We start from the raw sequence: 72,089 nt of genomic DNA on the forward strand, positions 1-72,089 counted from the left end.
TCTTCCGGTGCTGGTACTAGTGGTGGTGAAGACTTGGGCAAACAGATTATTATATATCAAGATCCAACTGCCGCTAAGCCAATTGAGATGATTGCAGCCAACACTGTGATATTTTTAGATGGTTCGGGGGTGGTTAGAATTGTGGTGAACAGAGATGAGATAGAGGTTGGTGAGTTTGTCGAAAGGTCTTTGACACGGGAGCAGATTTCTATACTGCTTGGGTTGAATGACGAACAATTGACCGTGTTAGAAACTGAGCCTGATGTCGAGGTGGTGAATGAGGAAGGTTTAGAAGATGATTCGTCTATTCAGATGAATACAGATTTTATTTATGAAGATGAGTATGTTGAGATGGAAGATGTAACTGCTGAGGAGTATCCGGACTTGTTTCAACACACTAATGTTAATCAAGGTGCTCCGATATTTGATGAACAGAGGGTTAAAGCGGCAGAAGACGAATTGGAAAAAGTATTGAAGTGTAAGCGGACAGTTCATTCACTTGAAGTCTTAACTGATGATGATATTGCAAGATGGTTCAATCGCCAGAAGGTGGGTAAAATTATCAGTGCATATCGATATGTTGATCAAGAACGGAAAGACACTGCTGCTGCATGGGTTAAAGAAAACCAAATGACCTCCTTCAAGACTGTTTCCAAGGTACATGGTGATATTATCTCGTGGCTTTATGATCCTGAGCTTAAAGTATATATAATTAAGTGGGAGAAGGGGATCCAGTACTACGAAACGATGAAGGATGTACTTACTTTACCGCGTTGGGATGTTCGTACCCTCGCGAGACGTCCATTTATCAATCGTGGTAGTTACCGGACAGCTGAGTGGTTTCATCAACACTTACTGTTCGAGGTCAATCATGGCTTCAAGTTCTTCAAGCCCCAGGTCCCGAGACGCAAACGCATTGATGATATTGATCCAAGGATTGGCTGGAGGAAACTTGTCCTTAAGCTAAAGCCGCCAAAGACGATGAAGTGGGTTCCTGTGAAGACGATGACCCAACAGATGCATCTCTCATTCAACCGCTGGTACTATGACAATCGTACTGGAGAGGCCGTCATTGTACTTGGTAAAGGTCTGAAGACTGAACTTATCAAGATAATCGCGATGTGGTTGGTTAATTTATCAGAGACCGACAATGACGTGCCACACAGGAAACAGATTCTGATTGAGCGCAATGAAGACTACGACTTAGCTATGCAATTCCAACGCATTGTGTGTGTGTGTGTCATGAACATGGAATTCATAGTTGCAGAGACTGGCATTCCAAGCGCTTCAAGTAATTTAAAGACAAAGAGCTCAAGACGAGGGGTGTCTCTTAGTGCACGGTTTTGCGTCTTGAGTCTTTGTAATTATCGTTAACGTATTTGTTTTATATTTAATGAAATAATTAGTTTAATTATTGTCTAGTTCATTATATGTAAGGTCTAGTTCTCTTGGGGATGTTAGCGAACTAAGACTTAAGCTTATTCTCTCCTGATTCGTTAGGAAATGTTAACGAATCAAGTGATGCTTCGTCTGATTTATGTATGTAACGAAGTAGTGTCTGGTTTGCTAGGGGATGTTAGCGAACCAGACCTATCTTCTATATATAGTGAACTCAGTTCACGTTTAATAAAAGTATTGACTTAATTAACAAACCCCTGTCCAGATTCTCTCTCAATTCTTCATCCTAACATTATAACATTATACTGATAATACTGATAATACATAAACATATATAACACTGAATCTAAGGTAAGTATGAGCTAGATCTATAGTTAAGGTATTGATCGATTATCCACAGATCTGAGATCTGTTATTGTTATTAGATTGATACTTTCTGGGTTCCAACAATTTTGCTACTATACAATACTAACCGTACGATTAAAATTTAAAAGCGCGTGCCTTCTTTTAAAAGGGTCAAATAACTACCCTCGTAAGTCACTCATCTACTTCTGGAACGTGGATAAGTAAGTCAAAATTCCTAAAAACCGTCGACGATTCGTTTCTACTGTGAAGCACAAGCACAAGTACAAGCACGATAGGTCTCAGAACCCTAACTCATCTACTTCTAGAACGGAACCAAAATGAAGAACCCTAACTCATCTACTTCTGGAACGGAACCAAGGACGAAGCAAAAGCATGATAGGTCTCAGAATGAAGTTGGAACAGGTGTTACTTTATGATTTTTTTAGCGTTTTAGGTTTACTTAATCTTAAAATGTAAGCATTTGTTTGAATCTTCTTATGTATTAATGCGTTTGATAAGCGTGTTGTTGTTGTTGCTGTTGTAATACATATCCTTGTTTTTTTAAATCTATGTATAATATTAAAGCATGATATATGCGTATGATTAGCGTGTTATGGCTTTGGTATGAGAATTTATCATTGTGATGTTTTATAAGAGTTTTATGTTTCCTTGTGATTCGTGTTGTTATCCCCTACCCCCGTGTTTTATTGTATGTATGTGATTCAGTTGTTGAAAAAACCAAGACTGATAAAAGGAAGACTAAAAAAGTTGCTCTGGTGGGGAAACCAAAACATGTTGCGGAAGCAAACTCTGATTCAGACGTTAACACAAAAATCGACAGGTTGTTGTCAAAGCAGAAACAGGTGGAACCCAGCACCTCTGGCCCGGACTTTCAGCGTCCGAAAAAGAGAGCCGTTAAAGAAAAGAAGTCAGCCGAGAGGGGACAACCTTTTGTTGAATTTGTAGACAAAAGGTTGATGAATAGGTGTGCACCTATTAATATTGTTGATGCAGTGAAGGCAACGACCATTGCTCAAAAAACTTGTGTAGAAGAAATGGGTTTCGGGTCAATGTTAAGACTTCAAGTAACCCAAACTCCAACAACTTTGGGATATTGGTTGCTCATGAACTATAATAACCGTTTAAATGAATTGAACATTGGGAGCGGTGTTATTAAGATACACCACAAAAAGTACATGAAGTGTTGGGGATACCAATGGGTAAGATTCCTATTTTAGGCAAGAGTAGACCAAGATTAGGGGAAGATGTTACTACAGATTTGTTCAAATCTCAATTCCCGACAAATGCAAGAATAAGTATAAAGCATGTGAAAGACAAACTGGCCGCGGATCAAGGAGTTGGTGAACTGTTTAAGTTTAATTTCCTTGTGTTGGTCAACACCTGTATAGGATTTGTGACAAAATCAACAACAATCAATCAACGATTCATCACCGCAATTGATAAAACCTCGGATATTCCAAATACTGACTGATGCAGCTATGTTATTGAAAACTTGAAAACGACAAAGGAAGAATGTAGAGGTATCAACGTTCAATACAACGGTCCGATCACCTTCCTTGTGATGCTTTACACGCATGAATACCTATAAAATATGGTCCATTTGGGACTCCCGTCACAACGCCTGCAGTCAACTACATAACAACAACTACTCTTAATAAGATGGAAAAATACTTGGAGAATAATGGTCCTCCCTTAGAAGAGGATGATACTGAGGTTGCTGCTGCTGCTGTGACGTTTAGTGTTGACGGGAAAGGGATTGATGCGGCTGCTGCTGCTCCTGCTGGTGTGACTGTTAGTGCTTCCAGGAATGGACTTGATGAGATTGTTGATGCTGCTGTTACTGATACTGCTGTTGTGACAGTTAGTGCTGCCGGGAAGAGACTTGATGAGAATGCTGCTGCGGCTGCTGCTGCTACTGCTGCTGTGACGGTTAGTGTTGCCGGTAAGCCTGGAGTTGAAGAAAACACTGCATCTGAGGAGAAACAAGAACATGGTATTAAACTTTTTATTTTCTTCTAAAAAACTCTCATATCTCTTATCTCTACATGCATTTTATGTAATACAACATTATATGTAATTAAAAAACAGATGGTCAAAGTGTATCTGAAACAGATAATGCCGATCAAACAGTTAAACAAGATTTGGATGATTATGTAAGCGATTATTCACCTTTAAGTTTGAAAATGCCTATCGTGCTTGTTAACTATTATTTAACTCCATTACAACTGGCTGGGATAAATTGAAAATGTTTTTGAATTAACAATAACTATATTTTCTTTTTACAGTCTTGGAATAAGGCAATGGATAACAAGTTGAAGAAATTTGATAAAATTTGCTCCGAGATCAACGAGTTGGTCTGTCAAGGAAAGGATAGACATCCATCAAATGAGAATATCTTTGCTAGATGTTGTGAATGGGAAAACAGATTCACTAATAATGTGGTCCCTAAAACACAAGATTCAGATGTTAGTATTGGTGGTCCAGTGGCTGCTCTAAAAGGTATTTGGGCTAAATTAATTATTAGTATAATTTAAATGCTCTTAAGACACTTATGCTGTTATTTTAAACTTATTACATCTGTGTGATGCAGTTGATTCAGATGTTGGTGTTGTTGGTCCAGTGGCTTCTCAGAAAGGTATATCATATATGTACCAGCTTAATTATATACCAGCTTAATTATAATCACAGTTGAACATATTACATCTTTGGTTGTCGTAAAAAATGATGCAGGTGATGCTGGTCAAGAAAACAATGTCTCATGCGCAGATATTGATGAAGTTGTTAATACAGTGGTTGCGTGGGCAAAAGAGGGTATTTAATTATAAATAAAAACCAAAAGGGGTTGAAGGTATTTAATTATAGTTACAATTATTTCCAGCCAAATTTAAAGTGAGTTGTTTTATGTTTAACATATGACACCGGATTGTCAACAAGTGATAGCCTCATTACACTAAACTCTCCATATCTTCTGAGAGAGGTTGACGTATCTGCTAGTGTCACAGGAGATGAACAAAAAATTTCAGGGTATATATTTTTTTGTCTTGGAGACATTTGGGAGGAGGTCTACAAGTCCGCTCACACAGAATCGTTCAAGGTGGTCTTTGAAAGCTTCTGTCCTGGCATTTATATAGCCACCAATGCAATGGATGCATTCGTTGAAGAAAAAAAAATCTGCAGCATCACCATTCTGATTGCTTCAAGCACTGTGCTGGTACAAATTAATCTATTTTGTTTGTACTATTAGAAAATGCACAATAAACGCTTTAATCATTTGCATTTTAATTATTATATAGACAAGTGACCATTATGCTGAGTCAAGGGCTTACACAGACAAAGAAAGACTGGATGTGTTTTCAGATAACATCGACAGAGAAATGGCAAGGAGTGGAATTCTATCATTCAAGGAGGTTGCTATAGTGCTCGTGCCAATTCTACAACGCGATCACTTCTTTGTGGTTATCTTCAATCTTCAAACAGGAGTGATAGAATTACTTGACAACAGTGCAAATCAAGAAATACCAGCTGATGCAAATTTTAAAAGCTTAGAAGACAAATCAAAAGCAATTAGAGAGAAGTTTGAAGAAAGATACGGAAGGACTCCTGATATACTGTTAAACATATATACCTTTAACCCAAAAAACATACATACCTGTTATAAAAATTGTCAAAATACTTAAATTGCTTTCTATTTTGTGTAGAGAAAAGTCTTTTGCATGTATCTTAAAACAATCAAACACCCCATTACTCAGCAAATCCAAGTAACAACAATCAATAAATTGAAGATGACATGGAGAACAACAAGTAATGGAATAGATTGTGGTATTTTTTCTATGAGACGCATGGAGAAATATGAAGGGAAGAGACCATGGGGGTGTAATCTCAAAAACGAAGGCCCTATACAACAAACACAGCTAAAAGGTTTGAGGTTCAAGTATTTGTGCAAAATCCTCTTCTCGGATATAAACCAACACAGAAATACTCTTATCAAGAAAGCACTGCTATTCCATGAAGATGACGACACTCGTTTAACTGGATAAGAGTTGATTGCTGAACTTATGAAAAGGCAACAAAAAATTTGAATGATTTCAAAACTGACTGCTATGTACTTTAAGATACTTGTTATGATATGGACTTATGGAGATCTCTAGTCTTCTGTTATCAGTTTGTAATGCACTTTAAGATAATAGTTACATGTTGAATCAATGTTTTAACACAAACATAAAAAATTTTTATTATTACCAAAACACACATATAAAAACACCATCACAAACATACAAATTTTATTACTACTAATCTCTGAGTGACATAAGAAACTTCAACTTCAATTCCATTGAGCAATTCAATTCAAGAATTGCCCTGCCCAAAAGTTTTAACTCGTCAAGCTCTCTCTGTCCTACATCAACCATAAACAAAACAGCAAGATCTCGGATACAACTAGCGGGCATCCGAGTAAGAAATTTTGTAATGAGATCCCTAGCATCCAAGCTGTTGCTAGTCTTTACAAATTCTTCAGTAAGAGTTTCCCGACAAGCTTTATCTACCTCGATTTGAGCCTCAATTCGCCTTCTGAGGGCAGCCTTGTAGGATCTGGATGATGATGATGATGATGATGACAAGCAATCCATTATTAACTAAAAAAATAATTTAAAATTATGTAGGTATATGAGTTTCACAATTGTGGTGTAGGTATATATAACCAAAATGCTCACAGACAAAACAAAAGGGAGTCCCACGCATGGGAAACGCACACGGACGAATAGTAACTCTGTAATAAAAAAACAAAAGGGTGTCCCAAGCTTGGGAAACGCACCGGATGAATAGTAACTGTATTAAAAAAACAAAAGGGTGTCCCATGCTTGGGAAACGCACCAACTTGTCTCATGTGTTTTTGTTTAATCTAGAGATTACTTGCATTTATATCACCTGTCAGAATTAATTGATCACAATTATACGTCACCTGTTAAAAATGTCGGGAAAAATATTATGGTAATGATAGCCTACATTAAATCTTACTATATCTTACTACAAATCAAACTTAACTACATTAAGTTTGGTTATTCAATCACACTAACAGTTTCAGAAAGATATACTCAAAATGAATTCTTCTAAGAAAACCTTGAAGGCCATAGTGAAAAAAACGACGGATTTTCAGAAAGAGAAAGACGACTCTTTGTTGAAGAAAGTCGAAGCGATTAGGGCTACACTCGCAGCCAAAAAAACAAACACCTTCCAATCCTATAACCTCATGTTGTGGGAAGACGACATTGAGTTTCGAGCAATGGTTGCCGATTATCAGCAACAACAGTCTGAATGCTACGACTCAGTGTGTGAGACCCTGGTTGACACCATAACTATGGTGTCAACCAATATGAGTTTTAAGGAGATGGGGGGCGAAGACTGTGGACAAGGCGGAGTGATGGTGATGTTAGCTTTGTTGGTCTTGGTTTTTTTGTGATGTATTGTAATTAATGGTACTTTTTGTATGGCATCTTTTGATGAATGGTAGATATATATATATTATCTTAAAATGCTTTCTTAACATGTTTTATGTATTGTAATTAAGGGCACTTTTTGTGATGCATCTTCTGATGAATGGTAAATATGGATTAATGCTTCTCATCTTTCTTTGTTAAAAATGCGTGTAATCAATTAGGTTAAAATATGTAATATAATTGTTCAAAAGAGACTGTTACGCTTGCAACCCGCTACTGTACAAAGATCTCAGGTATATTGTTTTTGTGGTCAAGAAGCCATTCAAAGAACATCAAGCACCACCAAAAATCCAGGTCGGAGGTTCTACAATTGTGCATCTCATGTTAGTGAAATTGCAAATAAAGTTGGAATTCATCTACAATTGTTGACCATAAACCCTATATTTTTTTCAACTTAGGGCAAAAAGTGTGATTTCTTTATATGGTCTGATTGTGTTTCGTCCACAAGATCTGATGTGTGCACAAGATGTACAGACATAATTCCTATCTTGATAAGGGCAAATAAGTCATTAGAGGATCAACTTGCAAGGAGTGTAGCTTCAAGGATTGAATCAGAAAAAAAAGTGAAGATATTGTATTTTATTTGCTTCTTGTTGTTTTTAGGGCTTTTAATTAGTTTTGTAATTAGAAGCTAAGAAATATTTGTTATGATTTTAGACCAGCTATTATGATGTATTTTTATGTTTCTGAACGCATTTAAAGGCTTAATGAGTAGTTTAGTTTGAGTGTTTCCAAAATCACAGTGTATTTACTTCATTAAAAAGAGGTTATTATAATATTTCATTAAAAAGAGGTTATTATCAAAAATCAATAAAAATATGTCCCTCCTGAGTTTCGAACCCGTGATATTTGCAATCTATGTTTAATCACAAGCGCCTCAACCGTTTGAGCTACACCCTGAGAACGTAATAGAACCTCTTCTAATATTTATATAACGAAATTTAGAAGTTTAAAATTTTCATTTTTACCTGCCAATTAATCGAGTTATCTTCTGGAAGACTCACAAATCAATTAGTATTGACCAAATAAAATCTCACAATCTCACCAAACCCTAATAAATGATCTGCTAGTGTATTTATTAAACTCTCATCAATCTCAATCATACCAAACAGCTTCATTAATCTCAGGTGAGCACCAAATATTTTTGCTTTTAGTCAGTTACATTTATTGTCGTTAATTAGTATATATATATATCGTTGATGACACAGTTAATAAAAAAAATCTTCGAAGATGGATAAGTTTTGGATGTAAGTAGGCGACAGGTGCAGTAGCATATAGAGATGGTGTTAAGGCATTTCTACATTTTGCAGTTCGTAATTGCAAGGAGACATCACCACCAATTTCTGTTTCATGTCCATGTGTTCGGTGTTTGAACCACGTATCTCTTAGTGTAGACGAGGTAGAACATCACTTGTACAGGTTTGGAATTGATAAGAATTATACTACTTGGATAAAACATGGAGAAGCCGACACCAACATTCCAACTAATTATGTTGATAATGTTGGGTTTGCCTGCACCTGCATTTCAACTAATTATGATAATAATAATGGGTTTGTTGACACCAACATTCCAACAGATGCCTGTGAAACTGTAGAAATGGTAAATGCTACAAAAGACAATTTCAAAGGCGACAAGAAGTATCAACAGTTTCTAAAACTACTTGTTGACGCTGAGAAGCCCCGATATAAAGGATGTCTTGACTTCACCAAGTTGTCTGCATTAGTACAACTACTCAACTTGAAGAGCAAGCACGGGGTATCTCATAAGTTCGTTGATGAACTTCTGAAATTGTTGAAAAAGATGCTACCTGCAGATAACGAAATGGTAAATAATATATATGAGGGCAAAAGGATGATGAAGGCAATGGGCTCAGGATATGAAAAGATACATGTGTGTATCAATGACTGCATTATTTACTATAAGGATTTGGAAGAATGTCCAGTTTGTAACAAGTCAAGGTGGAAGGTGGATGAGAAGACTAACAAAACTTACATAAACACGCCCGCTAAGGTACTGTGGTACTTTCCCCTTATTCCACGATTCAAGCGCCTCTTTCAATCAAAGACCACAGTAGAGAATTTAACATGGCACGCCACGAGTACCAATAAACCCGGTGTTTTACGCCACCCATCAGATTCACCAGCATGGAAAGCCATAGATGACAGGTACTCCGATACCATCAGAAGCGATCCAAGAAATCTTCGTCTAGGGATTTGCACTGATGGGGTCGACGTACATAGAGGCAACAGAAACCACAGTGTCTGGCCTGTTTTAGCAGTCATTTACAACCTTCCACCTTGGATGTGTATGAAAATAAAATTCATCATGATTTCCTTATTAATATCCGGAGTGCCAGGAAACAATATTGATGTGTTTTTACAGCCTTTAATTGACGATCTAGCATCTTTATTTGAGGTCGGGGAGCCAACTTATGATGCATATAAACAAGAAATGTTTACACTACGTGCAGTTGTGTTATGGATGATTAATGATTACCCTACTCTTGGTACAGTATGTGGTTGCCCTTACAGTGGATTCAAAGGTTGTGTGGTGTGTCGGGGTGACACTCTGTGTGTTCGACTTTATCACACAAAGAAGCAGAGTTATGCTGCCCACAGAAGGTATTTATCACATGACCACCCTTTCAGAAAACAAACAAAGACGTTCAACAAAAATTAGGAGATGAGAACCGCTAAAGAGCCTATGACAGGGGAAGAGATATATGACGAGGTCAAAAACATTAACAATGAATGGGGAAAGGGATCTGAATCCCTAAGTGGGAGTAAGAGGAAAAGGGATAGCAGAACGCCGCACCAATATTGGAAGAAGTTCAACATATGGTACCAACGGCTCAGCTATTGGAAGTATTTACCTGTCCAACATTGTATTGATTTGATGCATGTTGAAAAGAATGTGGCAGAAAGTATTTTCGGGACGTTGCTGAACATTCCCGGTAGGACAAAAGACGGATTGGCAGCTAGAAAGGATTTGGAGTTTTTAGGGATTAAAAAGGAGTTGCAACCGAAAGCAAAAAGCAACAATACAGAACTGCATGCAACATGCTTCACATTATCAGCGTAAGAAAAAGATATGTTTCTTGAAACACTGTATAAACTGAAGGCTCCACTAGGGTATTGTTCTAACTTCTCTAGTTTGGTGAATCTTAAAGAAAGGAAGCTACAAGGCCTTAAATCACATGATTATCACATGCTTATGCAACAGTTTCTGCCCCTTGCAATACGGTCCATCATGCCAGAACCAATGAGAAATGCTATAATCAGGATTTGTTTTTCTTTTTCAAGTCAATTTGTAGCCAAGAAATCATTGTAGAAGAGCTTGATAAGATGCAGGAAGAGCAAATAGTTACACTGTGCCTGCTGGAGAAGTACTTTCCGCCATCATTTTTTGATGTCATGGTTCACTTAACCGTGCACCTTGTTAGAGAGATAAAATTATGTGGGCCACCATGCTTTCGTTGGATGTATCCCTTTGAAAGGTGTATGAAGGTTATCAAAGGGCATGTGTGAAACAAAACTTATCCAGAATGGTGCATTGCTGAGGAGAACATTGCGGAAGAAACAATCGAGTTTATGAGCGAATACCAAAAAAACATCAAGAGTACTGTTGGTATTCCACATGATAAGCATGATGATAATGGGGAGACAATCCTTGTCACAGGCGTTAAATCAATTGAAGTTTCTCCTAATCTTTTCAAGAGAGCACATTTCTATGTGCTGCAGAATACGCCTAAAATAGCGCCGTATATCGAGTAAGTATTACTAACATATATACTCTAAATTATATATATATAAATATATATACAGGGTGTAATTACTGTACGCTAATGCCTTAACGTTCGGTAGTTTCGCGAGACGTTCAAAGGCAAAAAACAAAGCTAAAAACCTAAAACGCTAAGCAAACGCACCCAAAATTAATATATACATACATATATGTATATATGTATATATATATATATATATATATATATTAATTCGCAATATATTATACTCTTACTTGCAGACAACAGAAGACCTCTTTGAAAAACCAAATGCCTGGTAAACGACAAGCAATGCTGGAGAATGAGCATACTTTAAAGTTTGGTGACTGGTTACGCGACAAGGTAAATCAATTTATTAAGTCTTCTATAATTTTTAAAATTCTTTTATAGTTTCTGCAATATAGGTGAATAATCTAATCCTTGTAATGAAATTCAGGTTGAAAGAGAGCTAGCGGGCTCCCCAGGTTCTGTATCGGAAACCGTAAAGTGGATTGCACACGAAGCACACCGCAACGTTTACAAATACGACTCATACGACATCAACGGTTTTGAATTTCGTACAAAATCTCATGATGGTAGAGTTTACCAGAACAGCGGGGTTGGTGTAGAGGCCGATGACATGCACATCAAAAAAGACGTGGTGACGTATGGACAAAACTTTTATTTTGGGGTTTTGCAAGACATATGGGTCCTAGATTATCATACTAAAAGAATTCCGGTCTTCATGTGCCAATGGGTTGACCGTAAACATGTCAAACATGATATTCTTGGTTACACGTCGGTCGACCTAAACAAATTTGGCCACAAGGATGATCCGTTCATATTGGCCTCGCAAGCACGCCAGGTGTTTTATGTTCAAGATCAGCTGGATAGAAAAAAGCATGTTGTCCTCATGACTCCACCCAAGAATTATAGGCATTTGTATGACGAGGTCAATGAGGAATTTAGTACGGTAACTTTCCCTCATGAGGGTAATACATTGCCACTTGTACAACCAAATCAACTGCTTCGTAATGGGTCCCCGGATGATTACTGGAGGCCCGGGAAAAAGCCTACAACTATTCGTAATGGAGATTGACACCGATGTCGGGGTTGTCGACCCAGCAGTTGTGTTTGTTTGGCTAGTTAGATGTTAATAATGTTTAAATATAGTTGTGATACATGATATCACCATTCTTTACTTTGTACTTATTAATTCAAACTAAAGAAATATTGGTTGTTTTTAATACTATTACTACTTATACGTACAGGCCGGTTTGTTGAATTCATTTCATCTTCTGGCTATTTTGGTCAATTGGTGTCAAGTTCAAACATACATCATGTTACATCGATAAAAGTCACAATTGACTTGTAGTGTACCATAGTAAGATCAATAAAGTCATTACACTCATAACTGACTCGTGCTATATCAAATGCATCATGTTGTCTAGGGTGTTCGGTGACAATCATCATTTCTCGTCTGATGGTTTTCTTTCTTGCACAACCTCTATTTGGTTATGTTTCAGCATACTTTTCAACAGCTGGTTTCCTGCAAAACATTATCAACTCATTATATAAAAAAAGACCATTATGCCCTTCTTTTCACTAACCTGCATACCAAAATTGTACCCTCCAGACTTTGAAGAAGCCTTTGAACAAATAAAATTCAGTTTTGAAAAACCGCTTCCAAACTCAATGCCATCACCAGTAACCTTAGATTTAAGATTTGGTGACGGCATTGAGTTTTGGAAAGGATTTTATCAAAATCTAACATCTTTGGGAAGTTTAAGATCTATGGAAACCTTAGATATTTTCTGTTTGGCCAAGTTTGGAATTCACATAACATATATAGAAGTGTAATAAATTTCAGTCACCAGTTTTATTGCAGTCATTAAAGTCTCTGTTGTTATATAGTTGGTTGTTGAGTGTATAACTGCATACTACCTGTCAAAATGGTTTTCACACGCTTTGGAAACGCACAGAAGCTAATTAATTTTGGAAATTAATTACATTTATACCTACTACCTGTCCAAAATCTTGGAAATATAATTATGTAATGATAGCGTACATTCAAGTTAATTTAAATAAAAAAACTAGTATATCACACACTTTGTACGTTTTTAATACCCGTCAGAAAATCTTGGAAATATATTTATGTAATAATAGTCTATATTTAAGTTAATTAAAATAAAAAAAAAACTAGTTTATTTTACTAGATACGCTACAAATCAACTGAACAACAATAAAGTACTGTCTCAACTACCAAAAATCAAATTTTATGTCTATTTTGTTATTCACTCACACTAACATCTATTTTAAAGTTATTTATAAAAAATCAACATCAACTACACTTCAAAAATGCAACCAAAATATAATAATAACATTTACAGTTAATAATAACATTTACAATAATAACATTCACATAACATATTAATACCAAAATATAATAACATTTACAATAATAACATTTACATTAATATAGAAAACCAAATTACATAAAACTAACTCCTAGCATCCGACTCCATATCGGAATCTACATCGGATTCTGGAGTCCTACCATCAAATTATGTATCTGAATCTACATCCGGATTCTCTTCTGGAGTATGAGAGGGCATGATCCTCTAGTACATGCCATCGGAGGTGTAGGTGGAGTCCCTAAGCCTATGGAGGCGAAGGTTCACCTGAGAATGGAATGCCCCATAAACGGACACTGCCTTGAAGTGCTCCAAGTTGTTCAACTCGATGTACGCCACCTCGATTCCCGGCACTACCATTTCAATGCTGAAATAATCAGCGTCGTGTACCCAAGCCACCTAACCATTCGGTTAAGTTGTTGGTACGTGAAGATTTGAGGGTGGACATAGTCCACAAACCTCACTCTTTGATTCCTCCGGACGGCGCCGGAAAAAAAGTGGAATCGTATGGTGAAAAATGTGGGGTCGTAGTAGATGGGGGCATGAGCACCCGGTGCACGTTCGAGCCAAGCTGCAGCCATTATCGGAAATTATAATCGGAAGTAAGGTGGATTGTGATTGTGATTGTGGATTGTGATTGTGATTATGACTGGTATTTAAACACCATCGAAAACCGCCGGTACATCTCCCTGACAATTTGAAATTGGCGGCACAAGAAACTGTAAAGGCAATGATGATGTCGTCACTCGTCAAATCAACGTTGACCATTAATTACAATTGGACACGCTTAAAAATATTATAGTATGACCATTTATCACTTATAGCCACACATAATAAGTGTATCCGTGACAATAAAAAACTTAGAAAAAATAAAACTAAGATATTCTTTGGTCACACAACCTCATATAAGTGGCCATTAATTACATTTGGACACACTTAAAAATATTTAAATGTGACAATTTCTCACTTATAGCCACACATAATAAGTGTATTCGTGACAATAAAAAACTTATAAAAAACAAAACTAAGATACTCTTTAGTCACACAACGTCGTATAAGTTGCCATTAATTACATTTGTACACACTAAAACACCTAGTAAGTGTGACAATTTATAACTTATAGCCACATAAAATAAGTGTATCCGTGACAATAAAAAACTTATAAAAAGCAAAACTAAGATACTCTTTGGTCACACAACCTCGTATAAGTGGCCATTAATTACATTTGGACACACTTAAAAATATTTTAGTGTGACCATTTATAACTTATAGGCACACATAATAAGTGTATCCGTGACAATAAAAAACTTATGAAAAATAAAAGTAAACTACTCTTTGGTCACACAACGTCGTGTAAGTGACCATATATTTTAAGCGTTTTAGCCACATAACTAATAAATACAATGGTTGTTCGTCATATTTCGCCATTTTATTAAAAATGTGGCTAGAAAATGTGACATTAGGTCACACAACGTAATATAAGTGGCTATATCTTTTACCTTTTAGACACATCTTTTATCAATATAGTAGTCGTTTCTCAAATTTGACCACACTATTCAAACATGTGGCTAGTTAAATGTCACAGTTTGTGGCTAATGCATGTGTTTTTTGTTACATGTATCAAAGATCAAACAAACTATGACTGTAGGTCACATTTCGCTACACGTTTTTATAATGTGGCTAGTTTTTGTCACAGTTTTTCAAAGTGTGGCGAAAAGTACCTGACTAGGTATAGAATAGTCACGTGAAGAATAATATGTGTGGCCAAAACATTCTGGAAGGTTTTCAAACATGGTCAAAGACCTTTTAGCCACACATTTAAGCCGAAGTGTGGCAAATCGCCCAGACCACATGTGTGGCGAAAGGTCGATATTCACATAGTGTTACCAGATCAATTATCTGGCTTAAGACCTTAAGTCTTGTTTGCATATTCTTTACCTCGTTCTTTTCTTATTGAATTTTTAGTTCAATAACACTTTTCTTTTTCTAACATGTTTGAACCTATAGTTCAAATCATGTATCTTTTATTCTTATGTTCGGACCTTTAGTCCGACATGTTTTCTTTTCTAAAATCTAATTTTTCCCAAAACGTATAATTATATATATAAATCATTTAGTTTATAATAATAATATAAATAGTATATATATATATATTCATTTACTTATTTAAAATACTTTCAAATAATACTTTTATCTTTATTTATTAATAAAGAATATTTCATTTATTTTTCTTTTATTCCATTTCTTTTACTATTATCTAAGATCATTTAAATAATAACTTCACTTTATTTATAACCAATAGCTATATTCATATATTTATCTTTATATAATTTCTTTGCTTTACTTTCTTTTGTTTATTTTCGAGGTATCGAGCATACCCTCGACAAAGGTCTAAGCCTTTTAATATTTTATTAATATTTTATTCGGGCATTACCCCTACCTTACTTGGCTTATTATTTTCTAGACTCTCGGGCAGCACTTCGACGCTTGTACGTATATCGAGAATCTTGATCAACAACTTCTTGGCACGCAAATCGAGGCGCGCTGGTCTTCAAAAATTGTCGACACGCATTTTGAGGTGGGACGTCGAGTTGTCTCGGGTCGGAACGTACTTTAATACATCCTTGGGATCGGCACGGTTTACGAGGTATAATGTCGGGTTTTTGGCACGAAAAACGAGGAAGGTGGGTGGCACCCTAGACGAGGTAAATTCTAGAGTGAGAAAGTAACTTAGAGAGAGAGAGTGAATTGGTGTGAATTAGAATGAGGGCTGGAGCCCTCTATTTATAGGTTGTCTCGGTTCTCCATCGCGATAAGCGATGGTCCCTTGGACAACCATCGCGTATCACTACGTAGGTAGCATGAGTTATCACTAGCTTTGCCCTGTGGCGCCATGTGGTGGACTTTGTGCCACATGGTGACACGTGGCAGGACATGTGTTACCCTGTCAGACCTCGTCATCGCGATACGCGATGACGTTGGGTCTTCAGCCGTCGCGTATCGCGATCGGACGTGAAGGCGGAATTTTCTTTTTGGTCTTATAACTTTAAAACTTGGCATTTTTGGTCCGAAAGTTTCGTAATGTTACAATTAGGAGGTCCGATAAGTCTGTGATGGATGTTTGGGATCGAACGTCGCACGGGTACGTACAAGGGATATAATCATAACTTTGCACGTCCTGAGGGCTCTATTACCGAAGCATATGTTGTCGATGAGGCCGTCACATTTTAATCCCGTTAAGTAGATGATATCGAGACGAGATTTAACCGTGCAAAACGCAATTGAGATGTAGAGACCACTAAACATGGGATGGAGTTATTCAACAATAAAGTTCGTACCTTTGGGGAATCAAAGTTTGGACAGTTAGGGGACTATATTGATGTGGTGCAATGGTACATTTTCTATAATTGCGGAGATGAACTTGATGCTTACCTAAAGTGAGTTCTATACCTTATTCTGTACTTAATAGCTAACTTAAAAAAAGGCAACTCACTTGTTCTTGATTTTAGGGATCACAAACAAGTTTTATACTCAAGACGTTTAGGAGAAGTGAATACAGATACTGCACAAAAACAAGAATTTCCTTCTTGGTTCAAGAAAAAGGTAAAACTAAAAGTTTATTACTTTGAGTATTTGATTTTAAGTACGTCGATAACTAATCTTGGTGTTTACAGATGGCACTGTTGAGAGTCAATGGTGATCCCCGAGCAACCGATGACTAGTTGGGAAAGTTGCATCATCCATGGTGGTAGATTTCGTTGCAAGGAGCGTGATCACAAGTTGATATAATGCTAAATATTTATGTTTCTCGTGTATATTTTAATTAATATTTTAATAGTTTTTGTTCGTTTTTAGTCGAGATTTGTATACTACTAACGTTTTTGTGTTTCGTAGGTTTCGGGAGTTGATTGTGATTAAAAAGGGCAAAAAATGAGCTAAAACGAGCCGAAACGGAGATCCGGAACGCGTCAGGAAGAGTCAGAACAGAAAACCGGTCAGACTGGGCCGGTCTGACCGGCCCCCATGAAAAAGCATGCCGGCCACACGAAGGGGGAGGCCAAACCCGGCCGCGCGGCGCCTAGGCAACACTGGGCTAGATTTATTTCGTTTTTCCTTCTAGTCGGGCCTTGTTTTGGGTATTTAAACACCTTTAACTTAAACCTGACATAACCTGGAAGCCACCATCCGAATTTGAGAGTTCTTGGAGCTATCTTACGAGTCTTGTGGTGATTTTGAAGACAAGAGAACATCTGGTGAAGAGCTAGACGTTTAAGATCGAAGAATACGGGTTTTATCACCTTTAATCTTTCGTTCTTTATTATTTCACCATGTTTTCAGTTTTATTTGTTTTGTTTGATTTAGACTTTATGATGCTAGGCTAAATTCCATAAACTACCTAGGTCGTGATGAACCTTAGTTCGGTTTGATTTTATTTAGATTTCGTTTCGTTATGGATTTTATGTTCTAAGTAAACGGTTGAGTTTGATTTAATTGATGCGTTTGATTGCTTGGTTTTGTTTACTTGAATTTATTGTTTCACATTGCCCTTGTTGATTGTTTCATAGGATAAGGTTTTGTTAGGTCATTTATTGTGTGTTCTTGGCTAGTTTGTGATTAATATGCATTAAAATCATAGAAACAATAAAATCAAGTAAATAGATAAAAGTGAACCGCCAGCCTAGAAAGCTGTAAGGTGATAGGTTATTGATAGATCTTTGCTTGTCGGGATTGCTAGATTTAGTTTTTCGTAAGGAGTCCGTCTAGGTTTGATTGTCAGCTTAGTCTATTAAATTAATTGAGTCTGTTTTGCTATCTTTTGAATTCCGCGCTGTAAGGTAGGTTTTCGTCATAAAAGATACTTAGACATAAGCGATTAAATAACCGTAATGAAGTTTAATATAAAACTGGTGAGTCTTAAAACTTGTTAGAAATCCATAGGCGTCTTCTTGAAGTTCAAGGGTCCTGTTCGGGTTTTCTGTCAAGGGTATATTTTATGATCCCAGTTGCATAACGTGAGTTTTCCATTTAATTATTAACCGTAACTTTGGGGATTCTGGCCTGGGTAGTTATCTTCATCATCTGAGTTAATTTAAGCGTTTAATTGTTTTTATTGGTTTAAAAATTAATTATGTTAAGTTTTTATATTAAATTAATTAATTTAGTAGTAATGATTATGCTTTATTATTATTATAATAATTAGGGTTAGGTTTTAATATTTTATTATTAGTCAATTAAAGTAATTATTAGTTAATTATTATTATTAAGTTTAATTATTAGTTTAAATTCCCCCTCAAATATTATTAATAAATAGTCGTGTCTTGTAGTTGAGTCTAATTTGCTAGTTTCGTAATTTAAAGAGTCTCGTGGGTTCGATATCCGGACTTACTTAGTTGTACTAGAGTCGACCGGTTCACTTGCCGGTTAGTAGTTTAAGGGTCTAGAGTATTACTTAGTGTCTAGATTAGTATAATTTTAATTATTTATTATTTGACTACTTTTAGCACATCACAAGTTCACTACACAATGTAGTGGAGTTTGTGTAGGGGATGAGGATGAAGAAATGATTTATTATGGTGTTTTACTGACGTAATGGAGTTGGATTTCATACTTGGTATAAGGTATTAATGTTTCGTTGCAAGTGGTATAATTCTGATCCAAATGGGAAAAGGATGGTGGTTGATCAGAAACTGACATCAGTTGACATTACATCTAACTGGTATGTAGATGAACCATTTATTTTGGCTAATCAAGCTCAACAAGTTTTTTATTTGAATGATTGGGCACGTGGAAAGAATTGGATGGTGGTATAAAAAGTAAACCATCGTAACATTTATGATGTACTTGAGCATGAAGAAGACGAAATATCAACAAATGATATATTTCAAGAAGAGAAATCTGGTGAGTTACAATGTTTTCAACCAATCGAAGAATTACTTAAAGTGTCTCGCATGGTTCGAAATGATGTAGAACCTGAAACATTACCATTAGAGGACTTTCTTGCAATACGTAACGGGAATTCCCACGTGGATGGCATAGAAGATACTAATGACGAATTTGATGATGGGGTAAAATGTTTCAAAATACTGAATCTCTACTTGATTCCGAGACCGATCATGATTCTAATGATCCAAATCGTAATAGTGATGATGATGACTCTTTTGCATGCTTTTCTTGATAATTTTTGAAAAGTTTTGTGCAACAATCTTTTTATCTTGTTATTATTAAATTTAGTATTATATGTTGACTTATAAATTGTTTTCTTTGTTTCATATTTTCAAAGAGCATAATGACAAGTCAAGGTTGTCGAGATGGAAGACGAGGTGGCTGGGGTGGATGACTTAGAGAAGATGGGACTGTGTATATGATGGTTTGTTGTTTCATTAAATGGTTACATAAGTTTCTAAATATGTATTTTGTTAACAAATTAACTAAATATATATGCTCCATGCAACATATTCAATCATTGCATTCTCAGGCCATGAACCTCACCCAACAAACATGGCCGGTTACCAGATAAACAAATTCATATGGTACGACAAGCACAAAAAACATATTAATACATTTCTAGGTAACGTTGTAAATTTATACTTTTTTGTGCTTGTTAGTAGACACAGGTTTTGAGACCGAGGAAGAAATTTGTATGAGAAGGACAAAATGTGGCAGTACGTGTAGCATGGAAGCTCGAAATTTAATGAAAGCATGAAAGAAGAAATATGTTGTTGGTAGTTTAACTACTTCAATTTCTATAACTAGTACTTTCTTTTATTATTTGAACGATTATGTTTAAACATTTTTAATTATGAATGGTAGTTTTGGTCACATTTGTTTATATTTGAAGCTCCATATTTCGTATTTGTTTGTTTGTATTTGACGATCATTACCTACACATATTGTGTCACACCCCCATCTTAGGCCTAAGAGTGCGACCGACAGTTGGTACCACAATTGTAAATAAATCAGAGTTACGTTCATTTAGCGGAAGACTTGTAAACATGTGGATTTAACTTGTAAATATTTACATACAAAGACGAGATATAAAAGTTTCCCGTTTTAGTGTTTACAACATTACTTGTTTTACAAAACCACCATTTTAATAATTAAGTTTATACAAAACAAATCCGAGCCATCGGATATTCATAACACTTCGTTACTCCAAGTGCTATCATTGTTCACCTACAAAATGTAAATAAAATACGTCAGCAACGAATGCTGGTGAACACGCTGACGCTAAAATAATTTCTTTTACTTTATTACCCCTCGAGACTATGCCTTCCTCGGCCCATCGTGGCTTAGGAATAACAAAGTGAAACAACACAATTATAAATTCGAGCCTCTATACTAGGTCAACTCAGCAAACACCGTAGCGTTTGACTTAGTTAAGTACCCGTAAGTATACACATGGTCGTGCTTCCTATAGGAAAGCTTCCTATGACCAAGCGTGGTGCGATGTGCCCACCGCGTACTACCGCATATGTAAGGATCCAGACACACATATACTAAAGCCTGAGGGCTAGGCTTATACTCTTATTTATAACGGTTTTAGGAACACATAATTCCTTGTAAATAATTTTCATATAACATGTTTGAATTATTTGAAAAACAAGTTTATAAAAGTTTGGGGACGTATTCACCTTTTCTCTTCGGGATCGGCTTCAACACCGTCCGAGGATCTTTCCCTTGCTATCTCGCACCTATAGTACGAGTATAACCATTTGTTAGTCGGATATACAATCCGGCTTAAGACCTTTAGTCTTATTTTATAAACTTTACCTCGATGAACATTTAGTTCATAAATCTCTTTTACTTGAAAACCTTTAGTTTAAAAGTAATTATAAACCTTTAGTTTATTTGTAAAACACGACGTTTCTTCTTCTCCAAGAAACGTATTCTTTTTCCTTTTATTATTTAAGAATACTCATTATTACTTAAATAATATTTTCATAACAAAGAATATACATATATACTTACACACATATATACATATTTACAATTCAATATTTTATTCTTTTCTTTGTTATGTTTATTTCTCTTTTATTGAGGTATCGAGTATAACCTCAACTTAAGGCTTAAGCCTTTAATATAATATTATATTATATTTATTTGTCGTTACGCCTAACCTTGTTGGCGTTTTAGAACCCTAGGAACTTGAGCAACACTCCAACGCTACTTGATCAACGTTCCTCTTTGTTGTCAAACACCAATATTTAACACTCGTTGGCACGCTTCTCGAGACTCATCGCCATGATAACAAACTCTTTCTTGGTTGCATGTGGGTGGAGAGTGGCACACACTTCAAGGAAATGTCGACACGGAAATCGAGGATCGGGACACGCTTATCGAGGAATTATGGCACGTTTATCGCGGTGGATCGAGTATGTTATTATAGTATTGTAGAGAGAGAGAGAGAACTGAGTTGTGAGGTGTGAAAAATGAAATCCCGGAGGTTGCTATTTATAGACAAATTTTTGGATCCCATCTCAGCACGCGATGGGTCCCTAGGCTAGCTCGTTGCATATTGCGACGTAGCTTAGCTGCGTCACCAAATAGTTCTGCCACGTGGCGACACATGGCAGACGTTGCGCCACGTGGTGACACGTGGCGGCAGTGTTGCCACTTGGTAACACGTGGCGGCATATGATGCCACCGTCTGCCACGTGTCACAACGTGTCAGACCACGTCATCGCGTATCGCGATGATGTAGGTTCAACAGCGATCGCGTATCACTGTTGACCCTTCCAGAAGTTTTGACCAAGCCCCATCACGGTACGCGATGGGCTTATCTTTTGTCCCGTCGCGTATCGCGATAGGACAAGAAAACAGAATTTTCATTTTAAACCCTAAAGTTTGGAACTTGGCATTTTTAGTCCCTTGACTTTGGAAAGTTGACATTTTGAACTCGAAATTTTCACGATGTTACATATTGTGACTAATGTTTATATTTTTACCAACACGTCTATCGTTATTTCTACACATGTTGAAATCAACGCCTACACATAAACAACATTTACCCACACATAATATTACTTTTACCTACACATATATTTATGACACGTGTCAACGTCACCTGCCATGACAGCGTCCACGTCACCTGCCATGTCAGCGTCCACACCACCCGCCATGTCAGATGCCACATCAGCATCTGTGTCACCGGCCACATCAACGTCCATGTCATCCGCCATGTCATCTGCCACGTCAGCAGTCATCCAGACAAATCGGTATACATTTAATGACACATATTTATTAGTTTTAGTCAAACATATATGTGTAGGTAAGTATGAAATATACCTACACATAACTAATGTGTGGCTAATAATCTATATCTACATGTCTGAGGCAACACATCGTAACACTTAACTTATGTGTAGGTAAAGACAATTACAAACACATAATAGGCTTTTTACCAACACATTCGATATGTGGCTAATGACCCAAATTTCTTGTAGTGTTACCCGAACCCGAATCGAAGTAATACGGGTTGGTTTTCGGGTTTGATTTACAAATTTCGGGTCAACCCGAATAAACTTTTTGTTTTTAAATTAAATATATTTTTAGGTATAGTAGGCTTAGTCTTAGCCACTAAAGTTACCAGGATATTACCGTAATTGATTGTTGTCATTCCAACGATTATGGATCGATTTTTTATTTTTAATTTATGTTTTCCATTTATTATTAATAGCAACCATAATCGAACAAACAAATCACGTCCGATTGAAGAAGATTATGGTTCGAGTTATTACTTAGTTTTATTCTTCTTTTGAATTGTTTTATTAAGTTGTGCTGGGTTATTATTTGATTATTTGCGTTAGGAACTAGCAAAGAAGAATATGTTGTTGTAATTTTAGCATTGAATTTTTTTAATTTTTTTTTTTGTTTTCTAGGATACTTGAAACCCGATTAACCTAACCCGCATTACTCGAACCCGAAAAACCCATGAGAGATTTGGGTTGGGTTTCGGGTTAAGATTTAAAACTTTAAACCCGAAGAACCCGATCCAATAAACGAACCCGAAGAACAACCCTATATCAACCAGATAGTACGTCTCACGTTTCTGAGTTTTCACAAGACTTTTGCATAAATCAGAAATACTTGAAACACCACCTAGATTGGTATTCTTTGGGATGCAGGTTTCTTATTCCAAAATTCAATCCCGTTCTTTTTTTATGTTATGTTTAATCAAATTTTATTTTTACAAATAGCCCCTCAATTTTGAGTTTTAGAAAAACAAGCTTTTTACTATTCAAAGGCTATTTTATAACTTTTGTTTATAAAAACTATGAGGTTTCATAAAAAATCAAAAAATGGGATATTATATTTAATAAAAAAACCAGTGGTGACCGGTAGCATTGTGGAAAAAATACATCGGGATCGACCGCGCTTAATACCTTTAAAATCCTTATTTCATCTCATATTTATTATTTTTTTAATATAGATAAATAAAAAGAATAAGATGTTGAGGGTTTTTTAAGAGCATTCACAATGGGCCGAGACTGATATATGAGATTCCCTACAACCTACAAGAACATGCTAGCCTAGCACCCTATATTCTATACTTTGAATATGGAGATGATCGGGTGCGCTAGTGGTCCGTCAATGATTCTAATAGCCATTAAAAAAGAGTTAATGAATTAATTTTTTTAGATTGAAATGCTATTAATAATAATAATAATCTAACTATACTAATAAACAAAAATACTAAAAGATGATTTGTCATAACCACATTTATTCATAGCTTTTGACTTTCCTTATATTTTCTAATCTCCACTCTCCTTAATTCATGCTATTCATGGGTCATGGGCTTAGTTTATATGACCCATGAGCTGTAACCGGATATATTATTGGGTTTTCTTTATTTTTATTAATATTATAATTGTTTAGGGTTTAGGTATCTCGCCTCTCTCTTTTGCTCAGCCATTTTATGAAGTCATTCTCAATCCTTTTTCACCTCTCTTTCTAGGTAACCATATGTTTATAATCCTGTGAATTTTATAATCGATTTTAAGGCTATCAATTATATAATTATCGATTATCAGATATATTTTTTGAAGTTTACAATCGATTTTATGGTTAATGATTATATGATTCAGGTAACCATATTCATATGCTAATTATTTGACGAATTTTTTAATCAGTTTTTAATCATATGATTATCGGATATATTCTTGGATTATATGAAGTTTATATCAGTTACATTTAAACTTACGGACCATTCATCAAGATTTTCTCTATTTGTGAGTAACTATCCGCTTTACACTTTCAAATCGTGTTTAACACTTCATTGTAATCATATTTGGTTCAATCACAATATTCTGCTTTGATTATTTTATCAAATTTTAATTTCTTTATTACCTAAATGCATAATGGATTTAATTAGTTTAATTATTACAGTGAATCCCTACTCTCAATAACAGTGTTAAAATATTGACATCCGAAAGCTTTGTTTAATTTGTTTAGAGTACTAAGGATCAAGCACTCCTTATTAACGTTTTCAAGCCTGATGGTAGTGAAGTTGTCTGGCCGAATGACCTTTCTGTGTTTAGGGATCGTGACAAACATTGATAATCTTCCAAGTTACATATATGTTTGGATTTTAGCCTATTTTTCATACATTTTAACATATGCATTTTGTTATGCTCTCGGTTTATTTGGACGTAATATTGTGTTATGTTTGATATTTTTTGGTTTTTATATATTTTTTAAACTTAGTTAATTGTTTATATAGTTCTAAATATTGTGGTTGTAACTACCAATTAATTTTAAAGTGTTACATTTCATATTATGAAAAGAAAAGGTTTATTGCATATGACCAACTCATTTTAAAATAATGGGTTATGAATATGCTAAGGTTAACCCACCCTTAATATACTATTATTATTATTTATATAAGTCTCAATTTATAAAATTCTAAAAGTGTTAAAAAGTGTTATTTAGTAGTCAAATTATATCAATGTGAAAGATTTGATAAAATATATTTCATAAGGTCATATATATGAAACTCTAAAATTATTGTGGGTGTTTAAAACTAATAGGATTTCCCACATATAAAAATATGCTATTAATATATCCAATTAATACAAACTAATTACATATCCTTAATCAAGGGATTCAGATTATGGGTTTGTTTCCTAAATATATTATCCACCAAATATTTTTGTTAAAATAAAATGATGGATAATAAGTTATTTACAAAATGTAGCATGTTTTATTCTTTCATCGTTGCTAGAATACTGTTCCAACTCTATTATCTATTCTCAAGATAATAATGAAAAAATTTTAAAAGTATAATACTGGAATAAGTATATAACGTCATTTATTTTCAAATTTCAAACATTTCTTATCAAACATTGTTCAATAAACACATTATAAATATATTAAAACAACTTTCCAAAATATAATACTAATATCAGTTATTAGTATTACATTTTATTTTCAAAAATTACAAATTTTATCATTTATTTTTTTACCAAATATATTTTAAAACGTTAGCCGTATATATAATTATGAGACTGTTAAAATGTTAGTGGTATACTAGTATATACAATTAGGATAAGATAGTAGCAGTAATTTTTAAAATGCTAAATGACATATTTTTTCTTTTTGAAAATTGCTTAAATTATGAGATTATTTAAACAAAAATCTAGATTTTATCATGGTAAATACTAAATACTATTTTGTAGAATGAGTTTAAATTAATTTTAAGACGTTTAAATAAAGTCATGATTGCACTAATTATAACTATATAATTTTTTTTATATATATAATGTCTTTTCAAAATTTGAATTTTAATAAACATGAGATGATAAACATATTTAATTTGTTATTAATCAAAATCAATGATTATTATTAATGTCATTATTAGATGCCCAAAGGAGCTTAACTATAAGTTTTATATTATTGGAATTTATTGTATAGTATTCTTATTTTAAAATTTTTATACTATAATTTCCTTTTTTTCTATTAATCAATCAATCTTAATTATAAATTATAATAACATTAACTAAAATATGAAATTAGTGGATGCTTAACAAAATGGGTGGTAAATGACCGCTAATTTTGATCTAATAGTATGTATATTTTGCTATGACGATTACCAAGAATCAAGGACAATCTTTTTCCATGGTTGGTTTGTTCCGCCAAAGTAACCAACATACGTGGTATTAAACTTTTGATATTGAACGATGAATGGATACTTGTGATAAAACTACACATGTTATATATCAAGAGATTTTCTCACATTTATGAATTTGAAACTTTTGACTTATTATTGTTTGTAATATACATTTTGTTTCTTTTTCATCTTTAATTTGTGTATTTAATATACATTTCGTTTCTTTTTTTTTATATTTAGTTTTATATATTTATTTCAAATAACGGATTTTATTAATTTTTATTATTTGAAAAGTCTCGTGTAATACACGGATACAAATGCTAGTAATAATAATAATAATAATAATAATAATAATAATAATAATAATAAAAGCTAACACGTTGGCGTCGAAAGTTACAAGATGTAAACCCGTAAATTTTGAAATAATAAAAACAAAATATCAATTTACTCATATGAAACATAGGATACCTTTTGTTTACTCACCCGGCCTTTTAATAATTTATCATCTAGAAAAAGGTAAAAAAAAAACAACCTATGCAGTTTATTTTTTAATTTAATAAACTAATTATTCATAACCATTTAAAGGTTCCTTATCCTCATTTTCCTAGTACAGTTGTACTTAAATCATTTAAAGGTCCAGAATTATTCCAACTTTCATACTAGCAAGTTGCAACCATTCCACACTCTTTGCGTTTGGCCTTTGCTAATGGAGATTACAAACAAGTTCATAGCCATAAAGGCTAAAATAGATGGTGAACCACAGCAAAGTGATTTTGAGTTCAAAACCGAACCGTTTTCGCTAACGGTTAAGCCTGGATCCGAAGATGCCATCATTAAGAACCTTTACGTATCAATCGACCCATATCAGATTAATCGTATGAAGACTGCTAGCTCTTCTCAAAAAGCTTCAGAATTCGCCATACAAATCGCTCCCGGTGAGGTTAGATCTCATGTTTTATTCACATATAAAACGAACGGTTCGGTTTAGACAACATATAAAGTTAAAACCGATTATTTTAAAAAAAATATATATATTTAAATGGATTCCGGTTGAAACGGGTTGTTTTATAAGATCGTATCAATAATAGTTAGCAACTATGTGTATTCGATCTTAGTGTGTTTCTTGTTTGAAATACCCATACAAACAAAACTGCACATTGTTTTTGTGTCATGTAAATGAGTGATGCGTAGTATACAACTGGCAATCTTTGAGATCTGATTGATTTTGAGGTTGGGTGTTAATGAGCTGAGTCGAGCTTGAGCTTGGATAAGCTCAAGCACAACTCGTCTAATTTAAGAGGGCTTAAGCTTAAGCTCGGCTCATTTAGATGTAAGTAGTTTTCCAAATTTAAGCTCGGCTTAACTCAACTCCTTATTATTAATTAATCATTTTATCATTTTGTGTGATTTTATAATTATATATACATATGAAAATAACATATATTATTTAATTCTTTTTATCACATCTAAAAACATATTGATATATTAGAGCTTTGCTTTTAGTAGGATTGGTTTTGCTATTCAAAAAGGGTTGTGGCGCAGCTTGTTGCCCGTTTAGCTGCCATTTTATTGTAATCATTTTGTAGCAACATTGTAAATAATATTACAAATTTGATTTAAAAACAAAATTCATATGCCCAGCATTTTCGTTTAAGCTCACGAGACTACCGGAACTCGAAATGTTAAGCTCAATCCCAGGTCGTTAATTAAACAGCTCAAACTCGAAATCGTTTAGGCTGTGCTCAGTCCAAGGTTTTAGCGATCCGATCTGAGTAGCTCATAAACCGCTTGGCTCAGCCGGCTCGTTTACATCCCAGTTTTGATGTATTCTCAATCCAAGCTCAGCTAGCAACATCTATTTTTTTGCAATTTGGCTTATTCTTACATTTGTTTATACTAGTTCCTTTTTAGTTGAGAACATGTTAACCCGTTGGAAACTACATTATTATGCCCAATCTAACCCACCACAAAAGTTTTATAATAGAAGCCAACAATAACCCACATTTCAATGTTTGTGACTTGTTAAGGTGATTGATGCTTATGGTGTGGGAGTAGTAGTAGCTTCAGGGAATCCTAAATTTGTTAAAGTGTGACTATGTTGTGGGCCTAATAAGCTGGGGAGAGTATAGCATATCAAAGGGGTTCATTCTAAGCAAATTGGACCCAATGGGCTTCCCATTGTCATACCATGTTGGGCTTTTAGGTAACTCTAAGTCTATAATTGCCATGCACAACTTTAAATTTTTGATCCTAAGATAAATATGTTTGTGGGTTTTATTTTGATATTTGATTATATAGGCTTTTGTATGTGAAATATAGGGTTTAGTGGGCTTACTGCTTACGCCGGGTTCTTTGAAGTATGTAAGCCCAAGAAGGGTGAAAAGGTCTTTGTTTCAAGTGCTTCTGGATCGGTAGGAAATTTGGTAGGCCAATATGCTAAAAACTTAGGGTGTTATGTTGTTGGATGTGCAGGGAGCCCAAACAAGGTTTTGTCATAATTAAAAAAAATTGTCTATTTTAAAATTTCAGACTCAAATTGGATGGCCTTAACATGTTTAAAGAACTTATGGCTGAATTTTTTAACCCACTTTTAGGTGAAATTGCTTAAAGAAAAACTCGGGTTTGATGAAGCATTTAACTATAAAGAAGAAACCGATCTAAATTTAACCCTAGAGAGGTATGCATACCATACATCACTATAAGTCTTCAGTTTTTGATCCTATAACTTTTGAAAAAGACGGGATTTAATAAACTATTTATAACGATAGGTATTTTCCGGATGGGATTGACATATACTTTGATAATGTGGGAGGGGAGATGCTAGAAGCAGCAATATCAAACATGAACTTGTATGGCAGGGTTGCACTTTGTGGTGTTATTTCAGAATACATAGATGTTGGGAAACATGCAACACCAAATATGTTAAATGTTATATACAAGCGAATCACGATTCAGGGGTTCTTATCTGGAGATTATATGCATTTGTTTCCCGTGTTTATCTCTGCAACCGTTGATCAGCTATGTACAGGAAAAATGCAAGTGTTTGAAGATATCACAACTGGTCTTGAAAGTGTTCCTTCAGCTTTTGTTGGACTCTTTCATGGGTATAATGTTGGGAAGAAAATTGTTCGAATTTCCGATGATTTAGGGGATGAGTAGTTGTTTCTCCATTTTTAACATTGTACTAGTTGTCATTGGTATGATGTTTGTTGTTGGTCATATACTTTCTCCTTTTATAGTAGTTTAAGAACGTGTAAGTGTTGTTTTGACATTAGTTTTGCGGCTTTGCTAACAACTTATTTCCAAATATTTTTAGCAATAAAAGAAACCTATATTTTTTCACTATATATCAATTTGTTTTACCTCTTGACAATGTACAAATTCTAAATGGAAAAATAGTATTTAGAATGAGGCTATAATTAACCATTTTCAAAAGATACAATCACGTAAGGTCAATTTTAATATGTAGTTTGTTTGTTATGTTTAATGAATTATGTTACATAAATATCTATACATAGTTTATTTTAATGTAACTTTTTTACCCAACCCATTTTGGTTTGACTCGACCCATCTTTGGTTGACCCGTTTTAGTTTAACCAGACCCGTTCTAGGTTACACCTTTTTTGACACCCACTAACTAAAATTTCTGGATCCGTCACTGACTATATTACTATAAGACGAGAACCTATAAACATCAACAAAACCTGCTAAACAGATATGCATACCGTTCTTCAAAGTAAATTAAAAGCAATCAAACAATTGTACATCCAAGTTATCTACTCTTACATGTGAGCGAGTTACACACTTATAATGATTTGTCTAAACCATTCTAACGTATACATTAACACGAACCTCTAATCGTATTCCCGCCATCTTCAAATATAATGATTTGTCAAAACCATTTTAACGTATATAACAATGATTTGTGACCGGACTGGTTTGGCCGGTCCGACCAATTAAACTGGAATTCAGTCTCAGACCAGTTCGGTTCATGCAGTTTGCTTGTTTCTTAATAGAACCTGTCGGTTCAAAGCAGCTCACCGGCCCGACCGGACAACCGGTCCGGTTGAATCGGCTTGCTATGGGAATGTTTTTTTTTTTATTTTGAACATTGTTTTTCAACCTTGGCTACCTTTTGTGAGACAAAAGTTGTTTGATCGGTTGAACCGGTTGCATGTCTGGTTTGTTACCCGATCCGGTTGTAAAATATTGGTATATAATAACACGAATTTCAAGCCGCTTTCCCGCCATCTTCAAATGATTCGAAAAACGGTTAAACCCTATTCCACCTTCACCATCAAAACCCTCTCACAAACATGCAAAACCCTAACCCAATTCAAACAACTCCACGCCCATTTAATCAAATCCCATTAATTCCAAAACACATTCATTTACAACACCATTATCCAATCCTACACACGTACACCACAATTACCCAATTGCCGTCAGTTTATCTTACACCCACATGTTAAAATTTGGTCCAGTGAACAAAGGCGTGTCCCGGTTCTGATCGAGCTGAGTAAGTTTCCGATCAAAGGTGTGTCCGGGGTTCCGGTTGTGAATGAGTTGTGACTTGTTTGTCGGGTTAGTGATTGTACCGCTCGAAGTTGAAGGAAGTGAGGGCTGACTGTTTTAGTTCGTTTAAAAAAGAGGACCCGGTCGAAATTTGAAAGGGTCCATATTCGATCACGATAAGGGTCTGATCGAAAGGTAGGCTGAATTCAATCGCTGGAGCAAAACAATTTTGATCGCTGACATGATTAAAATTGAAGAACACGTGACAGGTAGGCATGTTTGTTATTGTTTTGTGATCGAAAATTAGGAGCTTGGCAAAGAGAAAGAAAAGGAGAATTTGGTTTGTCATGCATTACAAAGAAGTTCATGGATATCAATTAGGTAATTAACTTGCCTAAAAGTGAAAGTAGTTTTTTTTGCTGAAGCCAGACTTGAAATTTTGCATGAATAAGGCTAACATGGGCGGATCTAATGAAGAAAAGGGTGGTTCCTCGGAACCACCCGAGTTTCGAAATAATAGTGTACGGATATATAGAAGATACTAGAGGAACCACCTTATAAATTAAGAGGGAACCACCCTATTAACAATTGAAATGATGGTCTGGTTGGCAAGATGTTGTTCTTCTAAGCTCAAGGTCACGAGTTTGATTCCATGATAAAGCAGTTTTATGGATTATTTTTCCTAATCCGTAACTCTTTGTGATAGGCACATTTTGGCCTTTCTAATTATTTTGTTAATTATAACATCTGTTTGGTTTTTATTATATGTTTTGTGTTACATTAATTTCTGATATAGCATGGTTGAGTTTCATGAAGCTGCTGGTGTTTCATTCGGTACTCTGTATAAGGTACTCTTACCATTTAGGTCCAAGTGCTTTTATAAACAAATAGTGTTTCGTATATTATTTTGAAATGTTTTATTTAAATATTTGTAGAGTGCCGGAAAACAAGCAATTGCCGAAATTGTCCCAACTCTTCTTCATGCTTTGGAAGATGATGACATGGCAGCACCTGCCCTTCATGGTCAACAAATTTTAAGGTATTAAGAAACAAGACAGTATTATTACCCAAGCCAAAAAGATGAAATTAGATAGGCCATCTACTTAGAAGTCTATGCCAACCACCTCCGTGCGTCGCGGGCTCATGCTTTTCCCCAGCCACCTTATTCCAGACTTGTTCGTTGTTACTCATCCTCGAATCCTCCGACCGTGATGGTGACTTTAGATTCATTTGTTAATTGTTCTTGATATTGTTAATTGTATAGATTCAATTATTAATTGTTAAGTTATTTGTTAAATTTTAGATTATAATTAGCAAATTAAACCAATCGTAAAGCATTATTATGTAATGAACCGACCCGAATCGTCAAACCGACCCGAAAATTTTATACCCGATTCCATGAAATTGAATCATTTAATACTAGTGCACCACCTAAAAAAAATTCCTGGATCCGCCACTGAAGGCAAAGATGTTGCATGTATAGTCTCACTAAGTCACAGCTTAAAGGTGGCATTTTAATAACGGAGTACAACGTTAAAAATATTTAATATAATAATTAGTTTATTATATTAAAATAAGTTAGTCTTATTTTATTTAATCCTACTAGGTTATTAACCCGTGTGTTACACGGGTGGAATACAAAACTAGTCAATTAAACACCTGCATAATTTCAAACGACAACATATTTTAATATGTTTTTTTGACACGCCTACATGATTTATAATTGTAAGTCATATCCAAAGGGAAACATAATATTGAAAGACTTAAACTTACAGAGAATGACATTATATAGTACAATGTTTAGAAACAAAATTTTAAACTTTAAACATAAACTACTAAATATTTTTTATAAACCATATTTGTTGTTTATTTTTGTAACTTTACATTGTTTATCTAAAATAAGCATTTTGAGAGTAACATTGAATTCTGTTAATGGTCATAGAAAAACAAACTGTAACGAAAAACTGTATTCTCTTGAACTAAACAGAAGTTTTTAGTATAAATGCATTAGACTACTATGAGTAATGTAAGTGTGATAACCAATATTAGTACCTAAAATTACTTTTACTTCGATAACAGGCCTACCCAAATGCGTTTGCATTTTTTATCCTCTTAAAACTCTCAATTTTTTTTATAGATTATGAGATAGTTGTTTAGGTTGAATAAATATATTGGGGAAACCCACACTTTGCGGGCGTGAAACACATACATATGCTTTATAAAGTAAAATATAGATAAAGATTATAACTATCATATTTAGTTGTTAACTAAAATATTCATGATCATTGCAATGTGTACAGAAACCAAACATGCAATTGATCCGCCAAACTTTGACTCGATGGTCAGATTTAACCAGGAAAGTCAAACCATTCCTAATATCACAATTGACCAAGAGGTGGTCAAAATTAACCAAAGTTCCAAAATACCAAGCTTTCCTAAGATAATACCAGGTTGTAAGAATTCACCATTAGCCTACATACAATAACAATCAACTGCTTCTCAATTCTCATGATAGCTAATATTTTTGCCATAATACCAAAAGACCAATATACTCTAAGAATGATTTAAGTAATTTTGAGCTTTTAGGTTGTAACTACAAACTGTCTATAGCTTCCACATTGCATGCTTAACCCCATTGCAATTGAAAAAGAATTTAAACTGTAGCTACAACCTCAAATAATCAACCCATGATGCTTAACACTTTAACTTTCATAAATGAAATGGCTTCATTGATTTGAACTTGAGGCTTAGCAAATAAACTTGTAATCATATAAACCCCATAATTAACCCACACTGATTATGAGATTCAGAGCTCACCAGAAATCGGTGTTGACCCCCTGAAAATCACAAAAGCTCAAAAAGTCAACTTTGACTAAAAAAAAGTCTTCAGCTTGTTTTATATTAAGCGAATATTTTTCAAGAAATAACAACCCACATCTAATTATTTTAAAAAATAGTAAAATTTAACCAAATTGTCTCAAAACAGAGTCAATAAAAAGTTCAATACACAACTATAACTATATATAAAATAATCAGCCTTGTTACCCGTTTACTCTCGGATTGTTCACACTAATTACCGTTAAAACTAATGTTCATATAAAGAAAAAAAATAGTTTCATATTTACGGACAACTACCGATCATGTGTTAGATAGATGAAAATTCACAACCTTGCCAATATAAATTCTGGTAAAACATTATTTGAATAATCCATCAAATACAACTTATAGCATAATAGCAACTAACTGATCCTATTTGCTCCAATATGTTTATTTAGGAATTTGCCCTTAATACACCAACACTTTGAGTGAAGTAGTCACCAAAACTTGACAAAAATAAAATAAAAATACCAAATCTCAATAAATAAATGAAAACAATAATGTGTCTTTTCCATCATTAGGAGCAACACATTTCCTGGAAAGAAATCCAAGTAAACCATCCTTCTTCTTGTGTGACATCTTTCTACACCTAAATGCAACAATCAAAATAACAATTAGCTATGAACACACAAGATCTAAAAGTATTTTGATAGAAAAATGCATATCACTAAATTGTCAAAAACAAACATATCATCAACTGAACATCTTTGCGTGATGCAGATAGATACCATTCCATCTCAAATCGTGCAAAAAAGTGTAGGCTTTTAAACATGAAGACTAATTTACAATTGAACTGAACAACTCGATTTTATTAATTTAGGGAACACATTATTGTAATTGTTACAGTTCCTAAATATAAATCATAAACTTTGTAACTCTACTCTCACTTGAATAAAACCAAAAGCTATCTAATTTCATAGTTTAAAATCTTGAAAAAAAAAATACCTCTTTTAACACAAGTCAAATTTCTTAACAGCATTCAAATTCACATATCAGTAAACACATAACCATTAGGAAAGAATATTGAAATGATTTTATAACTTATGCTTACGTGTTTCCTAAATATAAGATAATTCATTAGGTGTATAAAATCTTAGTTATGGATTGAAGTAATGTCTATTGATTTCAAACATAAAATTTCAAAATTTTAATTTAATGTTGGTGCTATATCATACTGTTAATCCAACGGGAAATTATTCATATTGACACCCATAAATGAAACAAACATAACTTGACAGACCCATTCATATAGAAATGGTTTGAAAAATACAAGAGTTTCATAATTAAACGAAATATAAAAACTATATAAAAAACGAAAAATACCTTTCATTGCAAGTTCACAGAAGTTAGACTTGAGTACAACCTTTTACAAGAATCCAAAACCATCTTACTTGGAGGTAGTAAATCAAGAAGTTTCTTTGGCTAAGAAATACCTAAGGATAATCAGATATAAAGCTCTTTCGCCACATTTTAAAGCCCAAATCAAGTTACATGCCATGATGATTTCAACCAATCACACACCATCACCAACTAAGAAAGTATTTGTGGAAAGATGTGTGTTTAGAGCATCAAGACCTCTCATCACAACAACTATGTATTTCTCATACTTAAAAACAAAGATAAAATATTAAAATATGTAGGTAGCATACATGTGTGTGTGTTTTAAAATATGTATTTCTCATATACATGTGTGTGTGTGTGTTTTAAAAATGAAATAAAAGAATAACTAACATATTTGATGTAGGTAGCTGAAGAAACACTAAGTGAACCCTGGACAGATTATAGATAATCTGGGGGGTTAAGTAATGTTTCCCACGGATGAGGTTCAGCAGAGAAGGTTGTTCTTCAGGGGACCTGCAAAACAGACACCGTAAGCTCGTCACTGAGAAGGGGGGGTTCCTCCTTGTGACGGTCCAGCAGAGAAGGTTGTTCTTCAGGGGACCTGCAAAACAGACACCGTAAGCTCGTCACTGAGAAGGGGGGGTTCCTCCTTGTGACCACCCTCCGGCGTGAGAATCAGACTAGATTGCTCTGAATATAAGTGTATATTAAGAGATTGCTAGATAAGATTGAGATATCAGATGATGTCCTTACCATTCCAAGGTGTTGGAGTATTTATAGCCGAAGGTAGGTTTCCAAGCAGGTACAGCCGGCTGAATAGCATTCCTGTTCTACCAACAGTGGACTATGCACAGGCCATGCTGGTTGGTGGATAGGTTACGGCCAACAGTAATAAGGTCGGCTGTATACTGTTCCTTTACTGCCGGCTACACACTGTTCCACCAACTGTAGGCTGCGCACGTCCCCTCGTAAGGGTTGGTGAGTAGGCAGCGGCTAATAGTGACAAACAGTACTAGAAGGTGCTCCTCCTCGTATTGTTGTCGGTGAGCTGTCACCCTGTGATTGGTTCATGGGCTGCTCTGGTCAATTTGTCTGTTCCGCCCATACCTTAGTAGGTATAGTGCGAAAGACCTTCCAGAAGCATACGGACTGGCTCACTTGGGCGGGAGTATTCCCGCCTTGCTCATTCCTTCATGTGACTACTGAAGTAGCTAACGCCTTGTGCGTGTAGCCTTGCTGTTAGTGCGGGTAGCCTTCCCTGATGGCTTGTATCCGCAGCTGCGGGAACAGGCGGGGTACTTCACCATTGGGAGGCTTTCCCTGCGGGTACAGCTGGCGTACTGCGCGTAAGGTTCTTTGAGCATGGTGGGTCCTGCTGGAGCAGTTGGTCATTGCGCAGACGTCCCTGTTTTAGGTGAGTCTTGCGGGTCCAACTGGGCTCTGCTGGGACCTACCTCTTCAGTAGCATACCCTAATTTTGACATGCCCCAGCCCTGTTGTTTCCATCAAGCTCAATCGAAGAGAAATAAATCCATTGATTGAGTAGTCCCTGCATAAAGAAAATATAAGCTTCATATATAAATTAAAATATATCATTCGTTATGAACAAACAAAATACAAAAAACTTACAAATTCAATTCTGAAGAGCCAAAAAGAGAAGCTCCATGTGCAACTGCAACAACCATAATGACATTATATAAGTACATACACAAACACACAAAGTCAAAATAATATTACAATAAAATATTAGCTTGTCACTCACCATAGCAAGCCATTACATTACTCTCTAAAATAGATCAGTGGACTCTCTAGAACCGGAATCTGTAATAGTGAAAACCATAAAATATATACTTAAGCTCGAATCATTAATGGCTAACCATAAAATACCTCAAAATCTCAACCACGGAAAACAAAACATATATCCTAGATAAAATGTATTTATGGGAAGAACAAAGAGCATAATGTTTATTAAGATTGAAACAATAAATATTTTACAGTAGATATGCACACACATATACATATATGTAGACATATGCATAGAGCTTAGGGTATAAGTTTGAGACATAAGAATTTTGAGTAAGGAAGTGAGAAGTGTGAGAATTTGTGTATTTTGATTATAGTATATATAGATAAATAGATTGTGTTTGAAAGTTTGAATCGTTCCATAAGAAGGAAAGGTCTAAATATAATAAATTTAGGGAATACAATTATGGAGTTTTGAATAACCAAACAATAATAACTCATCACTCATATTAATTAAATTATAATTGATGTTACTTATATTGGTAGTAATAAATATAGTAAATTTAAATAATGTAATTAGGGATTTTTCTGTAACCGAACAATAATAACTCATATCAATTAAATTATAATTGATGTTTATAAAATTAGACACATTAAGTTGACTTTCAATTTAAATTTAAATCCGTAATAAGTTGTTAGGTTGTAATAATGATATGAATCACTACAAATCAATCACAACACATCTAAAAATAAACAAAAGTATGATCAATTCAAAATTTAAATTGTAATCAATGTTTAGGATCTTTTATATTCAATCCTATATATGCATTTCAATTTCAATTAAACATTATACATTAAATTAAAGATTAAACATATGTTATACATTAAACATTAAACATATAGTATAAAACATTACTCGAAAACATTAAACATATATTTAAACATACTAACCTAAGTTACTAATCTAAAATACAAATAAAAAAAATTAACATATACTGTAATTGAAATTTGGAATCAATTAAACATAGGAATTAAACAGAGCAATCGATATGAAACATATCAATTAATAATATCAATTAACAATTAAACATTAAACATACTAACCAAATTAGTAATCTAAAATAATAAATCGTTTAACCATACAAACCTGATGGTTTAGTGACCCGAAAAAACGTCGATTGACGGGGAAAACGGCCATGGATGTGAAGACATGAGTAACAGAGATGCTGAGCAGGTACATCGTTATGGATCTACTGAAATCAATTGCCAGATCAAATCAAATCAATCCTTGTCTTCAAATAATTGAGCCTTAATTTACCGTCGATCAACCTAATTTAATTTTGGCAAACTCCAAGGTCGATTACAATTGCAGGATCTAATGAAATCATTATCGGATCGATGTAAAATAATGACGAAGTGAAAGAGGGATTTGGGTGATTAGGTTAAAAGGAATTGAATATTACACGACTCATAAGGAAACCGGGTATTGTAATATTGGAATATTGAAATTGTAATTATATTGTTATTCTTAAACTTAAATTGTTACATATTATTGTTAATTGAATTTATTTTTTATTTATTTAATTGTTAAGAAAATTAAAGAAGTATATGATATATTTGGAAACAAAGAGAATAGACCAATAAAGAAGGGCTATATGAACCCAATCTCAATTGTTTTAATAGTATAGTAGGATTTGTTTTGGATTCAAATTGTCTATTTGAGTTAGTATAGGATTAAAATCGTGGGTTTATATATACCCTAGGTTCAATGTATTAATTTTATTAAGTTTTCCCGTTTGTCGTTTTCTTAATAAAATATTAATAGAGTATTCTACAAATCTCGTGTTCAAGTTCTTGATTCACGCGCTTAAAGTTTAACAGATACATCAATAAATTAACAACATATGTTAAATATCTCATTGTTTGAAAATACTACCTTATCTTGAGTCTGGCAACATCAACCCTTAATTTCTTATCATGTGCTTTTCCTCCGAACAAAGTAAGCAACCACCACCACCACCACCACCGGAGGGCCAGTCAACGTTGCCGCCACAAAACGCCACCGCGGCTTCAATCTTGATCCCTCCCAGTCAATGGTCAACAGGCCTTTGTGGTTGTTGCTCGGATGTCTCAACTTGTAAGCCTAGCTACAAGTCATATATACTCAATGGGTCATGGATTGAATATATTGTATTGTAAATAATATTCATGCATTTGATCATTTGGTAACTACAGGTTGCCTCACGTATTGGTGCCCATGCGTCACTTTCGGTCGAAGCGCTGAGATTGTGGACATGGGAGCTACTCGTAAGTGTCATATTTAAAATAGGTCTGTGAATGAACCGAACGAACATGAACATGGAATGTTCTTGTTCGTTTATTTAACTTAATTTAACCAAACATATAATCAAACATATTTTTTGCCGTGTTCTTTTATTATGAAAATGAGCATGTTCATGTTCGCTTGAGTTCACCTATTTTCAGCTCATGCTATTTGGGTATTTGAATTTTGATATTTTGTAAAAATATAATTTATATTCGGTAGGTTAATTCAAATAAACCAGATTAGAAAAAAAAATCGTAAACCAAATTCAGAAACCTGTTCAGATGCTAAACCTGAATCGAAAATTCGAAATTCATACTTCAACTTTTGTTTTGTTATAGTTTTGGTTTTTAGAATCCGATGCGATCAATAATGTTTTTAGTTAACTTAAAAAGATATTTATTATATTCTAAAAATGTCATAGTTAGGCATATCTCAATTAATACTGTCAAGCTAATTTTTGGTAGTCCTGGGCTTTATGACTAGTAGCAACTATAAAGTCTTTTGAACACCAAAAAACTTTTGGTAACTTACATAGTCACACTTGAAAGCAGTAATCATATGTAACAGATAATATGTCTAAATACACATATAAGTATATCTTATATAAAATAATATATATCATCAATCTGTTGGTGATATTGCTATGATCACAATCCGACGATATTGTTCATCGGCGAACATGTTGTCAGTGATCATTCAAAAATATCAATTTTCGTCTTTACTCACGCATTGTTCCCTCATATCAACAGTTTTGTCCGACGAAAATGCTCTAATTTGTGGTATTATTAATCGTGACTTTTAATTAAAACATGACTTCAGTTTGTGAGTTGCAAGGGATACTTTACTGTATCATGAGTGCTTCACAGTTTGCATGTGTATATGGTTGGATATATCGGTTCAAAATGAGACAACGTTACATGTTACCCGAGGAACCTTGCAATGACTGCCTTGTCCATTGTTGTTGTCATCAATGTGCTTTATGCCAAGAGTACCGTGAACTTAAACACCGTGGATTCAATATGTCTCTTGGTACGTTTCTCATACCCCAAGTGAAAATGAACTAGTACTAGTAATTAATATTTATATATACTAATTAAAAAGCAACTAATTATACTTTATGTACGAATATTTAGGATGGCGGGAAAATATGGAGAGACGAAACCATGGAATCAGGATGCCACCAAATCCTCTCCACGAAATGGAACGTTAATCTCAGAAAAATACCTAGTCAGTTTTACTTATGGAAAATGTAAGCAACCATCAGGATGCGACACATGTATCGTATATAAGGATGGGTAGATGTGTTCGACTACAAACATAGTTAGACACATATGTACACCGAATATTTGAGATAGACGCACACGTTAAGTATAGTTTTCGTTTTACAATAACTAACTCTAAAATAAGTGAAAACCTAAAATCATTTTATTATAAGAAAACTTTACACACTAAATTTTGGATGAATAGTTTCACATGAGCGGTATAATTGGCATTAATTAATGATCTAGAAACACAAAATCAAATAGAAGTTATTATAAAATTAATCATTCAAATCTTATAATTTGGTTTAAAATGATGAGTTTAAGATGTTCATAATAAGTATAAAACGATTACAATAAAATGGCAGGAAAACATTCATGGATTGATGCTTAGCTTGATCATTGTACTGCAAAGATAACGAAGATTAAAGTCGTGTTGAAGGTCTTATAGTGGGTTACATAGCAGGCTCAGTACGAGCATATCTATATCAAATTTTAAAACGTGAACAATTCTAATTCGTGATAAGTCCACATAACGTTTTGATATTGCAACTTTTTTTATTGTTTCTTAACATTTAACACGGTTTAGTGAGTTTATATAGAGGATTAAAAAACACCCACAAATATAGTTATTACTGTTATTAATATTATTATCATTGTACTATATAAAAAAGGAAACTTAATTGCCACATTAAATGGGTAATTTTGAACCGAATAAATATAAATAATACCTTGTTCATGTTCGTTTGTTGAGTAAATAATGTGTTCACAAACAGTTACCGAACGAGTTTCTATATTCGTGTTTGTTCATTACAGAAATGAATGAGTTCACGAACACAAACGGACACAAATAAATTTGGTAGAGCCTAAAAATTAAGATCGAGATATTTATCAATGTGAATAATAAGAATAGAAATGTAAACAATGCAAAAACAATATGAAAATCTGGTTTTCTATTTTATGTTAGGAGAAATGAATAATAGAAAATAAAAATATTTAGATAAAACAAATAAATGTACAAAATTATTGATAAAACAAACAAACGAACATGAACGAACATTGGGCTATGTTCACGTTCTTTTGTTAAACGAACAAAAACGAACTTTCCGTTAAATAGTTCATGAACTATCCGCTGAACGTTTTGTTCGATTATAATGACGTGTCTAAACCATTCTAACGTATATAACAACACGAACCCCTACCCGCCTTCCCGCCATCTTCAAATGATTCGGAAAACGGTTAAACCCTCTTCCACCTTCACCATCAAAACCCTCTCACAAACCTGCAAAACCCTAACCCAATTCAAACAACTCCACGCCCAATTACTCAAATCCCATCAATTCCAAAACACATATATATACAACACCATCATCCAATCCTACACACACCACAATTACCCAATTCCCGCCATTTTAACTTACACCCAGATGCTAAATTTTGGTATTGTTACCAATAATTACACATACCCACCATTAATTAAAGCTTGTTTAAACCCAGTTGTTTCAAATTGGAACTCAATTGGATGGTCTGTTCATGTACATGTGTTGAAGCTAGGGTTTTCGGGTGATCGGTATGTTGGAAGTGCGTTGATCGAGTTTTATTCCGCGGGGTTTGAAATCGAGAGTGCACGGAAGGTGTTCGATGAAATGCCGGTGAAGGATGTTGTTATATGGACCGGGTTGTTGGACGGGTATGGGAAGGTTGAGGATGTTGAGAGTGCACGGAACGTGTTCGATGAAATGCCTGAGAGAACCGTCGTGTCGTGGAGCGCGATCTTGGCGGCGTATTCGCAGGTTAGTGAGTTTAACGAGGTGGTGTCGTTGTTTCTGAGGATGCAGGAAGCGGGTGTGAGGGCGAACGAGTCGGTTCTTGTGACGGTTGTTACTGCGTGTGCGCATCTTGGTGCGCTCGCGCAGGGAGTGTGGGTGCATTTGTATGCGAAAAGACGTGGTCTTGACTCGAATACTATTCTAGCGACCGCGTTAGTTGACATGTATTTGAAATGCGGGTATCCGGATTTAGCGTTATCGGTTTTCGAGACCATTTTGGTAAAGGATACGGGAGCTTGGAACGCGATAATATCCGGTTTGGCAATGAATGGTGAAGCACGAAAGTCGATAGAGTTGTTAAACCGGATGGAAACGGTTAAGATAAAACCGAGTGAGGCTACGTTTGTGGCGATACTCACGGCTTGCACGCATACGAAAATGGTCAACGAAGGGGTCGAGTTGTTTGACCGAATGGGTCGGGTTTATGGAGTTGAGCCGCGGTTTGAGCATTATGCGTGTATGGTTGATCTTTTTGCTAGATCCGGGATGTTACGCGAAGCGGTTGAGTTTGCCGAGGGGAGAATGGGCGGGTTTGGTGGCATGGACGCGAACGTGTGGGGGGCTTTGTTGAGCGCGTGTCGGGTTTATGGAAATGTGGAGGTTGGGAATAAGGTGTGGAGGAAGTTGGTTGATATGAAGGTGGTTGATTATGGGGTTTATGTTATGTGTTATAATATGTTTAAGGAAGCTGGTTGGAAACAAGAGGCTGAAGAGGTTAGGAAGATGATTGTGGAGTCCGGGATGAAGAAGACGCCCGGGTGTAGTGTGATTGAGGTTGATGGTGCGGTTAAGGAGTTTGTTTCGGGTGAAACTGGTCAACCATGGTCGATGGAAGTGCGTAAAGTGCTTGATTCGTTGTTTAATGTGGCTCGTGTTGTTGAGTTGAGCTGAAGATTCATCATTTTTTGCGTCGGTTTTTGTTGGGGTTGAAAAGATTGCGGTTGCGGAAGACGGGAATAGTTAGCATTGATGATATAATTTGAACTTATTCTTCGGGTATAAATGAGTCGAGCCGTTGATACCCCATTTGAGATCATTAAAAGCTAAAACCGAGCGGAGTTTAAACAAGCAAGAACAGATCAATCAAGTTCAAGCTTATAAAAATATTCATTACTCCGTATTTAATAAGGTTGAGCCTGCACTTTTGATAAGAGTTTCAATGTTTTATTGCTTGCAAGCATATGCAGATTCATTATTTATATAAATATAATATATAGCTTCTGTAAATAATAACAAAGTTTCGTAACTAGTTTACGCAAAGACTAGTTTTTGTAGCAGTCTTTGCATTTCATTTTACGCTAAGTCTAGTTTTCGTAGCATAATCTTTAACATTTCATACAAACATGAAACCCGAAAAGCATCCTTAAAACTTGAGACAAACAAGTCCAACACACATGCTAAACAAGAAAGGAAACGAGACAGATACGAGTCGAGTTCTTACCTACATAAATCCTAAATGACCGACCACTTAAGACTAAATCGACCATTACTAGTTAACTAGATAGTTATATGACAGTTGGTTGTCTTAAGACACCGAAGAAGTCGAATTCTTCAACTGGTCGAGTTTTGTATTGAACTTTTCCGCCATCTCAGCCTCTTCTTTCGCATGCTTGTTCTTCATTTCAGTCATTTCCTTTTGATGCGAAATCATCATCTTCTCCCTTTCTTCCTCCATTTCTTTCGTCTCCGGTTTCGTGTTATTTTCAGCCTTCTCCTTCCTAATCATTTAATGTATCAGGAACAGTTTTTAGCAGAGAACCACATTAGCACACGCATCTAGTGCATGTAAGGCGCGTTTAAATAACCGTCAGATGTACCACATTTAAAATAATATGTAAAACATGTATTTGGTTCTTGAAGTTTTCTACTGAAGATTGGTTCTATGTTGAGCGTCCTTCTATACACACATATGCGCATAATTTTAAATAGAGACTGTATAGTCACTTGTAGGTGATGCTTTAATAGAGTAAAAGAGACGATATAACCAATTATGTAAAGGCTAATTGCCTACTTTAGATTAGGGATGAGATCCGTGACTGGTACCAAAAATACCAATACCGAATTTCTGGAGAAGTGGGTACCGCATGCTGTACCGAATTTAACGGTACAGTACAGGTTTGGTAACGGTACCCGTTACAAAATGTTTGTCTCTATGTGGTGTCGGCACAGAAAATGCTGATACTGAATTTTTGTAAAAGAGAGTATCGGTACTCAATACCAAATGATGCTTTTACTTCCATTTTACAAGCCTTTTTCTACTTTTTTCACAAATGTCTTCTTTTTTGTGCATCTCTCTCTTACTTACTTAAAACAATCACAATTTTCCAAACACATAATTACTTGTTTCAAATTTAATATCACCAGAATATAGGTTCATCTTCCTGTGTCTAATTAAAGAACGCTTTAAGTAACGCTTAACAAACAGATAAATATTTTTCTTGAATTATATGTAAAGTGTTAACCCACAAACATCATAGTTTTATGACACATAACAAGTAGTTAGAAAATTCAAAACAAGCAAATTACCTCAAGTTAGCATCTGCAACCGCACAAGATTTCCCAATTTGTTTCTTCTGTGCATCTCTAGCATCCTGAATCACTTTCAGCTGATCCTTAAAGAACTTTTCTTGAGCATCCATCTAACAAAAAAACATATTACACAAATCAATTATTTTCAATTTTTTATAAGTATTCAAGAAAGATATTAACCTACCTCTTCTTTGTTTTGCTCATGATACATATGTGATCTCTGCCTGACGATTTTGTTCTCTTCTTCATGTTTCCTAAGTTTCTGAGATAATAAACCGAACGCGTCTTCAAGTGCTTTGAAACTTCTTTCTTGTTTAGCAATCTTTTTCTTGTACCACAATAACTCTTGGTTGTCCTTGCTCATTTTCTTTAACTCCTTAACAACCTTTTCTTGATATGATGCCAACTCGTATTTCAACTTTAGTTTTCCTAAATAAAAAAAACAAATAAATGTGTATCAAATACTTGAATAACAATTGAAGTATGTTAAATATACTTAATTACCCCAACTCACAATTGAAACGAACCAGGCGAATGGAGCATGTTTGTGTTTGTCCGTTAACCTTTAAACAAACAAACGATCAAACACGACCTTACCAAACAGGGTTTTCTTGTCTATGTTCATTTGTTAAGAAAATGAATGTTCGTGTTCGTCCTCGATTATATTTGTCCGTTAACATTATAAACGGTTCACGAACGAACATAACTGAACTGATGAACCTGAACACACGTAACTGAGCTAAAACCAATTAAAAGTAAATTTGAACAACAATGGGTTGTGCCTAAAATGTTATTGGAAAACTAGACTAAATTGTAATGAGCCTAAGACCTTTTATTGAATATATTAATGAACGTAAACGAGCTTAAACAAAAGTAAACTAACAAACAAAAACAGATATTTAAATAACCTAAACGTATACGAACGGTTACGAACATAAATGAACAAACGAGACATGTGTTCATGTCCGTTCATCAAATAAACGAACATAAAGTCATAAACAAACTGATCATGAACAGTTCATTGAACAAGAGTGCATACCAGGTGATTGTTGGTTGAAGATATCCAAGTCTTGTTGTGTAGCCAAGAAGCCATACAACTGTCGTTTACCATCGGGAGTGAATAAATTTGGTTGGTGAGTCCAAGCATTTCTATCTAATCCTTGACGATTAAAGTGGTTGTTTAAACGTTCAGCGTTTAAATATCCAACTGCTGACGTGTCAAATATCAACACACTCATCCCCAAGTGCCCTTCACGCCCAAATGAGCTTCGGGCTCTCATTGCTTCATAAGACTCAAAATAATCAAGAAGCTCTTGTGGTCCCATTCCAATCCACTGAAAATAGCAAATTGAATAAGTGATAACCAAGTTTTTTAACAGTTATAATTCTTGTCTTACGACTATTCCTTATTTGCTTCACCTAGGCCTTTAAACAAACTGAACAAACAAGAACAAAGCATGTTCATGTTTGTTTGTTTAACTTTAGTGGAGCAAACAATCGAACATGAACAATTATACGAACAGGGTTTTCTTGTTCATGTTTGTTCACTAAGAAAATGAACATGTTTGTGTTCGTTTGTTAACAACATAAACTTGAACACAGATGAACAAACATAAGCATGCTAATATCAAATACAAGTAAAGGTGAACAGCAATGTATTGGACCTAAAAAATTAGTAAAACTAGAGTAAAATGTAACCGGCCTACAGCATTAAAATGAACACATTAACGAACGAACTTAGATGAGCGTAAATGAAAGAACATATACAAATTTAAATGAACGAACGTTCATGAATATAAATGAACGACCCACGCATAGAGACATGTGTTCATTTTGTTAGTTTATTAAATAAACAACCTTCTTGCCGATCGGTTCATTGAAAGTTCAGTTCGTATTTGATTATTCGGACACCAGATAATTAAAAATAATATCTTAATTTCTTAAACACTCAAAAGAACGTATTGATACATTTGACAAAATACACAAACCAAAACCAATTCTTTAACAAATAGATTGAAATTGCACATTTTACCAAAAGCCCTATAAAAAGCATAAAAATAACAGATATACCTTCCCAGTTTCATCCTGCTCAAGCTGTGTGTTCATAACAATCACCATCGGTGGCCAGAGAATTTCACAATCTTCAAACTCTTTATCAAGTCCTTTCCATTGGCCATACGTTTCACCAGATGGCACCATCACAGCACCTCTTCTACACAACTCTTCATCCAAAATCTCAGCAAGATCTCTATGAAGCTTCGGTCTTCGTGTCCCTTTAGTTTTCACATGTGTAACATAAGCTTTCATACCCTTAAACCAGTAAATTGAACCAGGACCGTTCCTGCAGGCTGGACAATGCCACTGTCTAGCTGGCTCAACGATCTCGCTAGCAGTCAAACCATCTAAAGTTTTAAAAAGTTCAGCTAACCACGGGTTCTTTTTACGCGAATCATGACTCTTTTGACTGTCATCTGAATCATAATCATCACTTACTAGCTCATCTTCAGAACCAGAACCAGAACCATCACCGTCTTCATCATTTGTATCATCAAATTCTCCCACATTTTCACCTAATCCACTGTTTTTGTTAGCAGCAGATTCACTCCATGTAGCCCAGTTACGTCTGCTTCCGTCTCCGGTTATGTACCCCTCCGACATAGCCTCCCAGCCATTAGTTCGGCCTGAATTCAGGCTCATGTCACTCAAGCCCTGATTCAACTGATTAACATCTGTGACTGAAGTCATCTACATGCATTCAAAGTTCAAATTGCAGTTAATTATATTAGTGAAAGTTTTCGATAGGGGTGTGAACGATCCGAGCCTCGCGAGCTACTCAAGCTTAGATCGACAAAAAGTAGGGGTGTATACGAGCCAGCCACTCATGAGCTACTCAAGGTCAGCTCGCAAAAAAGCTCGAATCGAGCCGAGCTTAAAAAAGCTCGATTCGAGTTTGAGCCTAAACATAAGCATGTTTATCAAACAAGCTCGAACTCACTTGCAAGCCTAAATGAGCTAGGGTATTTAGATAAACTTAATTCAATATACATTAGTGTAATGCTTTTTTATTATATGTAATATTATGATAAAAATAACGAAATAATATAATATATGTTATATATATTTTTAAATAAAAAATATAAAACAATTAATAGATAGTAAACAGGTCGAGCCCAAGCCAAGCTCGAGTTCTTTGTGAGTTAAACGAGCCAAGCTCGAGCCTAGTCAAGCTCGTATCAAATAAACCCCAATAATAAAAATCTCAAAAGAGCCAAGCTTTTTCGAGTTCGAGCCCGAGCCTCAACCAAAGCTCATTTAATTATCAAGCCCGAGTTCGAGCCTGAAGGGGAAGCTCTTTAAGCCTTAACTAGCCTTGGGTATTTTTAAGTTTTACCTCTTTTGGAATTCTATATACTAATTGCACACTGCACAGCCGAGCTTATGCTCATTAAGGTTTTTCTCAAATTATATAAAAAATAAAGTAAAAAACGTATATATAAATTATTTTAACAAAGAATAAACTAGCCGAGTTCAAGATTGAAAAAACAACTCAGGAGCCAAGCTCGAGCTTTAAAAAAGTTGCTCGAAACGACTCTGGCTCAAGTAACTCAAAACGAGCCGAGCATATACTCATTTAAGATTCTTCTCAAAATATATAACAACAAGTAAAAACGTATGTAAATTAACTAATAAATAATAAACTAGCCGAGTCCGATCTTGAAAAAACAACTCACGAGCCAAGCTTATGCTCACTTAAGGTTCTTCTCAAAATAAATATTTAACAATAAGTAATAAAGTATGTAAATTAATTAATAAAAATATCTCGAAACGAGCCGAGCTCAATGTTAGATGAACCTACAGATAATACTATGATATATTAGGGTTTAACATTCAGTTAATGAGCTCATCTGCATGCGTTTAAAGTACAAACACAAATAATTATATTATTAAAGGTTTTCAAAACCCTAAATTAACGATAAACATAACAATAAGGTAACAAAAAATGCATAAATGTACTTAATATTGTTCGATTATTATGTAAAATGAAGTTACAGATGGTTAATTAGGGTTTTAGTTCATGATTTAGGGTTTTAGCGTCACGTAATTAGAGTTTAATAATAATAAACAGTGACGAAATGCAGGCTATTAAGAGATATATAGACGACAGTCAAAGTGATTACCTGAAACCGATACGACGGTCAAACGGTGGCGGAAACACGAGTCCGGCGTGTGGAATAGCGAGAGTGAAAGTGGAGTGGGAATTATTATAATATATGCCAAAAGAAGAGTCCAACCTTGTGTTGAAAGGACCTGATTACCCTTATGGATCGGTACGGTACTGGTAACAAAAGTGTGTCGTACCAAAAGTGTGTCGAATTTTGTACTAAATGTATTGGCTCGCTATCTATACGACACTGGTATTTGGTATGGTGCTTGGTTTGAAACTGTGTTGTTTTTTTCTTTTCTAATTTTCATTGATCGTGTCAAATTTATTATAAGTTTTATAACCGTGGGTAATCAAGAAACTAAAATCGTATTAAATTCATTTGTAATCAAGAAACCATAATACCAAAGTGAAAACATGCCAAATGATCTAAAACCCTATCAATTTTTTTTTTCAGTTTATTTTATTTTTTTTTATTCCAAGCTCATTTTTCATAGAAACATAGATATTATATCAACATAGCAGGTAGGCGGGCAACAAGCTGCGCCGCCACCCCTTTCTGAATTACAAACCCTAGCCTGCTAAAGACATACCCCTGCCCCTTTGGAGTCGACACATTGCTATGCACAACTCGTTGGACCCTGATTAGGAAACGGATAGCTTCCGGTGTCAAGGAGCCAAAGGTATCAAAAGCCAGAGGGACAAAAACATATTGGTTCTCTTCGCAGGCTTTAGCATGTTTCTTCACCTTCTTGCTATGTAGAAAAACAAGAGAGAAAGGTACAGATAGGGGTACCTAAAACATGGCACAAACCTAACATGAAATTCACAAGCTTGGGTTGTACATAAACAAAATTGGGTTAGTTATAAGTCGAACAAGTTACTGTTTAACTTCTTAAGTTGTGTTCTGGTTGTACCTATTTATCATATTTAATCTTTATTTTAGGTTTTTAAAATGTTTTATTTAATAAATTAAATTGGGGGTATTTAATATCAAAATTATTACTAAAAACGAAATTGATAAACTTTTGGGTTAAATGGGCTATGTCCGGGTTCACATTAACAAGATTGTATATGGCTGGAATGATTATACCATTCTCATTCAATAATATATATAGGTGTACACCCATAACTACTGGAGATAAACAAGGAGTTTACATATGACTTCTACAACAACCTTGACTAAGATTTAAATTTGAATTTAAATATAATTGACACAATTAACACATGTTAATTATTTGACTATTCCTTGTGTCATGATACGCCCCCGCAAGATGGAGGATCCATCGGAGACTCCAATCTTGGACCATAAGCGGAGGAACGGAGCTCTTGACATCGGTTTTGTTAGCACATCCGCGAGTTGAATAGTAGAGTTGATGTGATGAACCTTGAGGGAACCTGCAGCTACCTGCTCTCTTACAAAATGGTAGTCCAAAGCTACATGTTTCATGCGAGAGTGATACACGGGATTAGCACATAGGTATGTGGCACCTGTGTTATCACAATAAAGGCGAGGAGGATCCTTAATCATTAGACCAAGCTCTCTGAGAAGATTTTTGACCCATCGCCGCTGCATTTGCAAGTGTTTTATACTCTGCTTCAGTGGAGGAGCGTGAAACTGACTTTTGACGGGCTGATTTCCATGATATTATATTGGACCCAAGGTACACGATATAAGCCGTGTTGGACCGACCAGCTGTGTAGATTCCTCCCCAATCAGAGTCTGAAAAAGCGGTTAGTTGGAGGGGTGACTTCCTGCTTAAAAACAAACCGTGATAGAGTGTGCCCTTTAAATAACGCAAGAGACGTTTGAGAGCCTGCTAATGTGTTTGTGATGGGGAGTGCATAAATTGTGATAACCGATTGACTACAAAGGAGATGTCGGGTCGTGTAAAGGCAAGATATTGTAACTAGCCAACAAGCTTACGATATGGAGTCGGGTCTACCCGTGGAGTGCCATCATCAAGCGTAAGTGTTTGGGAGGAGTTCAACGGTGTAGTTACCACTTTAGCACCATCCATGCGATGAAGTGTAAGAAGGTCAAGAATATGTGGATGTTGTGAGAGAAATAAACCAGTGGTGGTTGGAATTATCTCAACACCAAGAAAGTGACCAGGGAAGCCCAAATCTTTGATGGAAAACCGGTTAGCAAGGCTAGTGACAAAGTGATCGATGAAAAGAGAGTTGTTACCCGTAAGAATTATGTCATCAACGTACACCATGAAGTAACAAATGACCCCCTCACGATTGTAAATGAAGAGAGAAGCATCGGCAAGTGATTTTTGAAAACCTGACTCAAGTAGAAAAGCTGTTGGATCTATGGATGAGTGGAGTGAGGATGTGGGAGAAGGTGGAGTGAATACTGTTGGGGAGGATGAGGTTGAGATTGGTAAAGAATTTTGCATGGGAACAGGTGGGGTAATAATGTTGTTAGTTTGCATGGGAATTGGAGGGTTAGTGGATGGTACAACAAACATGCATGGTAGGAGTTAATGTTGTAGATAAAAATTCATTTACTGTTGGAAGGGTGTTCGGTATGTTAGAGAGGTTTTTTGATGGAAAATCATCCTCAATAAACACGACATGTCGAGAGTGGTATAGGCGATGCGTGTTGGGATCAAAGCATTTATAAGCGGATTTGGCCGAGGAATATCCTAGAATGATGCATGGTTGAGAACGAGGCTGAAGTTTGGATGACGAGTAAGGTCGAAGCCATGGATAGCAAAGACATCCAAACGGTTTAAGTTTCATGTAATTAGGTGATATGCCATATAAAGACATAAATGGGCTTTTGGATGCAAGAATAGGAGTCGGTAGACGGTTAATGAGATATGTAGCGGTTTGAAAAGCATGAGACCAATAAGTAAGAGGAAGGCCCGGGTACTGTAGTAATGCAAGGCCGGTCTCAACAATGTGCCGATGACGATGCTCGGCGATTCCATTTTGTTCGGGTGTATGGGGTGGTGTAGTGTAATGCGATATGCCCATGGATTGAAGAAATGGGGAAAGACCTTGGTACTCTCCTCCGTTTTCCGTAAAAATAGAAATAATAGGAGTTTGAAAATATTTTTCCACAAGCAGTTTAAATTGAGGAAAAAATTTTGAAACGTCAGATTTATATTTGATAGGAAATAACCAAACATATTTGGAGTAATAATCAACAAACACCACATAATATGAATAGCCATCAACCGATTTTTGAACCGGCCCCCATACATCCGAATAGAGAAGTTGTAATGGTTTGGAAACGTTAAATGTGTTTTGACCAAATGGCTACTTGTGACTTTTATTAATAGCACATGATTGACAATGCAAATTGAAATTAGACAAGGAATTAAAACGAAGACCGAGGTCTTTACAAAGACACTTAAAGGTACGTAAGCAAGGGTGTCCAAGTTTTTGATGCCATTGGATAGGAGAGGCCGAGACAGTGGAGTTGACTTGAGGACGAGGAGCTAAACGATTGATGTAGTACACATCATTTATGTTATCCCCCCTCATGAGAGGCGCCCCCGTTTTGAGATCCTTCACAAAAAAAATAGAAAGGAAAAAATTCAACAGATACGCGGTTAGTACAACATAGTTTAGCAACAGGAATAAGATTTTTTTGAAGTTTAGGTACACAAAGTATATCGGGTAAAGCTAATGTTCGAGAGGAAGTGTGAATATTAGCCGCACCCGTGTGAGATATAGAAAGATTTGTACCATCACCTAGGAGAATTTCATCAGGTCCCCCATATTCTGAGACCGAGTGAAGTGATGACGGGCATGAAGTGAGGTGGTGTGATGCACCACTGTCAAACATCCATGGTTGAGACGCCGGTATCGAATGAGCACCCGAGGAGACAGCATTTGCAACCGGGCTTGCAGGGGATGTATTAAGGTAATGTTATTATCTTTCAAGAATTTTGCAAGTTTCCGACACTCACGTGTGTCATGTCCCGGAATGGAACAGAACTGGCAAAACAGATGTGACTTGTTACGATTTGAGAAACCGGTTGACTGATTAAAGGATCGGTTTCCCCTTGATGCAGGGCCTCCTTGGAACCGAGGGGTTCTTTGTGAGTCTGAAGTTGGGCGAGACTGTGAGCGACCCGAATGGCGCTGGGAGAAGTTGGCAGTAGCGATCAACGGTGCAGTGGCGGTCTCGGTTTCCTTGAGACCCCTTTCATAATCAACGAGCTTGTCAAAAAGTTCCGGGTGGGTGATTGGTTGCTCCCGAACTTTGAGGGCTGTAGTAATTGAGTTATATTCCTCACCAAGTTGGCTGAGGATATGCACAAGGAGATCTTCTTCATGAACCGGACTCTGAACAAGCGCAAGCTCATCGGCTATGATGATTACCATAACAAGATTGTATATGGCTGGAATGATTATACCATTCTCATTCAATAATATATATAGGAGTACACCCATAACTACTGGAGATAAACAAGGAGTTTACATATGACTTCTACAACAACCTTGACTAAGATTTAAATTTGAATTTAAATATAACTGACACACTTAACACATGTTAATTATTTAACTATTCCTTGTGTCGTGATACACATGCCCGCAAATAAGTGTGTCGTGCTCTTGTTCACATATCTAACGTGATTTGTAGATAAGCGTTCATGTCAATTAGACCCATGCAAACATCACCATTTAACGCCCCTACTTAAATAAAATACATCTCAACGATAAAATACACGACCCGTTCCATGACTAACTCATTTAGCCTATATAGCAATTACGACATGCCATTTTCAGTTTTGTTGGTCCAGTTGGATCAATGATTTAGTCCAAACCTATATGGCCAACAATATTATAAAAATTTTGTTAATCGACTTTTTATCACTAAATATCTTTTATTCCAGATAAAATTGCAATATAAAAAGTTACACATTTCCATTTTATCTTCACTAATCGTACAAATCAACCTTTACGTTAAACATGTCATGAATTTTGTTTATTTATTATAACAAGAAAATCAATATAGAAAATATATCAACCCCACTCCCTTTAAAATATGTTTCAAGTTTTATTGGTGATTCTAGATCCAAGTACGGTGGCCACTTTTTTTTAGCTTTGAAACTTATATACTTGAGAAAGAAAAGGGCATGGAGTTTAAAATTTGTGGTTAGATTTTAGTGAGATCAATTAGGTTTGTGAAAGGTGTGTTTGGGTTTAGTTTGCTTTAGCATTCCGTTATGAATTTGTTGAGTTTCAAAGAGTGTCGTATATATTCATCCACTAGTTTTTATCCCCGTATTACGGAATACATTTTTGGTTTTTAATGTTTATATAATTTTTGAATTATAATTTTATTTATTAAAGTTATAATATACCTAAGGTTTGATGATGAAAAAGTTTAACAAATAAATAAGATGCTATAATCCGTTTAAAATCTATTTGGGTTTGGTAAAAACCATGACCCGCTTATTTATTTACCATAAAATTGTTTTTTAATTATAAATAATATCTTTTTTTCTAAATCAGATATTCCTATTTTATAGGAATTTTATATCAAATATTTGGTGAGATTGATTTTTAATCTAATGATATGTTATAATCCGTTTAAGGCTATTTGGGTTTGGTGAGACCCATACCCGTGAATTCGAGTCAAATGCATGAGAAACCTCAATTTACAAATAAAGTAATATGGTGGCTTGAGAAAAAGGTATGGAGCAACCAGAGAGATTTTAAAAGTTTCATTTATATATATTTAAGATTAAATGGTCCTAATTTTTGAAATTGCATTAATTTTGGCGTTATTTTACTACTTTCGTGAAAATAACATTAAGGGTATGTTTGGTTGGAGGTAATGGAATGAAGGGAGAATTGAATATGAGAAGGAATTAAATGGACAAGAGAATGAAACGGACCATTACATTCCTTTGTGTTGTTTGGTTAACCTATGAGAATGAAATGAGTTATTAGTTAATGTTGTTTGGTATCTGAAAAATTTATAGAAATAATAAAAACACTCTTATCTCAAAGTAAAACTTTTTACCAAAAAAAAAAACTTCAATGGCGACGGTGGTGGTGGTGATGGTAGCTACGGCGATGAAAATGGTGGTGGCGGTCAGGTGTCAACGGGGGTGGTGGTGGGAGTGGGTAGCAATTATAGCATTGGTAGTGATGGCGATGGTAGGGTGGTGGTAACAGTGGTGGAGGTCAAGTGGTGATGGTGATGGAGACGACGATGGTGGCGGTGGTGGCTATGGTAGTAGTGGTGGTTGTTATTGTAAGGTGGTGGTGGTGGTGTTGAGAAAGAATGGTGAGGGAAGAATGGACTAAAAAAATGGGGTGGGAATGAATGATTTTGATGTTATGAGATTCCATGTGTAATGGATGATTCCATTCCATTGAGCAACCAAACACCACTTTTTTCATTCCCATGTAAGGAATCATTCCATTCCCCCTGTCGTTCCTGCATATCAAACGCTATCTAAAAGTGACGGAAGATTAATCATGCATCATGTGGTGGCGTTGATAGCCGAAAGAAAATTGTACATGCACCAATCAGCCGGTATAAGTTTAATAGTCTCTTTTTTGTTGTTAAGTGTTATAATCAATCATCACACTGTTGTTTTAGTTTGTTAGTCTTGCCTAGATCGCTCATTGATTTATCTTTGGTTTGCTTTGTTACAAAGATTTGTATTGTAATATCATAATATGGTTGTTTGATACTTTGATTAAGTTAATAAAGAAGATTTTGAGTTTGTGAAGTTTTGCTTATTGTTTGTAATTATAGTCGACACTTGGATTAGTATCGTATTTCCCTAGTGCGGTTTCTTTTATTGACCAGTAACACTTACACTTTAGGATCTAACAGTCGTCGTTAATTATGAAGATTTAAATTAGAGTTTTAAAAAGAATTTGATTGATATTCCTCTTGTCTTGCATATACATGCTTTAAGAATGGACATTATCTTAGTGCAATAGTTTATGTCACAACATATTTTGAAAATGATACTACTTTTTAGCTATTATTTTCTTGAAGGTATCTTAACATATTGTGATACATCTTGACCATACTTGTCCTAGTGTTTTCACTAGGATCTCGGTTAAGTAAAACGCTCACACAATCAAAATGTAGAAAATAAACGAACACGAGACACAAGGAGTATATACAACTACGAGTAGCAAACCACGAATTTATTATCACGTCTCATCACTCGTGATGAGGAATTACAAGTACAATAAATCGAATATATAAATATAGATCTAGGGTTTATAATTTACGAAACAAGATAAGAAATCAAACTCAAATAAAAGAGTCAACCTATAAGCCTCCAAAAATGAGCCTCTACAAATATTAACTTTTTCATACGTTAATATTTGTTTTAAAAAGGTTGCACTATAAAAGCGAACATTTTATTCTCTTTAGTATGGGTATGCTATTGTTGGAGTTTTTTTTCAATTAAAAAACTTAACATGTTACATATTTTCAAGTCCAATTAAGTTTAATGGGTCGATCCCATTAGATGTTCAAGTCACGAGTTTGTTCTCTATGCACCCAAATCGCAAAATATTAAGTTACAAAAATTAATTACTTCATACTTATCACTAATGTAAATTGTCAGTTCATATATTTCATGTTTAATTTTCTAAGTGTTTCACGCTAGATGGGATTGTTGTATGTATACATAAACGTATTAGCTTTTGAATCCGTGTATTACACGGGAATTGTCAAATGATAAAAAATAAGGTTTGCTATTTGAAATAAATTAACAAAATTAAAGGTAAAAAAATTGAAATATATTGAACAAACAATAAAAAGCCTAGAATATCAAATTTATGAATAATGCAACATTTGTTGTTTTATCACAAGTATTCATATCGTCATCCAAATAAACAAATTTAGACCATGTCTGCTAGTTACCTTGAATAATGCAACATATAGGGTATGTTTGGCAAAACTAGCTGGTGGCTGGTAGCTTGAAGCTGTAGCTTTTTAATATATATATATATATATATAGAGAGAGAGAGAGAGAGAGAGAGAGAGAGAATGCAGAAATTGCCAAAATCAAATAGATAAAACATGGAGTAGAGAAATAATAACAAACAAATGTGACATTAGTACTAGCTTTTAAATTAAGTGACCATTTTTTATTGGTTAATCTAAAAGTTGTCGTCCTTCATGCTAAACATGTTGCTGGTGTCAGATTTCTAAGGATTTTTTGGGAACTCTTTAAAAAATGAGGATACTTTAATAACTTCATTTTTTTAAAAGAACAATTTGATAATTTTCCTGTTTATTTTTGTTTTTTTAAACGCTAACAATTAATTAGGGCATTACATTATTATGGGTTTACCACCCAACCGCTCTAAGCCTTCACATTGTAGACCACAAAACACACAACAACCGTGACTCAACTTAGTCCAACCCCAACCCCTGAATACTATCGGCCACTCCTTTCGTCCTTCGCTGACTGCCAGTGCTGCTTGCCGGCCTGTCCGCTTACCTCCCAGCCGCCTCCCCCTCACAACAAGCTTTATTTATTTATTTTATATTTGATGTTTTGAGTTTGATGCTTGAATTAAAATTACCAAAATTATCTCTATATAAATTACTATGCATAAACTTTTGAGTTTGATGCCTTTTTAGGTGATTTTACAAGTAGGACATTATTATTGAAAGGTTTTGTGATTAGAATTAGACACAACTCTTTAGTTTGGATTGATTTAATAAAAAATAATCAACTTTTAAGCATAGATTTATGATTTAATAATTAAAAAAATTACTTTGTAAAATGAAAGTATATTCGAGTTTTGTTTTTCTTTATAATCTTCAACAATATACATAGTAAAATATTTAATGATAACATTTGAAATTATATATTTTTTTCAATCTTTAACAAATATGGTTTGTTGTTAATTTTTGAATTTCACCAATTATTTTAGAATATATAGTAAAATAATATGTTGATATTTATTTTTGTAAAAATATATAAATATAATATAAATAAAATGTAAAAGGAAAGTGAATATGGACATTTATTAGTCTCAATTAATATCTTAGTTTTGGATGGAAAAAGTTGTGAATTTAACCATAAACCGACATGTGTCACAATTATTTTACCCTATTAGAATACTAGTTTTAGAGCCCCGTGTAACACACAAGGTGATTTAAGTAATTAAGTTACAAATAAAGTAATACATAATGTATATTAAAAAATGTATTACATCTATGCTTGTATCATTATACATAAATTGATTTTATATATATCACAACATGACTTTTTCTAAAAAAATGACCTTAATAAAATATAATGCACGTGCAAAAACATACCCAACAACACTCTATCTATTGAAAATTTATTTTCAGTATCATATATGCATAATTGATAGAAATTTGGTTATGAATCAATTTCGAAGAATACTTCTAACATAATAATAGTTTTGAGTTACAACATGAGAAATATTTTGATAAGTTTGAGGGGCTTATCGACTTTAAAAATTGACAAAAAAAAACACAGTTTAACTCGTTCAATTTTGTGAATGTTTTGCTTTACTTGAGCATAATTTTGTACGACATGCTTCATAAATAACATTCTGGTCACTATTTAAGCAAAAATCAATGTTGACACAAATGTTTATAATTTAATAAAAGTTAGAAGCATCGATAGGCCTAGAGGATGCATGTCGGAAGTGCTTGTCATTTTTTCTTAGATTTTAATAGTTAATGGGAAAAATACTCAGTGTGCAAAATCCCGAATCTTTTAACTATTTCCAAAAAAATGTCCTTAAAAATAAATTGAAACCCAGTCACATTTAATTTCTAAATTTCATTTGTTTTACACTTTCAAGTCAAAAATTTGAACCCGTAACAAGTTTGACGATAAATCTATTTGCATTCTCAAATTTTTAAAAATATTTAGATTACTCATTTTTTTACTCGTAGCAAATTTGAGCCAAATGTAGTTAACATGTAACAATCAAATTTAAGTTTCACAAAAAACCCAAATCAATCCTTGATATAAAAACTCAAGAAACTAAATATGATCAATTTTATTATATTTGAAAGTGATTGGTATATACTATCATTACAATTTAACACATATATGTATAAATTAACCGAAAAAATAAATAGATAGATTTAAATCAGATATTATAATTTATAAATTTATATGACAATGTACAAAAAAACCAATAGATAAATAGATTTATTTTTAAAAATTGATCAACTTTTAAGCATATATTTATAATTTAATAATTAAAAAAATTACTTCGTAAACTGAAAGCATATTAGAGTTTTTTTTTGTTTTTTTACGATATTCTACAATAAACATAGTATAATATGCTAATGATAACATTTAAAATTATATTCTTTTCAATATTTAATAAACACGAGTTGTTGTTGACTTTTGGATTTCACCAAGTAAGTTGTGAAATATATTCTAACAATGTATAATAGTATAACATGTATATATTTATTTTTATAAAAATATATAGATATAATATAAATAGAATTTAAAGGAAAATGAATACATTAATCATGTTATAAATAATAATATAAATGGAGTGTAAAAGAAAATTAAATAATTATTAATTTATGACATAAATTAGTTTTGGAGGAAAAATATTGTAAGAATTAACCTAAAACTGATACATGTCTACAATTATTTTAATCTATTAAGAATTGGTTGATGTAAAGATAGATATCGTCTCTTTTATCAAATTTATTTTTTGGTATAAAATTCTTATACATTTTTAGCATGAATATAGATATATAGAATTCGTTATATTACTTCTAACATATTTATTTTTTATAATTGAGGAAAAAGGTTTTTTTTTTAATAGAGAAAATTGAAACTTTATTTAACTAATTTTTTTTTTTAGTTTAGGTTAACTAAAAAAGGAATTGGTAGTCAAACTAAACTTGGTTTAATCTAGAAAAATTTCTCAAAAATCCTCACTTCCTTTCACAACATCAAACCTCCACATCAACACCTATCACCAATGTTGTTGAAACCGGACCGGTCCGACCGGGATTCGGCCCGCTGCCAGGGAACTAGTCGTCTAAACCTGTTCGGCCGGTCAGACCGGAAAACCGGACCGGTTGAACCGGTTTTCTAAGAAAAAAAATATTTTTTTTTGAAAAAATCATTTTTTAAGCTTGATCCGGCATTTTTTGACCAAATTTGTTCGGCCGATCCAACCGGTTCGACCGGTTGAACCGGTGAACCGGTAGGCCGTCCGGTTCAGTGTCCGGTCCGGTTACATTTGATTTAATCAAAAAAAATTTATAACATATTTATTTTTTATATTTTCCTATATATTTAAGTATTAAAAATATACATTTAATTAAATAAAAATTTAAAATAAAATAAAGCATTTAAAAAAAATAATAATAATAAAGTACATTAAACTTAAAATTAAAAAAAGGTGCACTAATAAAAAAGCAAGAGTCTTTTACGATACACTTAACATAATTCACACACCAATTACACAATCGTATAGAAGTTATACGATGGTATAGAACCCACCGTACACTAATAAGACAATTCGTACGAGTTATACGAAAAAGTCATACAATAATATAGGGTCAAAGGGTGTTTAAAGCCTTTGGTAATTCTTTGTCAATAGCAAGGGTGGCCTTTTTGGCCCCAAGGCCCAACGGACGTTGCGATGAAGAACTGAAGGATATGTTCGCGGCATGGATGACTGAATATTGTAGAGGTAGGGTACCAAAAAGACCCAAATACCCTTAAATACCACCCGCGGGTCACAGAGAATCCTCTTATAAGTCACCGCGGGGCATACGAATCACCCGCATCACGATCGAGGAAGAACGTCCTCACAAATACGTGCGGAAGCATCTGGGCATTTTCAGAAGACGTCCTCAGGACAAGATTTCTGTCTGCATGATAACTGAGAAGATAGTGCCAGCGGGACAGCTGTCGATAACCAATTGTTCTCTAGAAGACTTCCCAAGATGCTTTCTTGGGCAATACGTAATCCTTCGGCCAATCAGCCAGTGACATCTGGCAAGGTCGTTACAACCATGCACATGGCTAATATTCCCTTATTGGCCAATGATGAGGAGACACGTGTCCAGGTTGTTATGCATGCACATGCAACGTATAGCTCAACCTATCATACGATGACACGTGTCCAGGTGGTTACCAGAAATCTTCTAGAAAGAAGACAGCTGCCCCAATCATCTTCCATCATCCTTCGGCTATAAATACCTTGTCAAACGGTATGAGGCATCCATTCACTCTCATATATTCTGACTACACTTAGTCTTTATACTTCAGTACTTTCTTCATTACGAACGTTACTGATTCTCACGTCGGAGGGTGGTTACAGGAAGACCCCCCTCTTGTCCTTCCTGTAACGAGACTCGCGGTGTTTGTTTTGCAGGTTCCGGTCACTGGACTTCGGGAAGTGTTACTCATATTGTGGTAGTAGTTATCGTATTGTACCCTGTGGACTCATTGGATCCAGGACCCATACCCGGGGAGCGGATCCGTGTTTCTTGGTTTGGAGGGGAAATAATGCACCCTAGGGGGTAATTTCGTTTCCAGTATCTCTAAGTGATGGAATTCATTCTAGAACCGAGGAGGTTGAATTCCTGGTTTTACCAGCAACATCAAGACATGAGATTATCCTCGGATGAGTAGCGATTGGTGATTTTAACGCCCATCCATCCACAGCTCATGGTGCAGTGGGAGTCCTAACTCGCACTGGCATCGCAATAATTCATGTTAATAGACATTGCTTTGCAACCGAAAGCTCAAAACCTAGCAAGATTCCAAAACAGTCTCTAAGGACGGAACCAGAAAAGTGGGTTTTGAACAAAAAGTTTCCTGATCAAACTGTAACAATAGGACCTGCTATTTCTGAGATAGTGCGGACTCTTTTAAAACAGTTGTTATCAAAGAATATTGATGTCTTCGCATGGTAACCCGCGGACATGACTGGTGTCCCGCGGAACATCGCGGAGCACAAACTACGCGTAAACTCGCTATTCACGCCAATTGTTCAAAAACAACGCAAGATGGGCCCGGAACAAACGAAAGCAATGAATGAGCAAGTCCAGGACTTATTACAAGCAGGGATCATCCGTCCAATCCGCTATCAGACATGGGTCGCCAACCTAGTCATCGTTCCAAAGAGCAACTGAGCATTGCGGATGTGCATTGATTTTAAAGACCTCAATAAAGCATGTCCTAAAGATTGTTATCCCCTGCCGGAAATTGACCTCAAAGTTGATGCTGTGGCATCATTCAAATTCAAATGCTTCCTGGATGCCTACAAGGGCTATCATCAGATCCGCATGGCTGCGGGCGATGAGGACAAGACAACATTCCGCACAGACCAGGGCACCTTTTGTGACAAAATGATGCCCTTCGGACTAAAGAATGCGGGAGCCACATATCAACGATTAATGGACATAGCGTTTAAAGGCAGATTGGCCGAAATTTGGAAGTTTATATGGATGATCTCGTAATCAAAAGTGTTGAGGAAGATCAGATGCTAAGAGATATCGAATAGACCTTTGAAACTTTGAGAAGCATCAACATGAAGTTAAATCCAGCCAAGTGTTCGTTTGGAATGGAAGAGGGAAAATTTCTGGGAGTAATCGTTACGGACGCGGGCTTCAAGGCAAATCCCGATAAAGTTCAAGCTATAGCCCGCATGCCTTCCCCATCTTCCCTCAAAGAAGTCCAGACACTTAATGGCCGACTGGTTGCTTTAAATCATTTCTTGGCAAATCATGCAGCCAAGTCCTATCCTTTCATCTCAACACTAAGAAATTGCCTTAAGAAAGCACATTTCAATTGTATTGCGGAAGCAGAACAAGCTTTTTTGGAGGTTAAAAAATGTTTGATGGAGCTGCCCACGTTAACAGCACCCTATGCGGGAGAACCTTTAACATTATACCTATCAGCGTCGGACATTGCCATCGGGGCCGTCCTCCTGACAGATCGAAAGAATGTCCAAACGCCGATCTATTACGTCAGCAGAACACTGTCGGACCCAGAAACAAGATATTCCATGCTGGAAAAACTTGTTTTAGCACTGGTCTATGCTGCCCGACACCTCCGCATGTACTTTCAGGGGCACTCCATCAACGTGTTAACTGGTTACAAGCTCAAAAACGTTCTTAGTAAGCCAGAATTGTCTGGACGCCTAGCTAAATGGGCTATCTAGTTAGGTGAACATGCCATAGAGTATAAACCTAGGCCAGCAATCAAAGGGCAGGTATTGGCGGACTTTGTAACAGAAGTCCCGCAACACAAAGAACAAGAATGTTTGATAGAGCAACAACCCCAAGCACCTCCGGAACAAGGACAAGTTTGGTCATTGTTCACGGATGGAGCATCAAGCAGTGAAGGGTGTGGCGCGGGCTTAAGGCTAGTCAACCCCAAGGGGCACGAATTTACGTATGCCATCAAGTTGGATTTCAAGAGTACCAACATTGAGGCAGAATACGAAGCCTTCCTGGCAGGACTGCGAATAGCAAAGAAGTTTGGGGTAAAGCATTTGGAAGCTCGGGTGGACTCTATGTTAATTGCGGGGCAGATAAATGGACGTACGAAGCCAAAAACGACACTATGGCTTCTTATTTGTCGCAGGCAAAAGTCTTGATCCGCCAATTCACCTCCTTCAATATTGTCCACATTAAAAGGAGCGAGAACAAAACGGCGGACGCCCTTAGCAAATTAGCTTCAACGAATTTCGAGCATTTTGCTAAAGATATTCGTGTGGAAATCCTGGAACATCCATCCGTTCCACAAAATCAAGTCTTGGTAATCCAAACGGGCGCTGAATCATGGATGACGCCTATAAAAGCTTACTTATCCTCCGGAGCACTTCCAGCAGGGAAGGCTGAAGCTCGGAAGATCAAGCACAAAGCTTTGAATTACTAACTGACTGATGGTATCCTGTACCGGAGATCATTTCTTGGCCCGCTCCTGCGTTGTGTGGACGCGAAGGAAGCAAACTACCTAATTCGAGAAATTCATGAAGGTATTTGCGAATTACACGCGGGACCAAGAATGACAGTGGCAAAAATTATGAACGCAGGGTATTATTGGCCCGACATGCACGTGGACGCTGTGCAAGAAATCAAAAAATGTGATTCCTGCCAACGTCATGCCCCAACACCTTGCGTCCAAAAAACGAGTTAGTTTCAGTCACTTCAGCTTGGCCGTTCCAGAAATGGGCAATCGATATAATGGGACCTTTCCCTGAAGCCCCCAGACGTGTCAAATTCCTGATAGTAGCCATCGACTACTTTACAAAATGAGTGGAGGCCAAACCAGTTGCTTCTATAATAGCAACGAGTGTTAAAAAATTCTTGTGGGAATTTATCATATGTCGTTTTGGTCTCCCTCTAGAGCTCGTTAGTGACAACGGAACACAATTTGCGGACAGTGGTTGCAAGAATGGTTAAAGAATTACACATTTCTCAAATTTTCACCTCTGTAGCCCACCCGCAAGCGAATGGTCAAGTTGAGAGAACCAATCGGATGATCAAAGAGGGAATCAAAATGAGATTAGGAACGAAACGAACAGGGTGGGTAAACGAATTGCCACATGTACTGTGGGCCTTCCGCACTTAAAGGAATTCCAGTAATTCCGAAACCCCCATCAGTCTCACATATGGCACAGAAGCCATGATTCCCGCCGAGATTGGTATCCCATCCGCCAGAGTCCTTATGATTGAAGATAATGATCATGAGATCCGGATGAACCTTGACCTCCTCGAGGAAAGGAGGGAAATGGCATCGATCCGCGAGCATAATTACAAATGACAGTTGCAAAAATATTATGACTCGCGAGTTCAGAGATGTGAATTTGATGCGGGAGACTATGTCTTCCGCAGTAATGAAGCTTCAGGACAAGAGCCTCAAGGCAAGTTGGCCCCTACATGGGAAGGACCTTATAGAATCCAGAAGGTTCTGTCTAAAAGTGCCTATAAACTAGAAAAGTTGGATGGGACAGAGGTCCCTAGAACTTGGAATGGGGCCCAACTAAGGAAATGTTACATTTAGTAGGTTTGTCTTTTGGCCTACGCGCCCGCCTAGATATTAAGAACCTTTGTAATTTCTTTCTGTGTAATTTGGTTTTTGCCTTAGTTATGAAAATTTTCATTTCAGTCATTTGAGACTTGTATTGTTATGTAACCCTTTATTGGCACTTAAAGAAGATCCTACAAAACTCTTATATTATGATAAAGATAAAAAAGTGTGCCGGATACAAAATCAAAGCTTCTTTTATATACACAAATGGGGTTACAACAAAAGGTCAAGTTACAAGAAAAACAAAAATTCTATCTATGGCGCGACATCTTCATGTTCCGCATCATTACCGCCCGCATCCTCTTCTTCCTCTTCTTCACCATCAAGCTCAAGAAGAGTCTTCAGTTGCTGGATACTGTCTTCCTTGTCAGCAAGTTCAGCTATCTGATCGGTTAAAGGAAATTTCAACAAATCAAAGTCCTTTGATTTCTGCTTAAGGATGCCAACAGTATCTTGACCAGCTAAGACATACTCTTCAGGAAGCCTGGAAGTTGAGCCAAACTCATAACCTTCTTTAAAGCCTAGTTGGCGACCAGCCTGCTTTAAAGCTTTGAGGAGGATGGCAACGCAATTCCCAAGCTCGTCACTTGCTCGGACATCAGCAATGACCTATCAAAACACTCATGCATAAGAAACTTTAAACACTTAGATTATTTATAGCATGTAAAAGACACATACCTTGGGAATAGCCTCCGCCAATAACCACTTCTGGTCCTCCTTGGCCCGAACAAGCTCCATCTTATGCTTAGCACATTCCAAGGATTGGTTACGGCTCTTGGCATTAAGATCAGATAAACGCTTGTCCTTGGCTGCTGATTCAGCATGAAGAACTTCCAATAATTTGGCTTGTTCAAACACTTGTTTTTGGAGAGCAGTCTTGGCCTCCTCAGCAGCGGACCGCGCAGCCCTTTACGCTTCCAAGGCCTGTCGGGCCTCCCTAGCCTCATTCATAGCTTTAAGAGATTCTTGTTTAGCATCGGAAGCAGAGGCCGCCAGCTCGTCCCATTGTTCATTTATAGATAACCAGTCTCTGGTTATCTCATGGGTGGTGGAAAGAGAGTTCGCCAAATAATAAGAGTGAGAGTTCAGCAGTTCTTGGCGAACACTGAGGCGACGCCTCTCCTTCTCACCATGTGGGAGACACTCCCCCAAAAATTCAAAGCATGTGTCTACCTCGCGGAATGTTGAATCCCGACGAAGAGACCAGTTAGGCTGATGAGGGGTGGGATCCTCCCCCTCAGGAGGAGGAGAAGTTGGGGAAGCATAAGGAAAGGTACTCCCTCCCGATCCCTGAAGCGGTGAACATGTTGAGGAGACGATTCCTCAACACGTTTAAAAACCTCAACCCCCTTATTCTTCAACGGGGAATCGTCCGCCACAACTACCGGATCTTCAATAGTGTTAGAAGACGGTGGTGGCGGACGAACAGGAGAATCCTTCAACCCAGAAATATTCTCCGATAAGCTATCCAGGTTCACTAAAAAACATCAACAAACAGTTAGAAAAACATTTCAATTCAATACAGTTGAAAGTGAGAAAAATGGGGCATACCTAGCGAAGGGTTCTCCGCATCAAGTTGTTCCAATTGGGCTTCCAAGGCGGAAGGTTTGGTCTTCTTGGACTTCTTCTTCTTTGAAACATCCTTGATAGGATGAATTTTTCGCTTGCCCGCCGCCTTGGACATGCCCACATCAACGGCCGGACGTTCACCTTCGACAGCAGCATCATCAGGTCCAGGACCCTCAACTTCTGCAGTGGTGCCAACGTCATCATGGCTCGTTGTTTGAGCAGCCGCAGCTCGTTGACGGGTGAGACCTGCAGTCGAGCCCATAGCTTCATTAGCATCAATTGAGTAAACTTCTCCGCAAAGTGATGAATCCTCGCTAGACGAAAATAGTACAACCACCCCGCTGAAAGTAATAGCAGTTATAGGTTTGGGTTTCAAAAGGCCCTCACCTTTCTGGACGCATTCTTCAACATACTTCTCACCTTTGGAATATATTGGTTCAGAAACCAATGGTTCCGGACGAACGGCATTAGGGAACAAAAAATTGATACTGGTACGATCCAAAAAGGGTCCGTCCTTGGGATCAATCGGACGACGAATCATCAGTCCCTCTTCCTTGTCTAACAAAGTACTGAAGGCGGAACCTTCACCTACACAAAATAAACAAAGTCAGAAAACATTTCATATTAAAGAAAAGGCAAAAATTATGAGAAAACTTACTCTTGTCGGCCTTCTCATAGTATGGTTCCAGATCTGGGAACGGCCACAGGCGGCTCATCTTCGCACACACCATCGCCTCTTCGTGAATTGGGCGCATGGGAGTAGGTGTGGAGGTTAACGTCCGACACCATGCTTGACCCTCATGAGCGGAGGCCGCAATCACCGGCATGGGTTCCTCCGCCTTGCGTTTCGTCATGGTAAACGGAATAACGTCCTCTCGGATCCAAAAAACTTTCGGTTTCCAACCATGGAGACTACGGATCCATTCTGTACCTACAGTCTTCTTCTTCTGTACCATCCATTACGATAGGTCATTTTGTAGAATATGGCAAACATGTCAACAGAAGGTTCAAAATTGTGAGTTTGGCAACAGAATTCGAAGTGTCGAATTCTCAACATCCCGAAGGGATGGATCTGGGAAAGATGAACCTTGTAGGTTGTTAACACCGATTGAACGAATTTAGTAATTGGAATCCGGAAGTTCCCAGTGGTGAAATGATCCACGTACACAGCCATATTCTTTGGAGGAGGGTTAGTGGCGATGGAACCACTCACAGGTCGCTCCAGCTCCCACTCTGTTGTTAAACCATATACGTTAACAACGTCGTTATAATCCTCTTCTTTAAGACATACCTCAACATCACTGATAGCAGGGGTACATTTTTTCTCTTTAGCCATTTTAACTACAAAGGATTAAGAATGTCACAGAAAGAAAAAGAAATCACAGAGAAAATAGAAAAGCTTCAAACGTTTGAAAGATAAAAAATCCGAAAGCGATAAAGGATAAATAGAAGACACAAGGGTCATATTTATACCCATCGCAATTAATGTGACCCATAAAATGGCAGAGGAGAGAGAAATCGCGGACCAACAGATGCCTGACACGTCAGACGGGAAGTCCAAGATAATAAAGACAGTCTGTCGAAGGCGCCACACACGTCTTATCAGTTGTCCCTAACAGATATCTCTTTCCACCACGTCAGCATGGTTACCCAAGATATTCAAAAATTTCAAAAAGTTGAAGATTTCAGGGGTATCTCCTAACAGATATTTTCTTTGAACAAAGGAATATCCACAAAAAGACAAAGATTTCTTCCATTAATTATCCAAAAAATAATTACAAAAAGAGAAAAAGAAAAAAATTACAAGTAACGAAACCTACGAATCTAATCTAAGGGTTTGAGGCGGATGGATCTTCCGGAGCTTTCATAGATGTATCCTCCGAGGAATCGTCCTCGGATTCTTCCCCAAGATAGTCCTTCAAAAGCTGAACGCCGTCGTACGCGGAAGCAAATTCCGGAAGCATATCTTGTAGAGGGAAGACTAAAGCGTCATGCTCTTTAACCCGGTCGACACGGTCTTGTTTGACGTTCACGCCATAGAGCGGATGATCTTTAAATGAGCGGTTATTCCTAGCATAGTTAATCCCTTCATGAAAACCCGTTACACGCCCGAGTGACGAGGAAGCAGCCATCACATTGGTAAAACTATCAGTCAGTTCCTTGCTTCCTTTGATATGGCGGACGACCTGTTAAGATAAGAACATAAGTCCTCAATATCTAAAGGCGTGAGTAAAACAACAAAGGTTAAAATTAATACTTATAGCGTCAATTACCCGGGTAAGGAACCATTGACGATCTTGTTCCAAACGCTCCGCCCGCACTCGGAACTCCTGGGCTTCCGCGGCAGTTTCCTCATGAGCTTTAAGAAGAGAGTCATAGGCAGCCTGGATTTCGGTAGCATTTTGATCTCTAAGTTTGATTTGCTCTTTCTGCGACCTCAACTCTGCTTCAAGATCGTGAATTCGTGCACCTTGAAGGGCCACCTGATTCTCTAACGTAGACTTAGCATCTTGAACTCGAGCTAAGTCGTCTCTTTCCCTTTGGGCCTTCGCTCGAGCAGCTTCAAGCACGGTATTTTGCTTCTCACAAGCTTCCTTCCATCGGCGGGCCGCTTCAGCATTGCGATCTTGCTCGCCCTTAAGTGCAATTTCTGCGTCAGACTGTTTCCATTTTGCGGTTTGGGCAGCAAGACGATGCTCCTCAGCCTCCTTCTGGGCAGCTTCAGCCGCACGACGTGTTTCCCCAACCTTCCCACTCAAGGTACGCCATTCCCTTAAGATTTCCTGGCTACCAGCCAAAGCGTTAGTCAAATGGTAGGCCACATTCGTGTGAAGGTCATGACGGGAAAGGTCACATTGATGTGCCATCTCGGAGGGTGGTGTGCAATGCTCAATAAAAATCCATGCAAGTTCTAGCCTGGGAGAATCGGGATCCGTTAGTAATACCCCATAAAGGGACAAACAACTCGTGCCTGTCACCTAGGCCTGTATCTCCGAAGTAACGGGAAGTTGACGGCCGGAAACGGATTGGGGTTGAGGAAGACTGTTGTATAGGAGGACGGACAGGAGATTCCTCAGTTCGGAAACCTTCCTCATTAACAACAGGATTGCTTTCCTGCTCGCCAACACCACCCCCAGCCTGAAAAAGATAGTCAAAACGAGTATCAGTTTCAGATTGGATATTGGCTTCCCCTGCTGCAGTATCAGATGGCGGAGTCGGTACCCTATCTTCCTCAACAGTCTCAGTTTGAGGAAGGGTTGATGGACCTTCCACATTCAGACTACTCGGCAGAGTAGCATGCTTAGTTTCAACATCTTCCTTCTGAGGAGGAGATGGTAGTTTTTCAGCATGAGGAGTTGGCGTGGATAACTTTTCTGATATGTCCTCACTGAAGATCAACGGATCTACACAACAAAATTTATACTTAGCAAAATGCTAATAAAAAGAATACAATATTTAAAAGATGGCATGTACCTTCAACAGTATCAATACGGTCAGCAAGGCTGTACCGTGGCTTCTTGGGACGGTGTATTTTCCGTTTCTTCTTTGACGGCCCCGCCTCAGTATCCACAGCCTTCTTGTTCAGACGACTCGTCTGAGAGGCTAAGAAAGCTCTCCGTTGCTCCAATTCTGCCAATAAATGTGAAACAGAGGAAGGTTCAGAAGTATCGAAGTATTCTTCCTCTTCGGAGACGGAAGACATAGAAACATTACCACTATCATTACTTGACGATAAGATGGCAACTACCCCGTCCGAAGTTACGGCAGCAAGGGGAGGAGGGTTTAGAATATACGCACCTGTTTCAAATGTGGCATTTGAGATTATAGGTTCAGCCCGAACTTTCGTCGGAAACAGAAACTGAGATTTAGTTTTGTCCAGAATGGGTTGGTCCCCCGCCTCGCGGATGCTCTTACGGACGCAACCCCTGTCTCCAAAAAGAACATTAAACATGGGACTCCGACCTGAAAAGATGATAAATTAATCATTAAAATATTCAGAATAAAGAAGGAATAGCTCAAGGAAACTTACGTTCAAGCAGATCTACGAAAATAGGCTCCATGAATTCCGTCGGCCACAGACGACTCATGCCCGCCCATACTAACGCCTCTTCCGGTAAGGCACGCATAGGTGAGGGCTCCATGGTAAGCATGCGATACCATTTGCGACCCTCATGAGCAACTGTCACGACCTCCGGAAGAGCATAATTCACAGGACGGCGAACCATGGCTAAAGGCACCACGTCCTCAGATATCCAGAAAAACTTGTTACGCAAGTCGGCGGATAACCTTTCAACTTCATTCCTAAGGCTCCGGTCGGAAAATCCTTGGCACGTATACCAACCATTATGGTTAGTAAGGCGGTAGAAAACCGGGAATCGATCTATATGGGGAACCAGGTCACGTGCTATACATACAAATTCATAATGAGGAATTCGCATCATCGTACGCGGGTGTAGTTGAGAAAGATGGATCCCATAAGCAGTCAAAATCCTATCGAAGAATTTCGTTATGGGAAGACGAAAGTTCCCATGCACGAAATAATCAGCATACAAAGCCATTTTCCCAGGCGGTGGGAAACTGGCTATCGAACCGATCAAAGGAAACACTGGTTCCCACTCAGGTGGAATAGCATACGTTTCCAATAACTTTTCATATTCAGAGTAGTCCCATGCTATTTCTATTTCGTTGACCTCAGTCTGAACATTCAACATTATAGAAGGATTCGAAAAAAAAATATATAGAAGAAGGATCAATGCTTTCCAAGAGAGAAAATTAAGGAGATGATCAAAAGAAAAAGAACGATATAACTTTGAAAAGAAGAAATTTACCCCTATTTATACCCACCGCAATTAATGTGATGGGATATAAAAAGTAGAGAGAGAAATTTATGACCCAACCAGTGATTGCCACGTCACACTGGAAATTCGAAAAAGAGAAAAAGTTGTACAGTCGGGTACAGTGACAGCCGTCAAAAACGTTCCATCACCTGTTCACGCGCCTGCGAGTGGTCAACTTGTCCTTTTTTATGATTATCCATACCAACAGAAGATATTTTCTACCTAATTCCCGAAGAACAAAAATCCCCAAAATACATTAAGTCCAGAATTTCACCCGCATAAAGACTTCACACGGAAGAAACACTGGACTGGGGGGACTTGTAGAGGTAGGGTACCAAAAAGACCCAAATACCCTTAAATACCACCCGCGGGTCACAGAGAATCCTCTTATAAGTCACCCGCGGGGCATATGGATCACCCGCATATCACGATCGAGGAAGAACGTCCTCACAAATACGTGCGGAAGCATCTGGGCATCCTCAGAAGACGTCCGCAGGACAAGATTTCTGTCCACATAATAACTGAGAAGATAGTGTCAGCGGG

At 36.2% G+C, this 72,089-nt stretch overlaps 3 protein-coding genes and 1 pseudogene across 4 annotated transcripts; 3 read left to right on the forward strand and 1 right to left on the reverse strand.

Annotated features, from left to right (window-relative positions):
- Window positions 1-27,102: 27,102 nt before the first annotated feature.
- LOC143610666 (2-alkenal reductase (NADP(+)-dependent)-like) lies at window positions 27,103-29,735 on the forward strand (annotated as a pseudogene). The gene is made up of 5 exons (XR_013149632.1): window positions 27,103-27,473; window positions 28,561-28,736; window positions 28,853-29,019; window positions 29,128-29,210; window positions 29,302-29,735. The product of XR_013149632.1 is annotated as a 2-alkenal reductase (NADP(+)-dependent)-like (transcript).
- A 9,133-nt stretch (window positions 29,736-38,868) lies between these two features.
- On the forward strand, window positions 38,869-40,687 carry LOC143610669 (protein PLANT CADMIUM RESISTANCE 2-like). Its single transcript, XM_077085079.1, has 4 exons — window positions 38,869-39,146; window positions 39,245-39,316; window positions 40,155-40,364; window positions 40,469-40,687. The coding sequence occupies exons 1-4, from the start codon at window positions 38,987-38,989 to the stop codon at window positions 40,543-40,545; spliced, it is 519 nt and encodes a 172-aa protein (XP_076941194.1). The 5' UTR covers window positions 38,869-38,986; the 3' UTR covers window positions 40,546-40,687.
- Window positions 40,688-41,745: 1,058 nt separating this feature from the next.
- Window positions 41,746-43,572, forward strand: LOC143610667 (pentatricopeptide repeat-containing protein At2g20540-like). The gene has a single exon (XM_077085076.1). It carries the CDS (start codon window positions 41,749-41,751, stop codon window positions 43,312-43,314), a length of 1,566 nt encoding a protein of 521 aa, XP_076941191.1. The 5' UTR covers window positions 41,746-41,748; the 3' UTR covers window positions 43,315-43,572.
- A 197-nt stretch (window positions 43,573-43,769) lies between these two features.
- Window positions 43,770-49,215, reverse strand: LOC143610668 (protein SUPPRESSOR OF GENE SILENCING 3-like). The gene is made up of 6 exons (XM_077085077.1): window positions 49,131-49,215; window positions 47,023-47,697; window positions 45,992-46,286; window positions 45,137-45,381; window positions 44,950-45,062; window positions 43,770-44,141 (listed from the first exon to the last, which is right to left on the reverse strand). The coding sequence occupies exons 2-6, from the start codon at window positions 47,695-47,697 to the stop codon at window positions 43,949-43,951; spliced, it is 1,521 nt and encodes a 506-aa protein (XP_076941192.1). The 5' UTR covers window positions 49,131-49,215; the 3' UTR covers window positions 43,770-43,948.
- Between the last annotated feature and the right edge of the window lie 22,874 nt (window positions 49,216-72,089).

The sequence above is a fragment of the Bidens hawaiensis genome, unplaced genomic scaffold, assembly GCF_021521415.1.
Source record: "Bidens hawaiensis isolate Kalapana, Puna unplaced genomic scaffold, B.hawaiensis_p1.1 tig00027359_1, whole genome shotgun sequence".
Lineage (NCBI taxonomy): Eukaryota > Viridiplantae > Streptophyta > Magnoliopsida > Asterales > Asteraceae > Bidens > Bidens hawaiensis.

Excerpts from the sequence above, each read along its gene's own strand:
- LOC143610669 (XM_077085079.1), top strand. The coding sequence starts at position 38,987 with ATGTGCTTTTCCTCCGAACAAAGTAAGCAACCACCACCACCACCACCA. Across the intron at positions 39,147-39,244 it reads TTGCTCGGATGTCTCAACTT|GTTGCCTCACGTATTGGTGC; the intron begins GTAAGCCTAGCT and ends TGGTAACTACAG. Across the intron at positions 39,317-40,154 it reads TGTGGACATGGGAGCTACTC|TTTGTGAGTTGCAAGGGATA; the intron begins GTAAGTGTCATA and ends ACATGACTTCAG.
- LOC143610667 (XM_077085076.1), top strand. The coding sequence starts at position 41,749 with ATGACGTGTCTAAACCATTCTAACGTATATAACAACACGAACCCCTAC.
- LOC143610668 (XM_077085077.1), bottom strand. The coding sequence starts at position 47,697 with ATGACTTCAGTCACAGATGTTAATCAGTTGAATCAGGGCTTGAGTGAC. Across the intron at positions 46,287-47,022 it reads AGCAGGATGAAACTGGGAAG|TGGATTGGAATGGGACCACA; the intron begins GTATATCTGTTA and ends TGCTATTTTCAG. Across the intron at positions 45,382-45,991 it reads CTTCAACCAACAATCACCTG|GAAAACTAAAGTTGAAATAC; the intron begins GTATGCACTCTT and ends TTTTTTATTTAG.